General features: G+C 43.2%; 4 protein-coding genes and 1 long non-coding RNA gene across 8 annotated transcripts; all 5 read right to left on the minus strand.

Moving 5' to 3' along the window:
* Positions 1-2262: 2262 nt before the first annotated feature.
* On the minus strand, positions 2263-16930 carry LOC115119173 (spermatogenesis-associated protein 13-like). 3 transcript variants are annotated; one of them, XM_065019357.1, is made up of 12 exons: positions 16482-16930; positions 15596-16069; positions 15303-15447; positions 12812-12939; positions 6941-7120; positions 6082-6273; positions 5012-5191; positions 4583-4815; positions 4191-4320; positions 3697-4075; positions 3532-3606; positions 2263-3413 (listed from the first exon to the last, which is right to left on the minus strand). In XM_065019357.1, the coding sequence occupies exons 1-12, from the start codon at positions 16551-16553 to the stop codon at positions 3235-3237; spliced, it is 2367 nt and encodes a 788-aa protein (XP_064875429.1). In that variant the 5' UTR covers positions 16554-16930; the 3' UTR covers positions 2263-3234. The 3 variants fall into 3 exon arrangements, with proteins under 3 accessions (XP_064875429.1, XP_064875428.1, XP_029503790.1); XM_065019356.1 differs by having other exon boundaries at positions 12812-12942; positions 16482-16929; XM_029647930.2 differs by lacking the exons at positions 12812-12939; positions 15596-16069; positions 16482-16930 and having other exon boundaries at positions 15303-15446.
* A 1039-nt stretch (positions 16931-17969) lies between these two features.
* Positions 17970-44977, minus strand: LOC135572168 (uncharacterized). The gene is made up of 2 exons (XM_065019358.1): positions 44453-44977; positions 17970-19264 (listed from the first exon to the last, which is right to left on the minus strand). Exons 1-2 carry the CDS (start codon positions 44459-44461, stop codon positions 18056-18058), a joined length of 1218 nt encoding a protein of 405 aa, XP_064875430.1. The 5' UTR covers positions 44462-44977; the 3' UTR covers positions 17970-18055.
* LOC135572099 (uncharacterized) lies at positions 22695-24576 on the minus strand. The gene is made up of 2 exons (XR_010464011.1): positions 24518-24576; positions 22695-23138 (listed from the first exon to the last, which is right to left on the minus strand). It is a non-coding gene; the product is annotated as an uncharacterized LOC135572099 (long non-coding RNA).
* Positions 44978-45622: 645 nt separating the features above from the next.
* LOC115119169 (complement C1q and tumor necrosis factor-related protein 9A-like) lies at positions 45623-48986 on the minus strand. The gene is given in 4 exon segments (XM_029647922.2): positions 45623-46466; positions 46469-46696; positions 46799-46861; positions 46963-48986. Coding segments are annotated over 4 exon segments (1017 nt in total). The 5' UTR covers positions 47147-48986; the 3' UTR covers positions 45623-45924.
* A 10-nt stretch (positions 48987-48996) lies between these two features.
* Positions 48997-53471, minus strand: LOC115119171 (transgelin-3-like). Of its 2 annotated transcripts, XM_029647925.2 has the most exons (5): positions 53343-53471; positions 52350-52542; positions 51926-52100; positions 50763-50865; positions 48997-50683 (listed from the first exon to the last, which is right to left on the minus strand). In XM_029647925.2, the coding sequence occupies exons 2-5, from the start codon at positions 52527-52529 to the stop codon at positions 50542-50544; spliced, it is 600 nt and encodes a 199-aa protein (XP_029503785.1). In that variant the 5' UTR covers positions 52530-52542; positions 53343-53471; the 3' UTR covers positions 48997-50541. The 2 variants fall into 2 exon arrangements, with proteins under 2 accessions (XP_029503785.1, XP_029503784.1); XM_029647924.2 differs by lacking the exon at positions 53343-53471 and having other exon boundaries at positions 52350-53336.
* Between the last annotated feature and the right edge of the window lie 4284 nt (positions 53472-57755).

Here is a 57755-nt window from a genome sequence, read left to right on the forward strand (position 1 = left end):
ACGAGAAATTTCCAAGAAACTGAAGATCTTGTACAACGTTGTGTACTACTCCCTTCACAAAATAGCGCAAACAGGCTCTAACCAGAATAGAAAGAGTGGGAGGCCCCTGTGCACAACTGAGCAAGAGGATAAGTACATTAGTGTCTAGTTTGAGAAACAGATGCCTCGCAAGTCCTCAACTGGCAGCTTCATTAAATAGTACCCGTAAAACACCAGTCTCAACGTCAACAGTAAAGAGATTACTTCGGGATGCTGGCCTTCTAGGCAGAGTTCCTCTGTCCAGTGTCTGTGTTCTTTTGCCCATCTTAATCTTTTAGTTTTATTGGCCAGTCTTGAGATGGCTTTTATTTTGCAACTCTGACTGAGTCTCTGAGGACAGCTCCTACAAACTCACCATTAATGCGTCTTTAGGCTTGTGAGGACTAAGTCTCTGAGGACAGCTCCTACAAACTCCCCATGAATGCGTCTTTAGGCTTGTGAGGACTAAGTCTCGGAGGACAGCTCCCACACACTCCCCATTAATGCGTCTTTAGGCTTGTGAGGACAGCTCCCCCACACTCCCCATTAATGCGTTTAGGCTTTAGGACTAAGTTGGAGGACTAAGTCTCTGAGGACTTTAGCTCCTAAGTCTCACACTCCCCATCCCCATAATGCGTTTAGGCTTTAGGGCTTGTGAGGACTAAGTCTTCACCATGTGAGGACTAAGTCTCGGAGGACAGCTCCCACACACTCCCCATTAATGCGTCTTTAGGCTTGTGAGGACTAAGTCTCTGAGGACAGCTCCCACACACTCACCATTAATGCGTCTTTAGACTTGTGAGGACTAAGTCTCGGAGGACAGCTCCCACACACTCCCCATTAATATGGAGTCTTCGGTCAAATATTTCAAGCAGTAGGCTGGATCATATGGGAAAACTGTACAGGTTGCATCACGAGGTATGTGGTCAGTTTTCATGTCTTAAAGTAACGCCATCTTTGTAATCTCAAACCGCGCGCAACACTTAAACTATCATGATAACGAGGTACCGATTCTCTCATGGCAACGAAAATGACTCCTTTATAGTAGTCAGTCACACACTGTAAATGCATGTATTCTTAGTGAATGGCCTAAAACCTATGTTTTCGATTTAAGTAGGCTACTTAAAGAACATTTTATGGAGACCACTCGGTTGATTTGGCTGCACAATGACCGTTCTGCTAGTCACTGAGGACTAACCTAAATTGGTTAAAAATTCAATTTATTCCCATTGATCTACACTAGGTAACGTTCCAAGAATATGCTATAATTAAACTAGCACTGTCCCCTTGAGACGCAATGCCATATCTATAATCTCCACCTGTTTGCCCAGCGTCCCCGCGACATTAATTACCTCGCGCCTCTCATATCACGGGATCGTTTGCTTCAGAGTGCCATCTGTCATTTATACTCTTCCATTCTCTTAAAAGGTCAAATCTAGATTTGGAAAAGGCAGGCCTGTGTAGGCTACTGGCTAAACCGTGCTACTGTGGGGGCCTCGCTATCTACCGAGCCGCCAGGTGAACGTAACCAGATCAGACCGCACAGATGAGCCTCTGTGGGAACCAGTGACCATACAGAATGCAACGTGACCTGCGCCGGGGCTCATTCAGTGGGATCATCTGTGATATAATTCATCCGATTATAGCAGATATGTGTATGGTACATTTCCCCAGTAACCTCAGTACCTGAGGGGTAGACAACAAAGCAGGATCACACTTTTTCAGTCAGGCCCCGTTTCCAGCATTATGGAACATCTTCTGCGCTCGACCTGCACAAGCACTGTTCATAACACTAACCGTTCACACCCTTCTTTGGCAGAGGAAATGTTGCAGGTTTTAAAGCTTATTTCCTGCAATTCTACACATTTTGTCATGAGGTGCAGGTACATTTTTGCCGTTTTAAAGCTAATTTTCTTGCAATGCTATACATTTTGCATTCATGTGATATTCGATTGACAAACAAAATCTATATGGGCTCAAAAATATAGCTAAAAAACATTAGCTGACATGGGCTAGTTGATATGGACATTTCTGATACGCTATAAATAGCTCTGGAAGGTCTGCAATGACAAGAGGATTCTACTTGTGCATTCCACTATTACAACTTGTAGATTAAGTTGAAAGCAGGGCATGTGCTCACTCTTGAAAATAAAGTCTGATTATTTGTCTGGCGGGATCAGATACAATTCTATTCCACTTAGAGATCATTTTCAAAACAAGGCACATGTTTTTTCACAACCAACATCACTTGCATTTGGTACAAGAGTTTATTTACAACAGTGATAACAGGGTTAGTGCGTGTGTAAACCTGTGTGTGTACACTGTCCTGTGGGTGTGTGTGTGTGCGCGCGTACACCGTCCTGTGTGTGTACGTACACTGTCCTGTTGGTACGTATTTGTGTGTGTACATACACTGTCCTGTGAGTACGTGGGTACACTGTCCTGTGAGTACGTGGGTACACTGTCCTGTGAGTACGTGGGTACACTGTCCTGATGGTACGTGTGTACACTGTCCTGATGGTACGTGTGTACACTGTCCTGTGAGTACACTGTCCTGATGGTACGTGGGTACACTGTCCTGTGAGTACGTGGGTACACTGTCCTGTTGAGTACGTGTGTGTGTACATACACTGTCCTGTGAGTACGTGGGTACACTGTCCTGTTGGTACGTATTTGTGTGTGTACATACACTGTCCTGTGAGTACGTGGGTACACTGTCCTGTGTGTAGGCTGTGCTTTCACTAGCAGTCTAACGCCAACAGGGTCCAGCCTCAGAGAAATAAACTAAAACCAAGATATCAGGTAAATATTCGACAGGTAATTTAAAAGCTGAACGTGTAGTACATCATTGCCATAATTACTATAATACAGGTTTCTACTAGGCGGTTGGGTGTAAAGGAATCTCAGACTACAAAAGCAGTATCTTCACCACACCAGCAACATGGAGGGGTGTCAGTCTGTATGTATATTAACAAGTCCAGGCACTGATTTAACTAGACAAATAAAAACAGACAAAAATAATGCCATAACAAACAAAACACACAGATAGACACTTTAAGAGGCAACACAAACACATTGATAAAACACACATTACACAAAGCAGTACGCGCACAGATACTGTCCTGTGGGTCCATAACAACTGTACGTTTTTCTGAGTTATCAGGACGATTCTAGGCGTGGTGAGACCATTTAGAGTCAGGACCAGGTGGGGGATCCTCACTTCCTGAAGAAGGTGTGTCGGGTGAAGGTGTACCACAGATGGGCGGGCTTTCGCTTGGGCTCGGCCAATGTGAACACTTGCTGCTGAGGCACGCTGGTTGGCACGGTAACGTGGCGCTGGTGAATTGGATGCAGGGGCTGGTGGTGGGGCGGGACATTGCCAGAGTAGCCCATGGCTGTGGAGGAATTGGAAAAAACATTATTTTTAAAACATTATTTGCAATAGTGATGAATCTAAAAAACCACATGCACAGCAATCGTAAGAACACAAAAGTAAGATTTATTAACGCTTACTCTTAATTTTCCCTTGTCGGGATTTCCTCGCATTAAAGATTGCTTGTTTTCGCTGCGTTTCACTGATCTTCATTCCTGTCATGAAAAAAAAATAAAAAAATACCAGACAATCAAATGTCATTCAACACATTCTCCTCTTCCCAACAACCCCTCTCGTCTCCTCACCCGTCTCTTGGTCCTCCTGTACCCTTCGTCTCTCCCTGGCAAAGGCCTGCAGCCAGCGCTGTCTGTCCTGGGGCTTTCTGCAGCAGAGGTAACACAGGGTCTCCAGAGTGGAGCTGTTCCGGAGCCACAGGGCATTCTTCAGCGAGATGCCCAGCTCAGGGTCCCTGCCGTCGGGCATCTCCAGCAGCTCCGTGTGGTCCATGTCCAGGCGGCCGCGGTAGTACAGCAGGTCGCGGCGCAGCACGTCCTTCTTACAGAACACCAGCTGGTGGTCGAACAGGAAGAAGCTGCGCTGCTGTGTCTTGTTGCCCTGGCACACGATCCGGGTCAGCTCTCCAGAGTGGATCAGCTCCGAGCTGCGCTCCAACACGTCTGCTCCCTGAAAGGAACAATGACAGAGAGACAGACATTCATTAGGTTGAGCTGCATTCGTTGTTAGAACAGGGATAACATCTGCCTGATAAAGTAATAATACACCTGGAAGATTGTCTCACCTCCCAGCGTAGGATGGCCACTTGCCAGTGAGCGATGGCGTCAACACTCTCCAGCCGCCTCTTCCCCTCATTGATGAGGCTCGCCACGTTCTTCATCGCCTCGTACGCATCACTCACTCCACCATAGTCACTACAGCACACAACATCAACAGCATTGGAGAGTGTGAAAAGGTTTGTGTGTTGCACAACTAGCTGTGTGTGTGTGTATATATATATAATATAAATATATATATAATATAATATATATATAATATATATATATATATAATATATAATATATATATAATATATATATATTATATATACATACACACATATATATATATATATATAAATAACACACACACACGTGGGTGTTGTGAAGTTTGTAAAGTGTGTGTGTTGTGGCCTACCTGTGGTCTTTGGGAGTGTATTTGAGCAGCTCTCCCAGCTGCAGGGGGTACTTGCAGATCTTCTGGACGGGCGTGAGCAGGAAGCCGGCGATGGAGATGTCAATCATCTGCTGCAGGAGCCGGCAGGCCTCAAAGAAGTGCTTGTACCTGCCCAGCTTCATGAGGCGCTGCAGCTCCCCACACGCTGCAGGGTGGGTGTTACAGTACTCAGAGTAGATGGAAAAACCCTCCCCCTGAGAGAGGGAAGAGAGAGGAGAAAGAGAGGGAAGAGAGGAGAGAGAGACAGTTAAATAAAACCTTACCAAATAGGGATGTGACTGCTTTGAAATGTATACAGTGAAATGTTTTGGAAAAATGCTGTATTTAGTAATACAATCTGTGTATGTGTGTGACTGTGTGTAGAAAGGTATAACCAATGGTAGAACGTACCTGTAAGAGGAAACAGGCTCCTATCTCACTGAGGTGAGGCTGGTCTGTGTTGTACTTCCTCTCCAGGTCTTTGAGGAACTGTCTCTGGAACTTGTAGATGTCCTCGATGTTACTGAAGATGGTCTTCAGCTGCAGCTCAGTGAACATGCCTGGGTTTTTACCACACTGACGGATATAGCCCTGGGAAAAGCATTAGATATTGTCAGATGTTTTAGTTGTAACAAGGAATAACCGTTACTATGGAGTTGCTGACAACGCAAGGTTTGTCCAGCAGGGGGAGCGCCAATGAAGCTGGTGAAAATCCAGAGCCTTAGGGAGATTTTAGGTAAATCAGTCCTCTTCTCTCCTGGACTCCTCTGTCCTCTCCTCCGTGACCCGGAAACTGATAAGTGGCCGAGAAGACTCCCCTCCTCCATTTCCTACGACAGATGATGCACAAGAGTGTCCTTGCGGCAAATAGCAGGGAAGTGCTACGCCCCCTTTGAATCAGGTGTTCTCAAAGCATCTTGAATCAGGTGTTCTCAAAGCATCTTGAGTCAGGTGTTCTCAAAGCATCTTGAGTCAGGTGTTCTCAAAGCATCTTGAGTCAGGTGTTCTCAAAGCATCTTGAGTCAGGTGTTCTCAAAGCATCTTGAGTCAGGTGTTCTCAAAGCATCTTGAGTCAGGTGTTCTCAAAGCATCTTGAGTCAGGTGTTCTCAAAGCATCTTGAATCAGGTGTTCTCAAAGCATCTTGAATCAGGTGTTCTCCTTGTATCTATAAAATGTGTTGCACAACTAGCTACATTTGTTTTATCACTTTACACAATTATTCTGGAATTCCACCTGTTTAAACTTCATTTGCCGGATGAAGCGTGAGTAGAAAAGGAGAGTTTCATTTCATACAAATGCATTCGTTCATTTCCTCTCCTCCGCTCCTCAATTACCTTTGACCATTTTTCCAAAAAGAGGCAAGGAGGAGAGCAGGAGAGAAAAACGAAGGTAAATTCTACCCTATCGGTAATGTCAGTGACGATGGAGGAGAGACATGGGTTAGGGTCGGGTTAATGTTTCTGGTTGAGCCTCCACCCACCTCACAGATGTCCCGGAGGTGTTTGATGTAGATGCGTTCTGTGTTCATGATCTCTTTGACCACGTTGGTCCTCATCTGGTGGCGGTGCTCAGCGCTGTGCGTGTCCCAGGGGGCAGTGTGTGGGTTTTCCTGGTCCAGAGCACAACGCTCTACACTCTCCGCTCCAGAATCCTCCTCCTGGTTCACACGCACCTGTCAAATCACACACACGTTACCAGGTGAACCAGAGTCACACATCTGTGAATGAAACCCTATTAAACCAACCTACATCCCTATGGTAACATTAGAAACACCATGTATGGTTAACAAGCCCTGTCCGTCGCCAACAATCCCCAACAGGGGCAATTACCAAGCGGTCGGTCGGTCGGTCGGTCACCCCCCCCCCCCCGTCAATTAACTGGCCTCACCATGGTTACCATAGCTTGCCTAATTAAGATGCAACTGTAAATCAACACAATTCACCAGGGAAACCCCCAAAACCTCTGAACCCACACTACCCTTTCCCTTGAACACACACTACTAAGGGGCTGGGTTGCAGCCAAGACAGCTGGCAGGGTCTAGCCGCTAGACTCTAGCGTAAACATCAATTACACAGAGGGCAGAATGTCTACTTAAGACAAAACATGGACACTTGTTGTATTTTCTTGCTCCAAGCCGATCATGTCAATGGCTTGTTCAGAAAGTTGTTTTGTTTTTGACCTCTTTTTGCCTCATGACCTGATCTGTTTGTTTCTTGTTGTTGTGAAAAAAGATCAATAAAAACACAAAGAGCTGTTAAATAATTGACTTTGACAGATTTGTCATTCTTTTCAATGCAACAGGGCTAGTGCACAAATGTGTTGCCTCCGTGTTGTCTTACCCTGACGAAGCTGGAGGGGAACCAGGCCTCCCTGTCTGCCCCCATGCCCCACCACCAGTCCTTGTGAGGGGCCTCCAGCACCCGGATCACCTCCCCCGCCTTGAACGCCAGCTCCTGCTCCTCCATTGTCACATGGTCCCACAGGGCCTCTGCATACACAGCTTGACCCTGGCTGATCCACTGAGAGAGCGAGAGAAAAAAGGGTAAGAGAGAAGTGGAGGGTTACCGAGCTTATGTAATGACAGACACGCACAAATAAATACAGAATTACATGCACAGCATACTCATGTCTGACACACAGATTACGCTTGGACTTGGGACACCAGAGCTGCGTCCAAACTCAGACCAAAACAGTTCACACACACATCAGGGATTGCAGAAACGGCATATTGTCTTGGAGACATTTATCCAATGTTCCCTTTAAGCTGCGCGCATGCGCAGTAGCCCCCGGCCTGCCGCACAGAAATATCAGCCCACAGAGAGAAGTACGATATTGAACTTCATTCAACGACTGATCGATCTCCAAGGCATTCCTCCATTTTTTTCTGTAAAAAAATCAACCATTTGTATTTATTAGAGTGGAAGTTAACACTCAAGGTTTCTCTTTACTGTGGCAATTGCGATCGAATCAACCCAATATTATCCACGTTCAACGCAACATACTGAAACAAAACGAACTATGCAACAGCTTAGCTTTTGTTGTAGACAGAACGCATCGGAGTAGGATTCTATTGTATTGACACGCACTACTCAGCCTGTACTCTACACAGACCGATGCAGCGTAAACAATCAGAGCTGCAGTAGGCCTACATGCAAATAGACCATTGCCATATATGGATCTGTACCATTTACTTTGACCTGGACTGTGTTTACAGCATGAGCGGTCGTGAGTAGGGCTGTGGCGGTCACAAAATTTTGTCAGACGGTGATTGTCAAGTGAATAACTGTCAGTCTCATGGTAATTGACCGTTAATTAACAAACACATTAAGCATCTCCTGGCTTCCACACATTTTAAAAAGTTGAATAAATCCATGTATTATAGACTACACCTTCACAATAAATCCATTATTTATTTTAGACAGGTCTAAAGAAACATGATATGAAGAAAATGTAGACTATTTCAGAAGAACATAATACTCTGAGTTGTCTTTATGTTAGGTCCTGATAGGGCTATGCCATATGGCTGTGGGCTACACTATTTCATTTAGCAGACAGGATTGGCTTATAATTATGTTGCATTACTTTATAGTATGGTGAATACAATTGAACAAAGCTAAATAAAATAAATATTGTCTCCAAACGATTAAGTGTGCACATTTGGCTATTCAGTGTTGAGCAGTTAAAGAAACAGGTATTCCTATATGCTTAATTTAAATTTATTAAATGTAACTTTAGTTCTACAAACGTTGTTTTTATTTTTAATACATTGTAAGGCTGCATGATGAGACTAATGATCATTTGAAAGAAAATAGCTTGAAAAGGCATGAGTTCTGTATTGTTTATGGCGCAGGCTGTACACTTCAATAGGCTCAATCACAATTTGACACGCACTTGATAACGCCTCGAATTTCACGCCGGAATCCCCTTTGTGGCCGTAATGCATCCCTAAAAAGAATCCATTCCTTTTACGGCCCGAAGTGCTGTGCTCTTCTCTTTTTGAGTGTGCCGTGCAATCCGAAGAGTCTCTCACTCACACAGCTCTCCGTCAGCTGGTCGGGTCTTTCTCACAGGCTACAAATTAAGACAGACACGTCGGGTGACGCAACATCTCACGTCCTTATCAAACTCTGATGTGCATATTGAAGATATTGGAAGAACTGTTCACATTTACTTTGAACAGCAAAAGCCCGAGACTATGTTAATCTACTGACCCCCATAGTACAAAAGTAGACCTGTTCTATTATGTTAAATAAAGATTTAATAAATAAATAGTCTGGGACAGTTGCGATAGAGCCCAAATTAATAAAACCACTAGCATCAAAAAAACTTTTTAGATCAAAACGTTCAGCTTAAAATGTTGATAAAGCGTAAGGCTATTTCTTCATATTATAAGCGCAGCAATGCACACACGGAAGTAGGCTATAAGTGTGAATGTACCACTGGCGGAAAACACCATTATCAAAAATGACAACAAATGCAATTATGTATTTGGCAACTTCAGTTGTGATACAAACCTTATTAAAACATATTGGCCTATGGGCTAGGCTACATAGGTGTGCAACTATGAAAAAGTCACAAAAAATATATATATTAGCTACCGTTCAAAAGTTTGGGGTCACTTAGAAATGTCCTTGTTTTGGAAAGAAAAGCAATTTTTTTGTCCATTAAAATAACATCAAATTGATCAGAAATACACTGCAGACATTGTTAATGTTGTAAATGACTATTGTAGCTGGAAACGGCTGATTTTTTATGGAATATCTACATAGGAGTACAGAGGCCCATTATCAGCAACCATCACTCCTGTGTTCCAATGGCACACAGGCAGAGGCAGAGTTGCAAAGAAAAAGCCATCTCATACTGGGAAATAAAAAGAAAAGATTAAGATGGGCAAAAGAACAGACACTGGACAGAGGAACTCTGCCTAGAAGGCCAGCATCCCGGAGTCGCCTCACTGTTGACGTTGAGATTGGTGTTTTGTGGGTACTATTTAACGAGGCTGTCAGTTGAGGACTTGTGAGGCGTCTGTTTATCAAACTAGAAACTAATGTAGTTGTCCTCTTGCTCAGTTGTGTACCGGGGCCTCAAACTCCCTTTTCTATTCTGGTTAGCGACAGTTTGCGCTGTTCTGTGAAGGGAGTAATACACACCGTTGTACGAGATCTTCAGTTTCTTGGCAATTTCTAGCATGGAATAGCCTTCATTTCAAAGAACAAGAATAGACTGACGAGTTTCAGAAGAAAGGCCTTTGTTTCTGGTCATTTTGAGCACGTAATCGAACCCACAAATGCTAATGCTCCAGATACACAACTAGTCTAAAGAAGGCCAGTTGTATTGCTTCTTAAATCAAGACAACAGTTTTCAGCTGTGCTAACATAATTGCAAAAGGGTTTTCTAATAATCAATTAGCCTTTTTGAAATGATAAACTTGGATTAGCTAACACAACGTGTCATTGGAACACAGGAGTGATGGTTGCTGATAATGGGCCTCTGTACACCTATGTAGATATTCCATTAAAAATCAGCTGTTTCCAGCTACAATAGTAATTTACAACATTAACAATGTCTACACTGTATTTCTGATCAATTTGATGTTATTTTAAAAATGGACAAAAAATGTGCTTCTCTTTCAAAAACAAGGACATTTGTAAGTGACCCCAAACGTTTGAACGGTAGTGTAATTGACAAGTGATAGGCAAAAATTGTCACCCATCAGATTATTCTTGATTTAATCTCGTCTTTACATATACTAATTAATGTGTGTGTGACATTTGTTTTGATTTAGAATGAACCATTATCATGCACCTGAATCAAAACAGGGGCTGTGGGAAAAATACATGTTATCTATGCATTAAGTAGCTTTTCCTGTAGTTCATTTTCATGCCAGCCAGGTAGGCTACACTCCTGTTCTAAATATAAGCAATGTGCTTAATATTAGGAAAGTTTAGAAATATAGTAGGCCTAGCCTATAGAAAGATGATGGGATCCTCTTTTTAATAGAGGCCATCACTCTGTTCTCTTATGCAATTGCACAGCTTAATGAAATATTGAGCAACATGAGCTCTCGAAGTGTTTGATTAGATTTTCAAATATATTTGCATTGATGTCAGTGATTAGAGGGAAAATAGAGTGCTGAGCACCAGGCAGTTAGCAAGTTCGGTACTAATGACCATCAGCAGCAGCAGAGCTTGGAGAAGCCTAATCACCGTGACTAAACAGTCATGTGGAATTTGACTGCCTTCATGACTCGTGACCGCCGGTGTGGCGGTAATACGATCACCGCAACAGCTCCAGTTGTGAGTAGGTGCGCTTGTTTTGAGATCAAAGCAAGAGCTGCATGTAGCCAATTGTGCACATTTAATTCATATCCTTTGCTAGTTACAGTTATTAGCCCAGTTATAGATACTATGTAGTCTGCAATAGGGGAGTGATTGCTTCCAACAAGAGCACAAAACGTATACATTTCTAGACCTTTATGAAAAATGAGTTAGGTACATACAGTGGGGCAAATAAGTATTTAGTCAGCCACCAATTGTGCAAGTTCTCCCACTTAAAAAGACGAGGCCTGTAATTTTCATCATAGGTACACTTAAACTATGACAGACAAAATGAGAAGAAAAAAAATCCAGAAAATCACATCGTAGGATTTTTTTATGAATTTATTTGCAAATTATGGTGGAAAATAAGTATTTGGTCACCTACAAACAAGCAAGATTTCTGGTGGGAGCAATTATTAGGAAATGGAAAACATACAAGACCACTGATAATCTCCCTCGATCTGGGGCTCCACGCAAGATCTCACCCCGTGGGGTCAAAATGATCACAAGAACGGTGAGCAAAAATCCCAGAACCACACGGGGGGACCTAGTGAATGACCTGCAGAGAGCTGGGACCAAAGTAACAAAGCCTACCACCAGCAACACACTACAACGCCAGGGACTCAAATCCTACAGTGCCAGACGTGTCCCCCTGCTTAAGCCGGTACATGTCCAGGCTGTCTGAAGTTTGCTAGAGAGCATTTGGATGATCCAGAAGAAGATTGGGAGAATTTCATCTAACCATATGACACCAAAATAGAACTTTTTGGTAAAAACTCAACTCGTCGTGTTTGGAGGACAAAGAATGCTGAGTTGCATCCAAAGAACACCATACCTACTGTGAAGCATGGGGGTGGAAACATCACTGCTCTAGAGGAGGTCTGCATGGAGGAATGGGCCACAATACCAGCAAGTGTGTGAAAACCTTGAAGACTTACAGAAAACGTTTGACCTCTGTCAAGTATTGAGAAAAACTTTTGTTATTGACCAAATACTTATTTTCCACCATAATTTGCAAATAAATTCATTTAAAAAATCATACAATGTGATTTTCTGGATTTTTTTTCTCATTTTGTCTGTCATAGTTGAAGTGTACCTATGATGAAAATTACAGACCTCTCATCTTTAAGTGGGAGAACTTGCACAATTGGTGGCTGACTAAATACTTTTTTTGCCCCACTGTAGCTTTGTTTTGTCTTAAAGGGGCACTGTTGTATTTTGACAGGCTTGAATAAGCTAAGTAGCCAATAGGCAGAGGGTAGCATAATTGTCTGATTCTCTGTAATAATCATGCATTTTATTTTGTAGAGTGGTTTCTTGCATCAAACAACAACTCTTTCAGTCACCTCCCTGTCTGAAGGACAAGTAAATAAAACAGGTTCCAAAAGTCTCATGGAATGTTGTCCTACATTGAACACTACATATTGGCTGCTACTGTAGGCTGAATGATAGAACAGCTATTTACATGTTAAGGTATGATCAATTTTCTCCATTTTTTTTTATAGCAGGCCACTCTGGTAGGCCTACATTATGATCAAATAGCCACAGTAGCCTACTTGAGCACTGTTAAAAACTAACTAAAAACAGGTACAACCTCAGTGTTCAGAGTAAACTTGCTTCTACACCTGCATTGCTTGCTGTTTGGGGATTTAGGCTGGGTTTCTGTAGAGCACTTTGTGACATCAGCTGATGGCTTTATAAGTCAATTTGATTGAAATTTGATTGATAAACTCGCACTGGAAGTTGCACAGAATTTCCCCAACATTCAAGTTTGCACTCAGCAGACATGAAATTTGATCAGTGCCGAATTTCTTGAGGGAACATTGGTTACATCTGATGCTGAATGCATCCTGCAATTTAACACACAGGCAGGCAGGTAGATAAGCAGCACACCTGGCTGAGAGCAGACAGCCCCACCCCAGGCTGCAGGTACGTTGTGACATCACTGAGCTCATCGAAGCTCCCCTCCTCCTCACTCACACTGTCACCATCCACCGCTGCACAACACTCTGAGCCTCCGTCTGCTGTGGGGAGGAGAGAGTTAGTACAGTTACACACATCAGACATGCTCTCTCACACACAAACAGCACTCACTACACCAGGGATCATCAACTATATTCAGCCGCGGGCCGATTTGTTCTTGAGTGGATGGTCGGGGGGCTGCGACAAATACAAATCATTTGTAGAAGGCAAATTGACCGCAAGAAGCCCAAACAGATATGTTTAACTAAAACATAATCATTTCAAACCTTGTTTACATTTGTATATGATCACATGTCACTATTATGCATGGGAAAATATTTCCTAAAATTAAATCAATTGGAGCTGGTTTCCTGGCGTTTTTAGTCTACGTCTAAAATAAATAAATAATAATTACACATATGTGTATATATAAATAATTGTGGGTTTTGTTTAGAAAACTTGGGGGGGGGGGACAAAAAAAAAAAACCACCCGTGGGCCAGTTGGGGAACCCTGCTCTACACATTACACACTCTGGAAAGATGGTAAACACACTATTTTACACACTAACTTTCAAAGCTCTCCCAGACATGCCAACCCTGTCCAACTGTTTAGAGTACAAAACGGGCAGCAAATTGGAGATTCATGTGATTAGACAAACATTATGCATCACACCTAGTTCAGTTAGTCCTCTGAAAAGGTATTTAGAAAACATAAATAAAATATTCATACTGATAAGTACAGAACATATAATATAAATATATGTTTTGTAGAATTAGCACAGATTGTCTGTATGTTTATTCCATTACATGTACAGTATAGAATGGAGATAATTATCTATAACGTTTTTCTTAGCACATGCCCCCAAGTTTAGTCTCTATAGCAGAGGAACGCTAGTCACCTCTCAAACAGGGCCAATCACTAGGGCCAGCACACAAGTACTGGCTTTTTAGACACGGTTCCTAATCAACACTAAAAGCAAAATCATTTTGAAAACATAAAAACAAAATGATCACATCGACAGACTGCAAACTGGCTACACAAAGCTCAAGTAGGCTACCACAAAGGGAATCTGAAGGCTGTTCAGTAGGCTACCGCAAAGGGAATCTGAAGGCTGTTCAGTAGGCTACCGCAAAGGGAATCTGAAGGCTGTTCAGTAGGCTACCGCAAAGGGAATCCGAACGCTGTTCAATAGGCTACCGCAAAGAGAATCTGAACGCTGTTCAGTAGGCTACCGCAAACGGAATCTGAAGGCTGTTCAGTAGGCTACCGCAAAGGGAATCTGAAGGCTGTTCAGTAGGCTACCGCAAAGGGAATCTGAAGGCTGTTCAGTAGGCTACCGCAAAGAGAATCTGAAGGCTGTTCAGTAGGCTACCGCAAAGAGAATCTGAAAGCTGTCCAGTAGGCTACCACAAAGAGAATCTGAAAGCTGTCCAGTAGGCTACCGCAAAGAGAATCTGAAGGCTGTTCAGTAGGCTACCACAAAGAGAATCTGAACGCTGTTCGCTAGAAGAGTCTGTTTCAGCCTATGTAAAGGTGTCTATTGTATTTCTTTGCGCATATATCATTTCAGATTTTTGAAATTGATCAAATCTAAAATGTAGTGCAAAGCATTGCCTCTGAATCTAATACAGGACACTCATTCATTCTTCATCGTGCTGTCTTCTAAACTCAACTCCATTTAATTCCAAGATGTTTATATTTATTTTTGATTATACTTTTGTAATGCTTTTTGTGACGTGGATCATAATTATAGTTAGTCTATCAGGTTGCATTATCCTCGTAATGTTACGTGGAAAATACAACTAATGGGACGCAGAATTAAATGTTTTTCACACTCGCACAAATGCGAACAGTTATTTTTCATACTTGTATTTCATTTCTTTCACTAGCAAATGCGAGTGAACTGCTGGCACATTAGAGCCCACTGAATGTCCATCTTATGTTCGCTAACATTAGTTTCAACCAATGTGTTTACCTTTCCACAACACACAGAGTCCATGTGTTAACTTACAGCGGAGAGTCCGCAAACTCAGCATCACAACAAACAGGAGGGACAGACACGAGGAAGCTACGTTGAATAATGATGTATTCATCTCCATGTCCGTTGACACAAACTCCCTACATGTCTGTGTGTTGCAGCTCGAGAATCGGGTTGTTAGATTTACTCAGTGGATTTATTTTTTATTAAAATGTTTGTTTTTTAAAAATCAGGCCCTATTCATTTCTGCGTACTTTTAACTTGGATCTCGTACCTTCATACATGGACAGAGTATTGTGTAGTTGTTACACAACATGCGTGCATGTTGGCCAATCTGCTCTCTGCTTTACGCTTCTTTAACAGACATTCTACCCCACTCTGCCTCTCATACACAGACATGCTCCATCTTTATTCCTCCCTTTCACACACACTCCCTCCCTCACCACTGAGAACTCTGTGTAGTTTGCGTTGTCCAAGGCGGTCCAGTCCAATGGGGGTGCTCTGGGAGAAGGTGGAGGGGCGGAACCTGGCCGACACAGCCCTGTAGGAGGGCACTTGGTGTGATGGGACAGGGGGGCGTGACAGGGGCTAGAGCGACATGGAAAGGACAGTGTTAGGGGCCTTTGAGAACGTCCAAGGGTTTTGCACCTCAATCACAAACAGGGCATTATTTGACATACTATGTTACACAAATCTCTCAGTATATCTAGCCATTGTTAAACAGTGAGGTGCTTACAGACGGCAGGCGGTCCTCTCTCTCCTCAGCGCCAGGTGAAGAGTACAGATCCACTCCTCCAATCACAGACATAGGCCGTCTTCTCCGGCACCGGAGATCTCCATTCATATTGTAGTTCTCTTGGCTGTCACTGTCCTGCGAGCCTCCATTACTTTTGAAGTCCTGACAGGGAGTTCCATTTGTAGTCCTCTCCTCAGGATGTAGCTCCGCCTCCTCCTCGGGGATGGCGTACTTCCTGGCAACCAGCTGAGCGTAGTCAGAGATTGGCCGAGGCCTCGATCGCCCCGCCCTCCGCCTGGGGGTGACGGACGTGGACGTTTCCGTTGCGCCTGTTGCTATGGGTGATGTGATTAATATGGGTGAGGTGGGAGAATCTAGGGAACATGTTGGGGTGAGAGTGGTACCGGTGGCTGAAGGAGAGGGCGCCTCTTCACCCCCTAACAGTGCCTCTCTGCCCTGTTCGTCTGATGTGTCCTGCAGGTATGAGTAAATGTGAAAGGTCAAATTTGATGTCCCACAATGCCTGCTCCTAATTAAACACATCCTCGTTAAAGAATATCTGTTAATCAGAAACAGAGCATGCTGTTTAGCTGACGTGTCAAATGTGGAAAGTCCGTACAAATGTCAGTGATATGGAATATTTATTTTTGCACATTCTTCTCCCATATCACATACCCTGAATTCATGTAAAAAGTCTTATCAAATTGTATGTGTACACACAAGGAGGAGCGACAGAAGAGAATACATTTCCTCCCATTTAGGTTACTGCCCAAGAGAAATTGTTTGCAATGGTTAGTTTAACTGACCAGAGAGCTTACTAGTATACTGTACTGGTTAAGTTTAATTTGTTTGTCATTGGCATGTCAGAAGAGAGAAGTTCGTTTACCTCCAGCTCCTCCTGATCTTGGTCTGGTCTGGTCCATATGCACTGGAAAGGTACACAGTAGATCAGCACCATGGTCAAACACCAACACACTCACAGGCCTCTGTCCCGAGGTCTGGTTCTGCTTCTCCTTTAGTTCTCTACTGCACAGTTCCCCTGCCTGCTTCTCTCTCTTCAACCAATGAAAATCAGCTAATTTCCCTCCATCTGATCAACTAAAATCTGCCATCATGGTTCTCAATCAAATAAACCAGTCTTCTGATTGAATATTCAGTCCTCTAACAACCCAGACAGTGTATTATTCCTGGTGTGTCGGTAGTGTTTTCCTAGATCTCTCTGTAAACTCTCCCAGGCCCAGCGTGACTAGTGGACTTTGTCCCGGTGGCCTGCCTGCCTGTTGTTGAGGGCAGAGTGGGGAAGGGAGGGGACAGCATTACTCTTACTGATAACCAGCCAGCCACAGCACACTGGAACAGGAGCCCCGCTTGCTTATGCAACCAATCCCACCACCAATCATAAACAATACTTAATAATTAACTGTGCCTGTTCTGCTCCTTCAGATTGGCCGGCCTCTACAGCCGGCCGACACGTGACCATGCTAGGGCTGTGGCTGCTGGGAGTCACGCAATCACAGTGGTGACAAATACACCAGACCGACGCTTATGAGACACAGATAAAGTGACAGTAGATGTGACACAGGGCTGGGGCCAATCAGCTGGGCTGTAAAGCCTGATTGACAACTGACTTGACCAATCATGTTGGACAGGAACTTTGGACTAGGCATGGGCACGCAAACGTTGGATTCTTTGGTTAGCTAGAGATACGCGCCTCCACTCACTTATCTAAATGACTTTAAGAGACCTGACATAATCAAAGATCACTTCATAAACCACCAGATATCTCCATGACTACGTTTCATTTCACAAGACAAGGTCAATGCCAGAAGATCGAATTATTACGATAAAGGCCTTACAACGAATCATTCTGCTCCAATTGATAAGGATGAGACTGTCTGCCTTCACCCCCATGACGACTTTTCACTGTGCTTCCCTTTGAGCCCGCTGAATAAATAGGAATGAGATGTCACCACCAGCACATCGCTTTCACCTGATGTCTTTCAGATCAGTAGTCCAGACATTCCAGTAGGACTGAGCCAGTGTAGCAGATTGGAGCATCAAAGTATTATCTTACCTGCTTTGGTGCCGTCTTGACCTCTGCATTGACCTCTGGCTGGTGTTTGCTGTGGCTCTCACATGGCTCCCCCTGAGGGAGTGGAGTGGAGTCACACTGAGCTCTCCACCCATCTCCCCGTCCCTCCTGAGGCCTGCCCCCCTCACACAGGCTGCTCCTCAGGGGAGATGAGGTTGTAGCAAGAGGGTCACTATAGGTTGGGAAACTGAAGACATGGTCTGGTCTTCCCTGGAGGTGGGGGTGGATGGTTGGGGTGTGTTCCAGTGATACCAGAGTGACGTTCCTCGTTCTGGCGGGCGAGGGCCGCCGTTGACGGTCACCGGCGGGAAGGCAGGGTGTACGGCGGGAGTAGTCGTCGTGGAGACGGCTGAGGGGGGACAGGGGAGTCACGGGGGAGCCCGGGCAAGTGACGGGGACAGGTTAGGCCTGCGTCTCACAGTCAGGTCAGTCATGCTGCCCACTAGCTTCAACATGTGGCCCCTGGCCCCTAGGGGACTTCTAAGGCGACCAGGGCTCTGGCTGCGGTCCCTAAGGTCCACGGACGAGGCACTGGCTGATCTCTGTATGCTGCGGCCCACATTGGCCACAACAGAGCCAATGGTACCAGGTGAGTCATTTGGAGAGGGAGAAGGGGCTTTGCGTCTGAAAGGGGCCTTAAGGTGTAGGTTGTCTGCACTCTTGGTTAGTCTGCTCAGCACGTTGACGCTCTCTTCCGAATGGAGGTTCACCTCAGACCCTGAACTGGAGCCTAAACCTGGCCTCTGATTGGATGAAACCCCCTGTCCTGGACCCTCCCCGCGTTCCCCGTTCTGCCCAGTGTCCAGCAGTGAGATGCGCCCAGCCCCATATGCTCTCCGGATACTCCTTGAAAAGCGTGTGTTTCTCTGCAGTTCATCTTCCTTATCTACTACTTCCTCCTCTTCTTCATTTTCAGAACTATAAGGGCTCATCCCAGCCATCTGCTGGCCAATAGACACCTTACTGGACACACTATAGCCCTCCCCACACCTCAGTCTTAAGCTCTGATTGGTTGTGACCATTCCATTATATTCACCCTGGTTGGCTGCTGAGACGTACTCCCCATCCGGATTAGCTGTCCCTCGGTTCTGAATGCCTTGGAGCACTGAGGAGCGCAGCTTCTTAAAGGAGCCCATGACGGCAAGCCCTGACAGGACTGGCCAAGCCTGTGGGCCCCCGGCACTGGATTGAGGGCCCTGGAAGGAGAGGGGCCTGGTTGTGCCCGGACTGTCCCCAGGAACGGTGCACTTCCTCTGGGTAGAGAAGAGCCTCATGATCCTGGAGGGGTAGGGCTTCATCTCAGGGTGGCCTATCACTCGGCTGGACCAGGTGTCCGTGTTGAGCCCGTTCAGTCTACTCTCCTCATTGTGGGGGTCATAGGTCACAAGCTGTACCTGGGCACCACACCCAGACAGCAGGGACGGGGGCGCCGCCCTCTCCACGTGACCCTGGGTAGGGTAAAGATCGCCGAGGGGTCGGGGCCAGGCTCGAGGTTGAAGGTCAGGGTCGGTGGAGGAGCCATCGCGACAGGAGAGGGAGTCATCGCTGGTAGACAGGGCTGCGTCGCTCTGCCCCGCCTAAAGAGACAAGACATGTTACGTAACACTTATTTTATTTAACCAGGTAGGCCTGTTGAGAACAACTGTGACCTGGCCAAGATAAAGCAAAGCAGTGCGACAAAAAACACAGAGTTACACATTGGATAAACAAACTTACAGTCAATAACACAATAGAAAAGTCTATATACAGTGTGTGCAAATGTAGTAAGATTAGGGTACCTCCCTGGCCATAGTGGCAAAATAATTACAATTTAGCTATTAAACACTGGAGTGATAGATGTGCAGAAGATGAATGTGCAAGTAGACATACTGGGGTGCAAAGGAGCAAAAATTAACAGTATGATGAGGTAGTTGGGTGGGCTATTTACAGATGGGCTGTGTACAGATGCAATAATCGGTAAGCTGCTCTGACAGCTGATGCTTAAAGTTAGTGAGGGAGATATGAGTCTCCAGCTTCAGTGATTTTTGCAATTTGTTCCAGTCATTGACAGCAGAGAACTGGAAGGAAAGATGTTGGCTTTGGGGATGACCAGTGAAATATACCTGCTGGAGCACGTGCTACGGATGGGTGTTGCTATGGTGACCAGTGAGCTGAGATAAGGCGGGGCTTTACCTAGCAAAGACTTATAGATGACCTGGAGCCAGTGGGTTTGGCGACGAATATGAAGCAAGGACCAGGCAACGAGAGCATATAGGTCACAGTGGTGGGTAGTATATGGGGCTTTGGTGACCAAACGGATGGCACTGTGATAGGCTACATCCAGTTTGCAGAGTTGAGCGTTGGAGGCTATTTTGTTAATGACTTCGAGGGTATTTTTGGCAGCACAAGTGAAGGACGCTTTGTTGTGAAATAGGAAGCCGATTCTAGATTTTATTTTTGGATTGGAGAAGCTTAATGTGAGTCTAGAAGGAGAGTTTTGTTTTATAACATATCACACTTTATATTACTCTTCTTACTACAGTGTCCTTGGTCGTTTAAAAGGCCCTTTGATTTCAATGTTTTATTACCCTTTATTAACATTATAAAAACAGGGAACCTGTGCAAATAAGAGCGGTTTATTTAGCCTACGCAGCAGTTGATTTATCCTATCCAGCAGGTTATTTAGCCTAGCCAGCAGTTGATTTATCCTATCCAGCGGGTTATTTAGCCTAGCCAGCAGTTGATTTAGCCTATCCTATTTAGCCAGCCCAGCAGTATATTTAGCCTATCCTATTTAACCAGCCCAGCAGTATATTTAGCCTATCCTTTTAAGCCTATTCTATTTAGCCTATCCAGCAGTATATTTAGCCTATCCTTTTAAGCCTATTCTATTTAGCCTATCCAGCAGTATATTTAGCCTATCCTTTTAAGCCTATTCTATTTAGCCTAGCCAGCAGTTTATTTAGCCTATCCTTTTAAGCCTATTCTATTTAGCCTAGCCAGCAGTTTATTTAGCCTACCCTATTTAGTAGTTTATTTAGCCTACTTAGCCTATCCAGCAGTTTATTTAGCCTACCCTATTTAGTAGTTTATTTAGCCTACTTAGCCTATCCAGCAGTTTATTTTGCCTACCCTATTTAGTAGTTGATTTAGCCTACTTAGCCTATCCAGCAGTTTATTTTGTCTATTCTATTTAGCCTATCCAGTGGTTTATTTAGCCTATCCTATTTAGCAGTTTATTTAGCCTATCCAGCAGTTTATTTAGCCTAATAGGCTAAGTAGGAAAGGCTAAATTAACTGCTAAATAGGATAGCCTATCCAGTGGTTTATTTAGCATATCCTTAAAGCACACTAGTACAAAATAGCCAGAGTTGCCTTTATCTTTAACACTAGACTGCCTGCTACCATACACACAGCCCTGAAGGTGGCACACAAGTGAGGGGTACACTGTTAACTTGAAAAAGGCCTTTCAGGAAGTGATTTACACCAGAAGCAGCTAGACGGACATAAAACACACAATTCGGATTCAGAATGTAATTCAAGGAAACCCTACGAGTAATGCAGAAAAGTAAAGTAGGCCTAATTATTTGTTTACTACAAATGAATGGGTGCCACTATCAGTATAATGTTTAGCCAATAACATTATGCATTTATGAGTCTGCAAATGCGTATGTTGCTGTGAAGTATGAATAAAATATATCTTGAGTAGAGTATAGTATTATTGCTGACTTAGTATAGTAACATAAATCTTTGTATATATGTGAGTGCAAGAAAAATATATTTTGCTCTTTTGTTAACAGCATGTGTTTCTGAGCTTTGAGTGTGTGAGTGAAAGAATGAAAGCGAGAAAGAGAGGGTGTCTGGCAGTCTCTCTCCCTGACAGCTATCCTATCTACACTGAACAAAAATATAAATGAAACAAAGTGTTGGTCCCATGTTTCATGAGCTGAAATAAAAGATCCCAGAAATGTTCCATACGCACAGAGAGCTTATTTCTCTCAAATGTTGTGCACAAATTTGTTTACATCCCTGTTAGCGAGCATTTCTCCTTTGGCAAGATAATCCATCCACCTGAGGTGGCAGAGAGTAATAGGATACGGCATGTGTCAAAATTGATTGATTGCTGACAGGTGTCAAAAATGATTGATTGCTGACCTTATGACCTGATGACGTGTACTGAATATGTGCCCCCGCCCCGCCCCCCCTGTTCGTGTGGTCATGTGTTAGAGGGTGTTTGAACTTTTGGGGCCCATGCCCCCCCTCCACCCCCCAGTTTTATCTCCCTTATGGTTGTTATCTATGAAGCAGGAATGTCTGGGGCTATAGATAGCGCTGGGACATAGGCATTATAAATGTCCAGAACAAGCCATTTTTAAGACCTGAATATGTGTGTGTGTGAGTGAGAGAAACAAGGAATGTGTGTGGGTGTGTGTGTGTGTTAGAAACAAGGTCCCTTGGGCATTGTGTCCATTTCAGGCTTTAAACAACAATTAAACAGCCATCTAAATAATGTTTCTCAGCCTAGTTTCCTATTGAGTTCTCTTTATATGTACAGGCACAGAGCTTCCAGATGGCTCCAGCCTAAGGATTTTCAGTGCATGTACACACGGGGAGATTAGAACCCCAAAGAAAAGATCCTAAAGGTACTTTCAGATTCAGGTTTATCATGACAGCCGCTTTATGAAAGGCATTTACTTATGGCTAAACAGCTTCTACACAGTTTATTAATTAATGCTGTGGGATGAAATTAGGTGTTTCTAGGAGGTCTTAAACAGATCTACAGTGAAACAAACATGTACACTTTACACACATACTTATTGACTTTTAAAAAGACCACAGTAACATGACAGAATTTGTGCAAAGGCAACGAAATCTGCTAGGGGATATTAAATGTACAACAGTAGTATTCTGTAACAAGCAATACGTGTTAAACATGAGGCACATGCAATCATGACCGCCTCTTTATGAAAGGCCTTTAATTAGGTGTTTCTAGGAGGGCTTAAACAAATATACAGTGAAACAAACATGGACACTTTACACACATTTTTATTGACTTTTAAAAAGACCACAGTAACATGACAGAATTTGTGCAAAGGCAACGAAATCTGCTAGGGGATATTAAATGTACAACAGTAGTATTCGGTAACAAGCAATACGTGTTAAACATGAGGCACAGGCAATCATGACAGCCTCTTTATGAAAGGCCTTTAACTATGGCTAAACAGTTTTCTACACATCTTATTCATTAATGATGTGGGCATACCCAGGATTTACAGGCAGGACGTTTGATCTACACAGGGAGGGAAAACTTACGGAGTTATGATGGAGCGGGCAAGCGTCTTTGAGTTGGTGAATTCGAAACGAATAATGGTCTTGTAGCTCCCTTCAGTAACCACGAGCACAACCGTTCCATGATTTTAACTGGCGGCTTTATTCTGTAGTTTCAGTGAGAATTATCCCCTTCAGTGAGAACTATAAAGTAAATTAAAAATACAGTTAAGCACACTCTTACAACATTATCTTAGGAGTGACTTATTAGCTTGGTATAACTCTGAAATGCTTACATACATAACAGTTTAACCGGCGTTATAACGGGTTCAGATTAAACACATGAATAAAGGAAAAAATACCTCATTGGCTGCTTATTACAGAAGGGAGGAAATCAAACTTCACACTTATTATTCCTGGCATGAATTCACACTTCATCCTAACATACACTCTTCAACCTTTATGAACTACACCCGATGACATGAAAACTTAGCTAACGCAGCGCAGGATTGCCTTCCCTACAAAAGTGTGTTGCTACAATAAGGATCCCCAGTTACAACAGTATTAGCTACGTAGTTCCGCTTGTATTATCATTTTCCCCGCACAGCGGACACATAAACAATACAAACAAAAGACAAGGACATAACCTGTAAGTCTAACTGTCAGTTACAGGTCGGGGCTAACAGGACCCTTTATCTGTAAGAAATAGTAAACATTTTGGAATTATAACATGTGTTAAAATGTAGGTACTAAATATTTTGAATTAAATCACTGGTTTTAAAAATGTATCTCACGCTTTAACGATAGGGGAAGAGGTCATTTCATATTTCGTTTTAGGGGGGGTTATTAACTTTATGGAAAACAATATTCACACAAACAACACCGCTTAGAGCAGCTTGGAGATTATTAGCCATGTAAGCGGGGAGCAAAAGAGCGGATTTAACCAACTCTGTACAAACCCCGACACGGGGTATGATAACTCTGACGTGTACGTCTAATGATTATTGTAGATGTTTACAACTGAGGGAGTTGACAGTAGGTCAATGAGATGTATAAAGGCAAATTGACATAACGGACCTCAAAGACCAACAGCCTACTTAATAATATAGAATGCAGGGGTGTGTAATGAACATGTAACCATTATAAAACTAAAACAAAAACAAAAAATGTCTCGAAACACACACATAGTTAGGGACAGAACGTGGAGCATATACTTTAACACTGTTACCACAGCTTTAGCGCAAACCCACAGCCCCGAATATTTAGCTGCCAGGACAGATTAAAAAGAGATGTGAATAAGGGAATCCCTCCTAATAGATATTTCTGAAGGATACTGGACATAGGTGATTGGGAAGCGACTGTTAGACGTAGATTCTCAGAAGCAATTTATAGTCTTTCCTACAATGGTATGTTATAAAGTTTGTAATAATGTACAACTGTAGGTCTCAATGTTTTTACATAAAAACACTAATGATGCATGTTTAAATAGTAGTACAATTTGGTAATTAATTCGAACATGTCTTTAAAAAGTTAGTACTATATATTTTGGGTCTTAAATCAATGGTTTTAAAACAGTATCTCACCCTTTAACGAAGGGAAAATGTCCTTTCCAGCCATCAACCACGTCTGTCACGAAGAAAAAATACAGAAAATCCGGGTGCGTGCGTGCTCCAATGTTTTTACATAAAAACACTAATGATGCATGTTTAAATAGTAGTACAATTTGGTCATTAATTCTAACACGTCTTTAAAACGTGTGTACTAAATATTTTGGAATTAAATCACTGGTTTAAAAAATGTGTGTGTTTTCCCGTTTCAAAAAAAAGACAAAAATCAGGGTGCGTGCATGAGTGTGCGTGTGTGTTCAAAAACAGGGTGGGTGTGTGTTCAAGCAAGCATGTAGCCCCATTCTATCTGTAGAGAATCGTTTGAAACCAAGGTGTGCACTATCATGCATAGGGCATGTCGAGATATCAGCCGACCACCCGGGGTTAAACATAGATACCTCTAATCTGCGGCCGGTGACCCCCACCCCCCACCCCGGTTGCAGACAGAATGTCACGACATCCCCTCCTGTTGTTTGAATTCATAGCCTTTGTTCTCTAAACCAAATATCCTGTATCGGAGGAACCGATGAAACAGACAGTATTAGGTCTTTTTGTATGAAAGGTCTACGAACGTTGGAACATCTACAACTATTGAAGATGCAAAAAGGGGTTTTCAGAAAAACATTTGGTTTGCAGATATGTATTATTATAAAAATAATATAACATTATTATCATAATCTAAAACACTTTAAAGGAGCTCTAATTCAAACATGCAAGGATATATATATATATATATATATATATATATATATATATATATATATATGATACGATTACCCACTTTAAAACTGTTGCTGCAAAATCACTTCTCAATGGGTGTACATTTCAAGCTTTCAACAACAATAAACCAACCAGCTCAATAATGTTTCTCAGACTTACACACTGTTGAGTTTTCCTAGTTAGTAAAGAAACAACCACTAAGTCAAAACTACACGAATTGCCATTATTTTAGTTAACAGCCACCCATGGTTGAATTTGGTACTTTTTCTTTGTACATGCACCAAGCCTCCAAGGGGGGGTGACAACCGTATTCCTAATGAGAAATATAGTCTAATAAAACAAATGTCTGCATAATGAAAGACATGGAAACTGTAGCCAACAATGTATTTTGAGCTGTTTTAAACGGGGATATTGTCAGTAAGGTCACAAACTAACAATAGACAATAGTTATTGTGGGCGGTTTAGGGTTAAAATATAGGGGACGGATCAGGAATGTTAGAGATTTGGTCACTGGGGCGATTTTGAAAGAGCGAGATTAGAACCACAAAGTAATAGGGTGGTAAGAGATCCTAAAGGTAATTTCATATTTCGGTTTAGGTGTTATTAACTTTATGGAAAACAATATTCCCACTATGTGGATTATAAACATGTACGTACATAGAGAGCCAACACATCAAGTATAACAGGGATGAGTGGTGATTCATAGTACAACAGGAGGCTTCTGTAACCTGCAATACGTGTTAAATATGTTTTACATATATCCATGACTGAATGGTTTCACAAACTACCTTTAAAGGTTTTGTAAGAAAGTTGTAACAGGCCTCATTCACCAGTCTAGAGATGAACCCAGAGACACCAAAAACATCAACGTTTAGAGCAGCTTGGAGATTATTACCAATGTAAGGTGGGAGCAAAGAGCTGATTTACCTCTACGGTCAAATGCATCTATAGTTTTGAAAACTATAGATGCATTTGACTCATTAGGTAAATTGTCATCTTTGCTCCCCCTTACATTGGTAATAATCTCCAAGCTGGTCTAAACGTTGATGTTTTTGGTGTCTCTGGGTTCATCTCTAGACTGGTGAATGAGGCCTGTTACAACTTTCTTACAAAACCTTTAAAGGTAGTTTGTGAAACCATTCAGTCATGGATGTATGTAAAACATATTTAACACGTATTGCAGGTTACAGAAGCCTCCTGTTGTACTATGAATCACCACTCATCCCTGTTATACTTGATGTGTTGGCTCTCTATGTACGTACATGTTTATAATCCACATAGTGGGAATATTGTTTTCCATAAAGTTAATAACACCTAAACCGAAATATGAAATTACCTTTAGGATCTCTTACCACCCTATTACTTTGTGGTTCTAATCTCGCTCTTTCAAAATCGCCCCAGTGACCAAATCTCTAACATTCCTGATCCTTCCCCTATATTTTAACCCTAAACCGCCCACAATAACTATTGTCTATTGTTAGTTTGTGACCTTACTGACAATATCCCCGTTTAAAACAGCTCAAAATACATTGTTGGCTACAGTTTCCATGTCTTTCATTATGCAGACATTTGTTTTATTAGACTATATTTCTCATTAGAATACGGTTGTCACCCCCCTTGGAGGCTTGGTGCATGTACAAAGAAAAAGTACCAAATTCAACCATGGGTGGCTGTTAACTAAAATAATGGCAATTCGTGTAGTTTTGACTTAGTGGTTGTTTCTTTACTAACTAGGAAAACTCAACAGTGTGTAAGTCTGAGAAACATTATTGAGCTGGTTGGTTTATTGTTGTTGAAAGCTTGAAATGTACACCCATTGAGAAGTGATTTTGCAGCAACAGTTTTAAAGTGGGTAATCGTATCATATATATATATATATATATATATATCCTTGCATGTTTGAATTAGAGCTCCTTTAAAGTGTTTTAGATTATGATAATAATGTTATATTATTTTTATAATAATACATATCTGCAAACCAAATGTTTTTCTGAAAACCCCTTTTTGCATCTTCAATAGTTGTAGATGTTCCAACGTTCGTAGACCTTTCATACAAAAAGACCTAATACTGTCTGTTTCATCGGTTCCTCCGATACAGGATATTTGGTTTAGAGAACAAAGGCTATGAATTCAAACAACAGGAGGGGATGTCGTGACATTCTGTCTGCAACCGGGGTGGGGGTTGGGGGTCACCGGCCGCAGATTAGAGGTATCTATGTTTAACCCCGGGTGGTCGGCTGATATCTCGACATGCCCTATGCATGATAGTGCACACCTTGGTTTCAAACGATTCTCTACAGATAGAATGGGGCTACATGCTTGGGCCCCTGTTGAACACACACCCACACCCTTTGTTTTTGAAACAAACACACACACACACACACACTCCTGCTGCTCCGTCTCACACTCATGCACGCACCCTGATTTTCACAGACATGTCGCATTTTCCTATCGTTAAAGGGTGAGATACATTTTTTAAACCAGTGATTTAATTCCAAAATATTTAGTACATACGTTTTAAAGACGTGTTAGAATTAATGACCAAATTGTACTACTATTTAAACATGCATCATTAGTGTTTTTATGTAAAAACATTGGAGACCTACAGTTGTACCGCACACTCACGCACGCACGCACCCGGATTTTCTGTATTTTTTTCTTCGTGACAGACGTGGTTGATGGCTGGAAAGGACATTTTCCCTTCGTTAAAGGGTGAGATACTGTTTTAAAACCATTGATTTAAGACCCAAAATATATAGTACTAACTTTTTAAAGACATGTTCGAATTAATTACCAAATTGTACTACTATTTAAACATGCATCATTAGTGTTTTTATGTAAAAACATTGGAGACCTACAGTTGTACATTATTACAAACTTTATAACATACCATTGTAGGAAAGACTATAAATTGCTTCTGAGAATCTACGTCTAACAGTCGCTTCCCAATCACCTATGTCCAGTATCCTTCAGAAATATCTATTAGGAGGGATTCCCTTATTCACATCTCTTTTTTAATCTGTCCTGGCAGCTAAATATTCGGGGCTGTGGGTTTGCGCTAAAGCTGTGGTAACAGTGTTAAAGTATATGCTCCACATTCTGTCCCTAACTATGTGTGTGTTTCGAGACATTTTTTGTTTTTGTTTTAGTTTTATAATGGTTACATGTTCATTACACACCCCTGCATTCTATATTATTAAGTAGGCTGTTGGTCTTTGAGGTCCGTTATGTCAATTTGCCTTTATACATCTCATTGACCTACTGTCAACTCCCTCAGTTGTAAACATCTACAATAATCATTAGACGTACGCGTCAGAGTTATCATACCCCGTGTCGGGGTTTGTACAGAGTTGGTTAAATCCGCTCTTTTGCTCCCCGCTTACATGGCTAATAATCTCCAAGCTGCTCTAAGCGGTGTTGTTTGTGTGAATATTGTTTTCCATAAAGTTAATAACCCCCCCTAAAACGAAATATGAAATGACCTCTTCCCCTATCGTTAAAGCGTGAGATACATTTTTAAAACCAGTGATTTAATTCAAAATATTTAGTACCTACATTTTAACACATGTTATAATTCCAAAATGTTTACTATTTCTTACAGATAAAGGGTCCTGTTAGCCCCGACCTGTAACTGACAGTTAGACTTACAGGTTATGTCCTTGTCTTTTGTTTGTATTGTTTATGTGTCCGCTGTGCGGGGAAAATGATAATACAAGCGGAACTACGTAGCTAATACTGTTGTAACTGGGGATCCTTATTGTAGCAACACACTTTTGTAGGGAAGGCAATCCTGCGCTGCGTTAGCTAAGTTTTCATGTCATCGGGTGTAGTTCATAAAGGTTGAAGAGTGTATGTTAGGATGAAGTGTGAATTCATGCCAGGAATAATAAGTGTGAAGTTTGATTTCCTCCCTTCTGTAATAAGCAGCCAATGAGGTATTTTTTCCTTTATTCATGTGTTTAATCTGAACCCGTTATAACGCCGGTTAAACTGTTATGTATGTAAGCATTTCAGAGTTATACCAAGCTAATAAGTCACTCCTAAGATAATGTTGTAAGAGTGTGCTTAACTGTATTTTTAATTTACTTTATAGTTCTCACTGAAGGGGATAATTCTCACTGAAACTACAGAATAAAGCCGCCAGTTAAAATCATGGAACGGTTGTGCTCGTGGTTACTGAAGGGAGCTACAAGACCATTATTCGTTTTCGAATTCACCAACTCAAAGACGCTTGCCCGCTCCATCATAACTCCGTAAGTTTTCCCTCCCTGTGTAGATCAAACGTCCTGCCTGTAAATCCTGGGTATGCCCACATCATTAATGAATAAGATGTGTAGAAAACTGTTTAGCCATAGTTAAAGGCCTTTCATAAAGAGGCTGTCATGATTGCCTGTGCCTCATGTTTAACACGTATTGCTTGTTACCGAATACTACTGTTGTACATTTAATATCCCCTAGCAGATTTCGTTGCCTTTGCACAAATTCTGTCATGTTACTGTGGTCTTTTTAAAAGTCAATAAAAATGTGTGTAAAGTGTCCATGTTTGTTTCACTGTATATTTGTTTAAGCCCTCCTAGAAACACCTAATTAAAGGCCTTTCATAAAGAGGCGGTCATGATTGCATGTGCCTCATGTTTAACACGTATTGCTTGTTACAGAATACTACTGTTGTACATTTAATATCCCCTAGCAGATTTCGTTGCCTTTGCACAAATTCTGTCATGTTACTGTGGTCTTTTTAAAAGTCAATAAGTATGTGTGTAAAGTGTACATGTTTGTTTCACTGTAGATCTGTTTAAGACCTCCTAGAAACACCTAATTTCATCCCACAGCATTAATTAATAAACTGTGTAGAAGCTGTTTAGCCATAAGTAAATGCCTTTCATAAAGCGGCTGTCATGATAAACCTGAATCTGAAAGTACCTTTAGGATCTTTTCTTTGGGGTTCTAATCTCCCGTGTGTACATGCACTGAAAATCCTTAGGCTGGAGCCATCTGGAAGCTCTGTGCCTGTACATATAAAGAGAACTCAATAGGAAACTAGGCTGAGAAACATTATTTAGATGGCTGTTTAATTGTTGTTTAAAGCCTGAAATGGACACAATGCCCAAGGGACCTTGTTTCTAACACACACACACACCCACACACATTCCTTGTTTCTCTCACTCACACACACACATATTCAGGTCTTAAAAATGGCTTGTTCTGGACATTTATAATGCCTATGTCCCAGCGCTATCTATAGCCCCAGACATTCCTGCTTCATAGATAACAACCATAAGGGAGATAAAACTGGGGGGTGGAGGGGGGGCATGGGCCCCAAAAGTTCAAACACCCTCTAACACATGACCACACGAACAGGGGGGGGGGCGGGGGCACATATTCAGTACACGTCATCAGGTCATAAGGTCAGCAATCAATCATTTTTGACACCTGTCAGCAATCAATCAATTTTGACACATGCCGTATCCTATTACTCTCTGGTGGCATATCAAGAAGCTGACTAAACAGCATGATCATTACACAGTTGTACCTTATGCTGGGGACAATTAAAGGCCACTAAAATGTGCCCTTGTGTCACACAACGCCACAGATGTCTCAAGTTGAGGGAGCATGCAATTGGCATGCTGACAACAGGAATGTCCACCAGAGCTGTTGCCGAGATTATTCAATGTTAATTTATCTACCGTAAACCACTTCCAACATTGTTTTAGAGAATTTGGCATTACGTCCAATCGGCTTCACAACCACAGACCACGTGTAACCACACCAGCCCAGGACCTCCACAGCCGGCTTCTTCACTTGCGGGATTGTCTGAGACCAGACACCCGGACAACTGGTGAAACTGTGTGTTTGCTCAACCAAATCATTTCTGCAAACTGTCTGAGACTGTCTGTCTCAGGGAAGCTCATCATCCTCACCAGGGTCTTGACCTGACTGCAGTGTGGCATCGTAACCGACTTCAGTTGGCAAATAGTGTGCTCTTCATGGATGAATCGCGATTTCAACTGTACCGGGCAGATGGCAGACAGCGTGCATGTCATCGTGTGGGTGAGCGGTTTGCTGATGTCAACATTGTGAACAGAGTGCCCCATGGTGGTGGTGGGGTTATGGTATGGGCAGGCATAAGCTACAATGAGCACAAGTGATGAGATCCTGAGGCCCATTGTCGTGCCATTCATCCGCCACCATCACCTAATGTTTCAGCATGATAATGCATGGCCCCATGTCGCAAGGATCTGTACACAATTCCTGGAAGCTGAACATGTCCCAGTTCATAGTCTGCATACTCAGACACGTCACCCATTAAGCTCGTTTGAGATGCTCTGGATCTACATGTACGACAGTGTGTTCCAGTTCCCGCCAATATCCAGCAACTTCACAAAGCCATTGAAGAGGAGTGGGACAACATTCTATTGGTCACATACACATGGTTAGCAAATGTTATTGCGAGGGTAGTGAACTGCATATGCTTCTTAGATCCAACAGCGCAGCAGTATCTAACAAATTACACAACAAAACCTAATACACAATTTAGTAAAGGAACGGGATGAGAATATATAAGTATAAAATATATGGATGAGCAGTGACAAGGTGGCTAAGATGCAATAGATAGTGAAGGATACAGTATATATAGTTGAAGTCGGAAGTTTACATACACTTCGGATGAAGTCATTAAAACTCGTTTTTCCACCACTCCACAAATTTCTTGTTAACCTCTTCAACCTATGGGGGCGCTATGTCATTATTGGATAAAAAAAAACATTCCCGTTTTAAGCGCAATATTTTGTTTACGAAAAGATGCTCGACTATGCATATAATTGGCAGCTTTGGAAAGAAAACACTGACGTTTTCAAAACTGCAAAGATATTATCTGTGAGTGCCCCAGAAATGATGCTAAAGGCGAAACCAAGATGTAACCTCAAACAGGAAATGAGCTGAATTTCTGAAGCTCTGTTTTACTATCTCCTTATATGGCTGTGAATGTGCTGTGAACGAGCTTATGCTCTCTGCCGTTCGTCCAAGATGTCTGCAGCATTGTGACGTATTTGTAGGCATATCATTGGAAGATTGGCCATAAGAGACTACATTTGCCAGGGGTCCGTCCAGTGTCCTTTGTCTAAGTTGGTGCGTAATTCCCAGTGGCAATCATTTTACCACGCGATACAGAGGGAGAAGCACACTTCCAGGAACGATACATCATTGAAGAGATATGTGAAAAACACCTTGAGGATTGGTTCGAAACAACGTTTGCCATGTTTCAGTCGATATTATGGAGTTAATTTGGAAAAAAGTTTGGCGTTTGGATAACTGAATTTTCGTTTTTTTTTTGGTAGCCAAACGTGACGCACCAAACGGACCGATTTCTCCTGCACAAAAAATCTTTCAGGAAAAACTGAACATTTGCTATCTAACTGAGAGTCTCCTCATTGAAAACATCCAAAGTTCTTCAAAGGTAAATGATTTATTTGAATGTTTTTGCGAAAATGTTTCCTGCTGATGCTAACGCTAAATGCTACGCTAGCTATCAGTACTGTTACACAAATGCTAGTTTGCTATGCTTGAGAAGCATATTTTTGAAAATCTGAGATGACAGTGTTGTTAACAAAAGGCTAAGCTTGAGAGCAAATAGATTAATTTAATTTAATTTGCGACTTTCATGAATAGTTAACGTTGTGTTATGCTAATGAGCTTGCGGATAGATTTACACAATCCCGGATACAGGTTTTTTTCGTAGCTAAACGTGACGCAGAAAACGGAGCGATTTGTCCTAAACAAATAATCTTTCAGGAAAAACTGAACATTTGCTATCTGAGAGTCTCCTCATTGAAAACATCCGAAGTTCTTCAAAGGTAAATTATTTTATTTGAATGCTTTTCTGGTTTTTGTGAAAATGTTGCCTGCTGAATGCTAACGCTAAATGCTACGCTAGCTATCAATACTGTTACACAAATGCTTGTTTTGCAATGGTTGAGAAGCATATTTTGAAAATCTGAGATGACAGTGTTGTTAACAAAAGGCTAAGCTTGAGAGCAAATAGATTAATTTAATTTCATTTGCGATTTTTATGAATAGTTAACGTTGCGTTATGGTAATGAGCTTGAGGCTGTAGTCACGATACCGGATCCGGGATGGCTCGACGCAAGAAGTTAACAAACTATAGTTTTGGCAAGTCGGTTAGGACATCTACTTTGTGCATGACAAGTCATTTTTCCAACAATTGTTTACAGAGAGATTATTTCACTTATTCACAACTCTAGTGGGTCTGAAGTTTACATACACTAAGTTGACTGTGCCTTTAAACAGCTATGTCATGGCTTTAGAAGCTTCTGATAGGCTAATTGACATAATTTGAGTCAATTGGAGATGTGGATGTATTTCAAGGCCTACCTTCAAACTCAGTGCGTATTTGCTTCACATCATGGGAAAATCAAAAGAAATCAGCCAAGACCACAGAAAAAAATTGTAGACCTCCACAAGTCTGGTTCATCCTTGGAAGCAATTTCCAAACACCTGAAGATACCACGTTCATCTGTACAAACAATAGTACGCAAGTATAAACACCATGGGACCACGCAGCCATCATAACGCTCAGGAAGGAGGCGCGTTCTGTCTCCTAGAGATGAACGTACTTTGGTGCGAAAAGTGCAAATCAATCCCAGAACAACAGCAAAGGACCTTGTGAAGATGCTGGAGGAAACAGGTACAAAAGTATCTATATCCACAGTAAAACGAGTCCTATATCGACATAACCTGAAAGGCCGCTCAGCAAGGAAGAAGCCGCTGCTCCAAAACCTCCATAAAAGAGCCAGACTATGGTTTGCGATTGGTGCACTTCACAAAATAGATGGCATCATGAGGTAGGAAAATTGTGGATATATTGAAGCGACATCTCAAGACATCAGTCAGGAAGTTAAAGCTTGGTCGCAAATGGGTCTTCCAAATGAACAATGACCCCAAGCATAAGTTGTTGGAAAATGGCTTAAGGACAACAAAGTCAAGGTATTGGAGTGGCCATTACAATGCCCTGACCTCAATACCATAGAAAATTTGTGGGCAGAATTGAAAAAGCGTGTGCGAGCAAGGAGGCCTACAAACCTGAGGAGGAAATGGGACAAAATTCACCCAACTTTTTGTGGGAAGCTTGTGGAAGGCTACCCAAAACATTTGACCCAAGTTAAACAATTTAAAGGCAATGCTACCAAACACAAATTGAGTGTATGTAAACTTCTGACCCACTGGGAATGTGATGAAAGAAAGAAATGCTGAAATCAATCTCTACTATTATTCTGACATTTCAAAAAGAAAGTGGTGATCCTAAAAAACCTAAGACAGGGATTTTTTTGCATGATTAAATGTTAAGAATTGTGAAAAACTGAGTTTAAATATATGTAAACTTCCAACTTCAACTGTACATATGAGATGAGTAACAGAAGATATGTAAACATTCTTAAAGTGACTAGTGTTCCATTTATTAAAGTGGCCAATGATATCAAGTCAGTAGGTAGGCAGCCGCCTCGCTGTGCTAGTGGTGGTTGTTTAACAATCCGATGGCCTTGAAATAGAGATTGAAAAACAGCATCTATGTCCCAGCTTTGATGCACCTGTACTGACATCGCCTTCTGGATGGAAGGATGGTTATTGTCCTTGATGATCTTTTTGGCCTTCCTGTGACATCGGGTGGTGTAGGTGTCCTGGAGGGCAGTTAGTTTACCCCCGGTGATGTGTTGTGCAGACCGCACCACCCTCTGGAGAGCCTTGTGGTTGTGGGCGGTGCAGTTGCCGTACCAAACAGTGATACAGCCTGACAGGATGTTCTCAATTGTGCACCTGTAAAAGTTAGTGAGGGTTTTCAGGTGACAAGACACATTTTTTCAGCCTCCTGATGTTGAAGAGGCACTTTTGCACCTTCTTCACCACACGGTCTGTGTGCTTGGACCATTTCAGTTTGTCAGTGATATGTACACAGAGGAACTTAAAACTTTCCACCTTCACTGCTGTCCCGTCGATGTGGATAAGGGAGTTCTCCCTCTGCTGTTTCCTGAAGTCAACGATCATCTCTTTTGGTGACATTGAGTGAGAGGTTATTTTCCTGACACCTCACCTCCTTCCTGTAGGCTGTCTCGTCGTTGTTGGTAATCAAGCCTACCACTGTAGTGTCGTCTGCAAACTTGATGATTGAGTTGGAGGCGTGCATGACCACACAGTCGTGGGTGAACAGGGAGTACAGGAGAGGGCTGAGAAAGCATCCTTGTGGGGCCCCAGTGTTTAGGATCAGCGGAGTGGAGATGTTTCCTAACATCACCACCTGGGGGCGGCCCGTCAGGAAGTCAAAGACCCTGCTGCACAGGGCAGGTTCGAGACCCAGGGTCTTAAGCTTAATGATGAGTTTTGAGGGTACTATGGTGTTGAATGCTGAGCTGTAGTCAATGAACATCTTTATACATAGGTATTCCTCTTGTCCAGATGGGATAGGGCAGTGTGCAGGCGATTGCATCGTCTGTGGACCTATTGGGGCAGTAAGAAAATTGGACTGGGTCTAGGGTAACGGATAAGGTGGACGTGATATGATCCTTGACTAGTCTCTCAAAGCACTTCATGATGGCAGAAGTGAGTGTTACGGGACGATAGACAGTTCAGTTACCTTAGATTTCTTGGGAACAGGAACAATGGTGACCATCTTGAGCATGTGGGGACAGCCGTCTGGGCCGGCAGCCTTTGCGAGGGTTAACACGTTTAAATGTTTTACTCACGTCGGCCACAGAAGGAGAGCCCACAGTCTTTGGTAGTGGGCCGTGTCGGTGGCACTGTATTGTCCTCAAAGCGCGCAAAGAAGTAGTTTCTTTGCAATATCCGCAACATGGTTAATTTCTCCACAGACCACAATCAACAGCCTGATCTATGCGAAGGAGATATGTCATGCTGCTTGAGGCAAATGGTGGTCACACCAGATACTGACTGGTTTTCTGATCCAAGCTCCTACCTTTAAAATAAATGTAATGTATCTGTGACCAACAGATGCATATCTCTATTCCCAGTCATTTGAAATCCATAGATGAGGGCTTAAATGTATGTACTTAAATTGACTGATTTCCTTATATGAACTGTAACTTAGTAAAATCTTAGAAACTGTTGCATGTCACGTTTATATTTTAGTTCAGTGTACATTTCTCCTTGACGGTGTATATTTTCTACGGCCAAGGAGCAGTGGGCCTCAGTGTAAGCGTGTGTGTGTGTGTGTGTGTGTGTGTGTGTGTGTGTAGGGCAGCGATTAATGCAGGCCAGTCTTTGATGAGGGGTTTTGTGAGCATGACTAAGCAATGAGAATCACTAATCCATTGTGATTAATGAAACAAATTGCCCATTTTCTCCAGACAGAGAGAGGTGAGAGGGAGTGATCTCTGCTTCTCCATCCTGAGATCTGAGTAGTTTCACACAGACCCAACTGATCACACAGTGGCTCTGCTATAGACCTTTTATTCAAATACACACTTAATGGCGAAAGTTCATACTACATGGAGGACCTAACTTGCCTATCATAGATTAGACTGCCTGTGTCTGGCTTTTCCACTCCATCTCTAGCTCCAGTGAGTGAGAGTTAGATCACGTGCTGTTAGCATTCTCTTCCACCATATGGATTATCTCAATGCTACACCTTCTCTGTTGACAGTTCAACTTCGCTCCCCTCACTCACTCTGACCACTATTGTAAACAGAAGAAAAGCACTTTCACCATTCCTACTCTACTCGTACTAGCCTTGCATACCACCCTTGAAGGCTTCTAGGTACTCCAGTAAGACACAAGGTTGGTGAATGAAAGAGACTACTCTAGCACTGAACAGGCACACTAAGGCTGTCCTCTAGTCAATGTATTATCTCAAACTCATCAGATCTTGCACAATGCACACTACCCCTATGCCTAGCACCAACATTCACAACCCAGTTGGGACCTGCTACACTTGGCAGGATAGAGCACAGGTTTCTGTCTCAAAAGAGTTGGAGTTTCTGCCTGCCAGTACTTCAAATCTAGTGATCAACTAAATGAGTGTGTGTAGTTTTACCCTGGCCAGAACAATAAGCTGCATAAGACAGTGGAACCTCCTACTGTACTAGCCACCCTCTTACGTCAATCATACTACAGCACTATGTAGGTCTACATAAAAGGAAAGGTTCACCCATTTTGAATCTTATATTGTCTTTGTGCATCTCTGAGTTATGTTCCATCGATTCCCTGGGTCATTTCATGTTTTCATGTGTACCGGCATTCAAGCAGGCAGAAATCCGGTAGGTATTACATAACACTGTGATAAAGTCGCTATCACTACACTGGAAGTTAAAGGGACTACAACTTTTAGATCGCAAAAAAGTCTATCATACATGTCAGATTTCAATACTGGCCAATGTCATAACTCATGTGTTCGTCTTCTCTTGAATGAGCCATTGATCATATTTTTGCAATATTATCCCACCTTGAAAAATGTGTCATTTAACAGGAGGGTATTTTTGCTATTTGTCTGCCTCTTTAGTGCGAGGTGCATTGCATGGTGCAGTTGCCAGAGATATTATTGAAAGGAGATAGGAATGAATGAAGGAACATATGACATTAACCAATCACGTTGTGTCATGCGAACCCTTCTCACAGTCAAGAAACGTGCCTATTATCCTCGAAAGTACGCAATGTCACGATTCCAAAGCTATACGATCCTACAGATAGCAAATTAATTATCTCACATCTCAGAAAAGATTTTCAGTGTTGTACTTCTCGTTGAAAACAATGTGCTAATGTTGGGTTATTGAGCTAGCGCCCAAGACTCCATTCACTCCTTGAAGGAGAGCGCTCCTTGACCCAGAATTGTTCAGAATGCACCGCGCGGCCAATTGATGTAGCATGGGCAACGTTTCCCATCTCCTCAAAAGTACAGTGCATTCGGAAAGTAATCAGACCCATTCCCCTTTTTGTTACGTTACAGCCATTCTAAAAGATATATCTAAAATGTTCCTCATTAATCTACACACAATACCCCACAATGACAAAGCGAAAACAGGTTTAGACATTTTTGCAAATTTGTTAAAAATAAACAGAAATGCCTTATTTACACAAGTATTCAGACCCTTTGCTATGAGACTCGAAATTGGGCTCAGGTGCATTCTGTTTCCATTGATCATCCTTGAGATGTTTCTTCAACTTGGAGTCCATCTGTGGTAAATTCAATTGATTTGTCATGATTTGGAAAGGCATACACCTGTCTATATAAAAAAGGTCACAAAGTTGACAGTGCATGTTAGAGCAAAAACCAAGCCATGAGGTCGAACAAATTGTCTGTAGAGCTCCGAGACAGGATTGTGTCGAGGCACAGATCTGGGGAAGGATACCAAAAAATTTATTCAGCACTGAAGGTCCAAGAACACAGTGGCGTCCATCATTCTTAAATGAAGAAGTTTGGAACCACCAAGACTCTTCTTAGAAGCTGGCCGCCCGGCCAAACGGGGGAAAAGGGCCTTGGTCAGGGAGGCTTCGGGACAAGTCTCCGAATGTCCTTGAGTGACCCAGCCAGAGCCCGGACTTGAACCCGATCGAACATCTCTGGAGAGACCTGAAAATAGCTGTGTATCGACGCTCCCCATCCAACCTGACAGAGCTTGAAGGGATCTACAAAGAATGGTGAGAAACTCCAAATACAGGTGTGCCAAGCTTGTAGCGTCATACCCAAGAAGACTTGAGGCAGTAAAGGCTGCCAAAGGTGTTTCAACAAAGTACTGAGAAAAAGGTCTGAATACGTATGTAAATGTGATAGTTTCTTTCATTTGCAAACATTTTTTAAAATATTTTTTTTTAAGGTTTTTGCTTGAACATTATGGGGTATTGTGTGTAGATTGATGAGGGGGAAAAACTATTTAATCAATTTTAAAATAAGGCTGTAACATAACAAAATGTGGAAAAAGTCAAGGGGTCTGAATAGTTTTTGAATGCACTGTATATCTGCCGTTGTTAGCCAGTCAGCCCATAGAGAGCATTGCATTGTGGATGATGTAGTTGAATTGAGCTGCAGATTTCCACAACGATTTCCCATGTTACCAACCTTATTATAACTACAAAAATAAACATTTGTTCACCAAAAATATTGTTCTCACAGTGTTATTTAACACTGTACATTAAAGGAATAAATGGTTTGGGGTGGATTTTTACTATAAGTTACGCTTCAACAATATGGAAGGTCAAAATGCAGGTCAGGTCAGTGTTCTCGCATGGTTGCATGTGAAGTCTTGGAGCAAATGGTGCTCTGGCTCTCAGGACCAGAGTTAATTAAGAGCTCAGAGAGAGGAGAGCAGAGGAGCCCCCCCACACGGCTGCCAGCTGGAGCCAACCTCTGATTAGACTCTCAGAGAGAGGAGGGCTGGGGCTACACTCAGATATACTAAGGAGGTTCACAGTATAATGAAAAACATACACACATACTGTAGAAGACACAGATACTGTGTAGATCTACACACACACACCCTAGCACTACACAGTGGGAAACCCTGCCATATGGAACAGGAGTGGAGGCGCACATCTCTTGGTCATCAACTTCCTTCTCTTTGGGTTGGTAAGTCAGTCTTATATAAGGGGTCATAAACCTGTAATCATTAGTGAACTCCAGCCCCCAATTCACCTACACAGAGCAGAGTTGTCTTGCCCCAGGCCAGGCTATGGCTAATTGGGCAGAAATATAAACGGATAGTTAAAATAGACGGCTAGACAGAGAATATGAAGGGAAAGGCACTTCTCTAGCAGTTCTCTAAATTGGTAGCTAAGCCATGGAACAGACAGAACCTCCGCAAAAGCACTAACACTGCCATGATTCTATGGTAAGCTGCTCAGCCTGCTTGTTTTCAGGTTGTCTGTTGTTATTGGAGTGATCGAATCTAGATAGCCAGGCTTAAGAGTGCTATCCTGACCAGAGAGACAAACACGTTCAGGGTAAATAACTTAACACACTAGAACTTATTGAAATTGTGAAAGAATGAGAGAATAGTTTATCCCTTCCATGTCAGTCACGCTGATATGACCTTTCAAGTCAGTCACGCTGATACGCATGTAGGAGACCTTCCATGTCAGTCAGGCTGATACGCATGTAGGAGACCTTCCATGTCAGTCACGCTGATACGCATGTAGGAGACCTTCCATGTCAGCCACGCTGATACGCATGTAGGAGACCTTCCATGTCAGCCACGCTGATACGCATGTAGGAGACCTTCCATGTCAGCCACGCTGATACGCATGTAGGAGACCTTCCATGTCAGCCACGCTGATACGCATGTAGGAGACCTTCCATGTCAGCCACGCTGATACGCATGTAGGAGACCTTCCATGTCAGCCACGCTGATACGCATGTAGGAGACCTTCCATGTCAGCCTTCCACGCTGATACGCATGTAGGAGACCTTCCATGTCAGCCACGCTGATACGCATGTAGGAGACCTTCCATGTCAGCCACGCTGATACGCATGTAGGAGACCTTCCATGTCAGCCACGCTGATACGCATGTAGGAGACCTTCCATGTCAGCCACGCTGATACGCATGTAGGAGACCTTCCATGTCAGCCACGCTGATACGCATGTAGGAGACCTTCCATGTCAGCCACGCTGATACGCATGTAGGAGACCTTCCATGTCAGTCAGGCTGATACGCATGTAGGAGACCTTCCATGTCAGTCAGGCTGATACGCATGTAGGAGACCTTCCATGTCAGCCACGCTGATACGCATGTAGGAGACTTTCCATGTCAGCCTTCCATGTCAGCTGATACGTATGTAGGAGACCTTCCATGTCAGCCACGCTGATACGCATGTAGGAGACCTTCCATGTCAGCCACGCTGATACGCATGTAGGAGACCTTCCATGTCAGTCACGCTGATACGCATGTAGGAGACCTTCCATGTCAGTCACGCTGATACGCATGTAGGAGACCTTCCATGTCAGTCACGCTGATACGCATGTAGGAGACCTTCCATGTCAGCCACGCTGATACGTAGACCTTCCATGTCAGGAGACCTTCCATGTCAGTCAGGCTGATACGCATGTAGAAACCTTCCATGACCTTCCATGTTAGTCAGGCTGATACGCATGTAGGAGACCTTCCATGTCAGTCAGGCTGATACGCATGTAGGAGACCTTCCATGTCAGTCAGGCTGATACGCATGTAGGAGACCTTCCATGTCAGCCACGCTGATACGTATGTAGGAGACCTTCCATGTCAGCCACGCTGATACGTATGTAGGAGACCTTCCATGTTAGCCACACTGATACGCATGTAGGAGACTTTCCATGTCAGCCACGCTGATACGCATGTAGGAGACCTTCCATGTCAGCCACGCTGATACGCATGTAGAAGACCTTCCATGTTAGCCACGCTGATACGTATGTAGAAGACTATCGGGCTTGACACTACACAGAGGGCGCTTCTTTTTGTGTGTGTGCAAACTCACCAGTTTGTGGTCCAAAGAGAAGCTGAGTTTCTCTGAGGAAATGTTGAAGGAAACACGCATGGCTCCTATCACCAAGCCCCGTCCGGCATGCATCTGTGTGTGTGTTCCTCCCCCAGGAATAATCTGATTAAGCAGGCTATACCAGTCTGTGCAGCACTGGTTTCATCTACAGTGCAGCCATTAAGACTACTAGTCAGCAACATACACTATGAGTTAGTCATACATTATAGTACTCTTAAACCAGGGAAGCCTTACGACCACTCTACAGCTGCTGAAAACCAACTCTATAGACTCCAGATTATTGGAATGGATAATGTGATTGTTCCATCATATTGGTGGATCCATGTAAGATCACATGGAATTTAGAACCATGTGTGTTACTAGGCTATATAAAGCTGAATACTAACTATTATCGCTGGATGCCATCTATACAAGGAATCTGATGGAATCTCTAGCTCACACAGAGAACCTGCTCAGTGTTAATAGTAGATTGATCTACTATTGGGGAGGGAAAGAGGAAGACAGAAGAATGCACTTTCCTCCCATCAGATAGTCTGGTCTTTTTAACTGTTACACTGTCTAACTCACCTAGCCTATGCAACAGAACCAAACCCCATGTACATTCTGAGAAAGTGATTTCCAGAGATTGGGACCTGGCAGCCATGTCTGTGTGCTTGTTCACCAGAATCATCCTAAACCTAGTGCTGTTCAGATTCACTAATCTCTGTAGACACACCAGGATCTCCTATTGCACAGTTGTTTGGCATTTCTGGTGACTAGTCTGACGAGCACCAGGCCGAGTCCTGTGTGCTAACAAGCAGTGGCCTACTCCTTGATATTCAGGATGTTGCAGATAAGTGTCCTGTATAGAGTAGCTGACACGATAGTCTATTCTCTGAAGCAAAGTACAATTTCTATTTTATCTACACATTTTAGCCTAGTTCTGTCTGAATGTTCTGTAACATTACACCCTCCTAACTAGGCACCTGTTGCCAGCTTGTTGAAGTCTAATATCTCACAACGGCCCAGTTCCCCTTCTTTTTGTCCAATGACAAGAGGACATACTGAGAGAGACCGCACCCCCCTTTGATCGTGGGAAGCCAGGTATTGGGTAGAGAGTGTCTGTCTCATTCATTCACTCACCTGATATAGTCTGTCAGAAAGCCCTGAATGGGAAACCCAACACCAACCACAGCTAACAGAGGACAAGACGCTACTATGAACACTAGGACTTGTAGGAATGCTACACAAACAAATATCTGACCTAACAAGACACTAACATTCCACATACAAATAGCAGACAGTAAAACGGGTCTGGGACACTGCACATATAGTTAGTGTGGGGTGAAGTTACTAACCCTTGAGGGGCCCAGGCAACCTCTTTCCAGGATGACACATAGCCAGTTATAGCAGGGTATCAAATCAATCCCACTGATAGACCTTTGACATAAGCTTCTCTGAGAACAAGGACATTTATATGAGGCAAAGTTCAGACATAAGAACTCCATGTAACTACCACTCCTGTGACAAGTGGATATACTGTGTGAAACAGTCTCCTACACCAGTGAAAATACACTGAACAAAAATATAAACGCAACATGTAAAATGCTGGTCCCATGTTTCATGAGCTAAAATACAAGATCCCAGAAAATGCCCATATGCACAAAAAGCTTACTTCTCTCAAATTGTGCACACAAATTTGTTTACATCCCTGTTAGTTAGCATTTAATCCTTTGTCAAGATAATCCATCTAACTGAGAGGTGTGGCATATCAAGAAACTGATTAAATAGCATGATAATTACACAGGTGCACCTTGTGCTGGGGACAATAAAAGGCCACGGTAAAATGTGCAGTTTTGTCACAACGCCAGAAGTCTCAAGTTGAGGGAGCGTGCAATTAGCATGCTGACTGCAGGAATGTTCACCAGAGCAGTAGCCAGATAATTTCATGTTGATTTCTGTACCATAAGTCACATCCAACCCGCCTCACAACCGCAGACCACGTGCAACCACGCAAGCAGAGGACCTCCACATCTGGCTTCTTCACCTGTGGGATCGTCAGGCAGGTGCTGAGGAGTATTTTCTGACATGAAGCGCTTCCCCTGACACCGTATAGAACCCTTGCCTGAATGTGCCCCTGCGCCTGGCGTTCCATCCATAGAGATAGAACTGGTCTGGTATTCGACCTCCCTGGTGTATGAGCATGTACTAGTCAGAAGCTTACAAAAACATATACCTCTGGAAAACAATCTACTACAGCTATAAATCCATACTGAAAAGGAAGTAACAGGGAATGTTGAAAATTGAAAAAGAGCTGGAGAATAAGATGGTAAAGGCGATTATGTTCCTGTTCTTTCCCATAAGCCAGCAAAACACCAGATGAAAAAGTGCTTATTTATTTGTGTATTTAATTAACTTAGTTTCAGCATAAACCTCTTACTTTGTAGTTGACCGAGACCACCACAGCACCCAAATAATGGCATCTCCTACATCACTATAACAACCAGGGGAGTAATGCCCTAAAATAACCCCCCTCTTGAGTTAACGTTAAAGGAACAAATCAATACTAGAACCCAAACGGATTTGATCAAAATTGACTGTGAATGACATTTATATTCACAAAAAAAGTTGGCCAGATTCATATTAACCATACATTTGTTTATGATGCAACAAATTGATATTACATTCATCTGCCATTTGGTTACGTTTGCTTAATAACTTACCCTTCTCATAGTCGTTGATGTTGTCCTGTGCCACCGGTATTTCTCATCAACAGAGCAGAAGCTGTTTTTGTTGATTAGATAGCCATAATCGATAAACACTTTACTAATAAAAGAGTTAGCAAGCTACTTGAAGGTCCAAATGTCTTTTGGGTCCTGCAATCGATGATTACACACGAAAACATGTCGGAAGTAGCAGGCTGCTGTTTGATAAACTGGCTTGCAACATCTCGTGACAAATGACTAATTGCAACATCAAACAGTAGGCTAGTTAGCTGGCTAGCTAACCGATAAATTCTAAAAGATTTAACATTACAAAACTGAAAGCTGGCTTGGTAAAAGGTCGCGGGCGAGAAAACATCCGGCGTTGGTTATTCAAATGAATAAATGGAAAAAGAGGGAGTCAATAACTTAAAAAGTTGTTCTAGCAAACTCAGAGTCCTTTGGTACTCAAGTGTGTGAGGCTGGTCGATTATTGGCAGCTCGAGCTGTCGTTTCGGTGAGCAGCATCAGTACACTTGTTGCGGTGATTGCTTGGGGGTGGAGTTTGCGTTCGACCTTCACTGTTTTACACTAGTTACCACAGCCACAAAGTCAAAATTGGCTATATCGTAAACATTTATACAATCTAAAATTAGCTTTTTGGTCTTAATTTAAGATTAAGCAGTGTGATTAGGGTTAAAGTTAGGTTTAAAATCACACAGACCAGAAATGGTAAAAAATAGTCGGGGTTTATTACATTGTGGTTGTGGTAACTAGTGACGACCCCAAATTCACTCAAACTATGTTTTTCTCCGTTTTTGTGGTGGTCTGACCGCAAAAGAACCACACCTCCTAAAGCCAATCACAGTTAAACAAAACATGACCACGGCAGTAAAGCACGCCCATAGTAGGTTGCTCTCCATTGTAAAAAAAACTGCCGTGGATTAATAAATGCGAGCGTCTTCTTCGGACGTCATTTCTGGCACTGACATTTGGCATGCCTTTGAAAAAGTACAGGACCTTCCAGTTGTTTGTAGTATTGCAAAGCTCTGCCTGTTTCCTCATGCCTAAGTGTTTTTTATTCATGCCCGCACCCAGAAATGTATATCACATTACACCAGCTGATATATTCTTCACAAATGTGTACCCGACTACTTTGTACATAGGACTAAATGAAAAGACAGTGAACTGTTTACAGTGTATGACATTTTATTGAAATCAAACAAGATACAAGAACACATGTCACAGGAAATCTGTCATAGTTTGCCGAGCGAAATCAGTTGCAGCATCAAAATATTACACACAAATTGTTGTTTCGTTTATGTTCATATTTGTCATTGCCTAAAATGACTGTATACGATAGGCTATTAACGTCATGTGAACTTCATATTAAAGTCATCTTAACTTCATATTAAAGTAATATTAACGTCATATGTAACAGGCAGTATTGTAACTTTCCTGTGTTACTTCACTGAGCCATGTGGACTTAACCCCTATTCTGCACCAAAGAGAAGGAACCCAGAGAAGGTTGTATCATCATCTTCATCAGCAAACAGCCCGTTGAAGAGCTCTCCTCCAGCCACCTGCAGCCACACCTTGTCCCCTTTCTCCAGGTGCAACACAGTCCCGCCTGCCGCCTGGTCCTCACTGCTCTGGTAGTTATCCATGGTGTGGATCACCTTCACCCCGTTTCTCACTAATGCTACTTTTACATTACGGGAGAACACAGTGATGTGGTAGGTAAAGTAGTAGGCCCCAGCCACCACGCAGGTGAACCGTCCGGTCTGTGGGTCATAATGGTCCTGCCGGTTGTAAATCACCTTGTCAAACCTGATCGGTGCGTTAGCCGGTGGGAGTTTGGTGTATTCGGTTAGACCCACTGAGAACGCGCTTTTTGGGATGAAGAATGTGTCCCCCTTCTCTCCCTTCTCCCCTGTCTCGCCCAGATTCCCTCGCTCTCCGCGGTAACCAATGTTGCCTTTGAACCCTGGGGGGCCGAGGATTCCCTTCGGTCCTGGTCGGCCTGGAGTTCCAAGGGCCCCTGGATGCCTCGGTCCCCCTGGAGCCCGATCTCCCCCTTCTGCCCTTCAGGTCCCAGAGGCCCCAAATCCCCTTTCGGTCCCTGGATTCCTGGTAACCCGAGCTCCCCCTTCTGGCCCTTTAGGCCTATGGGCCCTGAGACTCCTTGGGGCCCCATCTTCCCCGGTGGCCCCTTCTCTCCATTCTCACCCCGTCTGCCCTTAATTCCTGCCAGACCAGCTGTACCTGCAAATGCAAGGATAAAGGAATTGTGTTTATATTGTCTATCAGAGAAAGCCAGTAGTGATAACTGTACAAAGTATTTTTGATTATAAAATACAGTATTACCCAGCTCCCCTTTGTCTCCTTTGGGGCCACTCTGTCCAGTTGGTCCAGTGATGCCGATTTCACCTTTAATGAATAAAGAACTTTCAAAAACTCATTAGCGTGGACCAGAAATGCTGGTTTCTATTGAGACCTATTTAACTGAGGAGGTTGTGCCTTTGTCTTACCTCGATCACCCTTGTCACCTCTGAACCCATCTCGTCCATCTCGGCCTGGCATTCCATTGTGGCCTGGGTCTCCTGGTATTCCTGGATGTCCACCAACACATTCATTCTTCTTGGGTTCTTCCAGTGCTACGCATCTCACAGCCAGCAGAAGGAGCAAGAGAGAGACTCTCTTGACCCACACCATTGTCCCTCAAGAGCCAATGCTTCACAGCAGCCCAGTTGAGTATTCTCAGCACTAGATGCACAATGCAGAAGAGGCTAATCCAGCTCAACACATGAAGTTCAATACACACTCACACACATATACATTCACAGACACATGCATACAAACTGAGCGCAGGAGAATGAACACAGCTGAATGTTTGTAGAGCCAAGACACAGAAGAAGGCCACACAAACCTTACCAAGGACTTGAAAGGTGGTGACATCACCATGCCAACTGCTAAACCAGGCATCCCATTGGTTCGACAAGGATAACAGCTATTTTAGGTTACTTATTCTGTGTCCAGCCCTCTCCCCGTTCCACATCACCTGTCCCCTTCTAGAATATTCCCCATTCTCTGGCAGGGTAATGATCAGCTTGGACTGTGCTGAGCATACAGTATCTGTTACCATAGGGATGGTAGCAAGGCAACCAGCGGACGCCCGGCCCGCTACAAGGAGTCGCTAAAGCACGATGAGCCAAATAAAGCCCCAGAGGCCATAACCCTCCCCTAATCCGTACGAGGCTTGGCCAATTGTGTGCCGCCCTATGGGACTCCCGGCGACTGTGGGTTGTGAAACCACCTGGGATCGAACCTTGGTCTGTAGTGATGCCTCAAGCACTGCGATGCAGTGCCTAAGATCGCTGCACCACTTGGGAGACAATACATGCAGAATTTCAATGCTGGCCTGTGTGGTGGCTGTCTAGCTCCTCCCGAATGGTCTTAAAACTAAAAGGTTAAGGGGCCTGGAATTGACTGAAATCATTAGCAACAGAACACAAGACAAGGGACACTCGGGATGGGGAGATGTTAACGTATGTGTGTTAATCTTCTGCATCTGAAACATCAACATCAGCAATATTGTTAAATGCTTGGCCCCATAAATTACACCATTGCCATCAACTCTGACCTTTCCGGTTATTGTTCTAGAACATACACACCCATCCCTAACCCCAGAATCAGTTTTTATCCATGTATTTGTCATATCCTCTACACACAAGATTTCAGATATAAACATAATTCTTAATGTAAACATGACAAATGATATTTAAAAATATCTAATCAAGCATTATCAGGCCAGGAACAGAATGATCCTTGTGTCACTTTCATACAAGATGGCTCTAACAGTGGTGTAAAGTACTTAAGTAAAAATACCTCAATGTACTACTTAATTTGTTTTTTGGGGTATCTGTACATTACTTTAGTATTGATATTTTGGACAACATTTACTTCTACTTTACTACATTCCTAAAGAAAATAATGTACCCAAAAGTACTTTTTAAATTTAGAATAAATAGCAGGAAAGGAAAATGGTCCAATTCACATACTTATCAAGAGAACATCCCTGGTCATCCCTACTGCCTCTGATCTGGTGGACTCATTAAACACACATGCTGTGTTGTAAATGATTTCTGAGTGTTGAGGTGTGCCCCTGTCTATCCGATAAAAAAACAACACCAAATGGTGCCGTCTGGTTTGTTTAATAAGGAATTTGAAATTATTTATACTTTTACTTTTGATACCTAAGTATATTTTAGCAATTACATTTACTTTTGATACTTAAGTATACTTAAAACCAAATACTTTTAGACTTTTACTCAAGTAGTATTTCACTGGGTGAATTTCACTATTACTGGAGTCATTTTCTATTAAGGTATCTTTACTTTTACTCGTGTATGACAATGAAGTACTTTTTCCACCACTGCTCTTAAACAATCATGGGATTGTCTGAAACACACATGGACACACACGGAGTCAATCACCACCTTCCGGAGACACCTGAAACCCCACCTCTTTAAGGAATACCTAGGATAGGATAAAGTAATCCCTCTCACCCCCCCTTAAAAGATGTAGATGCACTACTGTTCCACTGGATGTCATAAGGTGAATGCACCAATTTGTAAGTCGCTCTGGATAAGAGCGTCTGCTAAATGACTTAAATGTAAATGTTAAATGACACATCCAGTACATACATTAGAATTACACATATGTTATAAATGCACAGCACAGGACCAGGCGGCAGAACTGAATACATGCCTTTGAATTCCTCTGCATTATGGTGGGTGACATTTCTTATATAAGGCATAGTTTAATGTCTGTTTGCTGTAGTAACCAGACACAACGTGATGGTCATTTGGTTACAGCAGTTACTGCAAAGTCTTCACATAATTAACACAAGACAGCAGAGGCATCATCGCTCGTCGAGATCCATTCGGTTATACATGAAACATCTCATGAGGTATAGCAAACCCTCCATGACTATACAATGACTCAGACACACTTACTGTACATACAAACAAACAAATAAAGAGCTAAATAATTCAAATATGTAACATACTATAACATGGTCTTGCTGTTATATTTGGTAGTAGTGTAAAATACTATTGGCTTGTTTTGTAGAGGGACGACTCCAATCTTGGGTTCTCTGTATCCACTGAAGGGAATGGCTAGCAGGACCGTATGGATGGAGAGAGCAGGACCGTATGGATGGAGAGAGCAGGACCGTATGGATGGAGAGAGCAGGACCGTATGGATGGAGAGAGCAGGACCGTATGGATGGAGAGAGCAGGACCGTATGGATGGAGAGAGCAGGACCGTATGGATGGAGAGAGCAGGACCGTATGGATGGAGAGAGCAGGACCGTATGGATGGAGAGAGCAGGACCGTATGGATGGAGAGAGCAGGACCGTATGGATGGAGAGAGCAGGACCGTATGGATGGAGAGAGCAGGACCGTATGGATGGAGAGAGCAGGAACGTATGGATGGAGAGAGCAGGACCGTATGGATGGAGAGAGTAGGACCGTATGGATGGAGAGAGCAGGACCGCATGGATGGAGAGAGCAGGACCATATGGATGGAGAGAGCAGGACCATATGGATGGAGAGAGCAGGCCTGAGAGAGCAGGACTATATGGATGGAGAGAGCAGGACCATATGGATGGAGAGAGCAGTGCCGTATGGATGGAGAGAGCAGGCCTGAGAGAGCAGGACTATATGGATGGAGAGAGCAGGACTATATGGATGGAGAGAGCAGGACCAAGGAGGACTGGAGAGTGGGTGTGGGGTAAGCAGAAACTACTGAGGTCTGTAGGAATCATGGTGTGGTTGTGGTATATGGAGCACCCTGTTCGGGTGTTGGGCACGAACAATAGAAATGTGTGTATGTATGTATGTATGTATGTATGTATGTATGTATGTATGAATGAATGAATGAATGAATGTATGGCTGGTGTTGCTGGGGAAGGGGAAAAAGGGGTTGGGTCATTTCATGAGGTTCAGGGAATGTGGTGGAGCTCTCTTCTGGAGGTCCAGTAACTGGAGTACACCGCCAGGCTAAGGGAGTGGCTGGCAGCTGGCTGGGCAGCTGGCTTGTGTCTCTACATGATCTGGCGGTGCGATCCGTAGCCCGTCATGCCGGACTGCGAGGCCCCACGGTTGCTGCCCATCTGTAGACCAATCAGACTCTGGCCCTGACGAAGCTGGTCCTCAGAGAACTCCCGCCGGTAACCCTGAGCTTTCCTACACAGACCAGGACAAACAGGGGAGTTGAGATGTAGAACAACACTCACACAACAAGGGGGTCGTGGCCAGTCCTTACCTGTGGAACCAGTCTCGGTCGCCACGGTAATGTCCATCGTCCTTGGTGAGGGCAACACTTCCTAGGGCCATCAAGGTTCTCTGCACCGCAGCCATGTCCTGCCCTGTAACCATAACAGAACAGAACCTCACAAACACTGGACCCCATCCAGACAGCAAAGAACAGGCAGGGCATCAAATAGGCAAATAGGCTGTGGCTAGCTAGGTAAAATTGTCCCTTTCCTAAATTAGCCATTGATGGAAATAGGGATTTGGACTTGTGGTTTTACTTCATTCTCCATGCTGGTCAATGATTGTAACGGTGATTCTGATCCATCCATCAATTCATACATTGTCCCCCTGGTCTGAGAGTTCAATATGTAGCTAGATGTAGATGGCTAATGTTAACTAGCTGGCTAATCTTTGCCCATGAAAGGAAGTTAGGCTAGCAAACTAGCATTTTAGTCATGTAGCCTAGGACAACAAAAAATAAAAGCATGTACTGTATGACAGAGTCATAGATCGTTTCATCAACACAAAAGAGAGGAGGATGGCATTGGTGTTTCTCTACAAGTAAGGTGAGTCAACATGTTTTTTTCTACTTACACACACACACACACACACACACACACACACACACACACACACACACTAATTAGTACCATGTAAAGCCAAATTATATTTAGCTTATGTTGATTGGACTAAATTGTTTTTGGTATCCTTTAGTTGTCACTGAATTAGACTAAGCATAGGTGATTTGTTTGTTATATTCAATATGCTTTGTGGTCTTCACCAGACAGAGGTTGCTCTCTGGTTTTGTGATGAAACAAAAGTCTGGTTGAGTTTATTCTGCCACTGTGTCTTCTCATTGTCTCGGCCTTTAGGCCTACAGTATATATCACAGTGTCAAGGCATATGAACTAACAGGTTACAGAGCAAACAATGCAATTATCACAACATATAGGCTATAATATGCCTTTGTTTTTTGACTTCCCCAGTGATTTTACCCACGTACCCATGCTGGACTATAAAGACTTGTAAATTCAATGTGAGTATTGATGGTCATGTGCAGACAGACAGAGCTCAGCAGAGACACAAGTGTGAGACTCTGCGTCATTGGAGAAGCATATCAACGTCGCCCGGATTTATGGAGACTTTATATGTGCCCGTGAACGTGCAGCCCACCTTCCCACAGGTCCACGGTCTGGAAGATGTCTGTGGTGATGACTCCGTAGGCCTCGGCAGCCTGCAGGAACTGGGAGATCTTCTCCATCTGCTTAAAGGCCATCTGGGTCTCCAGAATCTTCTTGATGGGCTCATTACCACGCGGGTACAGGCTATTGATGAGCCTACACAGAATCTACAGGGAGGAGGAGAGAACGGGGGAGTAAGGGCAATACAGATACATGGATAAAGAAGAGAAGAAGTAGAGGGTAAAAAGGAAGAGGTTGATCAATGAAAAGAGGGAGAGAGAAACAAAGATAAAGGCAGAGGGGAGCATACATTGGTGTCATTGTTAGCTTATATAAGCGGTCAAGTATATATCACTGACCTCTGTCCAATCAATCAGTGAATCTTATTGAGCTTGTTCATTCTCATGCATACTCACTGTTCCATCCATCAGCCAGGTCTGGAAGTTCTGTCTGCTTGGCTGTGGTCTCTCCAGGTTCCCCCCACACTGAGCTACGATCCAGTCCACCAGCCGGGCCTCCAGGTCCAGATCATACTTCAGCTCTATCTTTTCCTGCACCTCCTTGCTCAGGCCGTAGCTTGGTCCCCTGTTAGCCATGGCACCTCCTGTCCTGCTCACCCAAACAGACAGACAGACAGAGACAGGCCAGACAGACACCCACTGACCAGTCGTCTGCAGCTCCACTGACCAACACCCTGCAGCAGTCACAGTACTGGCAGTGCACCTGCTATACAAAGGCAATACATCATGTAGAAAATGGAATGTTGTCGAACACTGTTAAAGCAATGCTGCTGTATTAACATCCAATTCCTGACATCAGAACAATAACTATTGCAAAGTAGTCACATTCTTCATGGTGCATTATAAGGGACAACATGTATTTTTATTTTGATCATTAGCTACATCACCTGTTTACGTGATTTACTTTTATTTCCTCTGCTTTCTCCCTAATGGCCCTTGTGTCCCTTACAGCACAGACACTAAGCACATCCCCCCAGAGACCCAGATCGCTAGCCTAAATGGGTGTGGTCCTTGGCACCCGTCCCAGGCACATTCTCATGAGGTAGCCTATGGTAGCCTAGACTGTGAGCGTGCTGAGCATAACATCGAAAAGCAATCGCATTGCATTGATTGTGTAGCCTACCATGAATGCGAAAAAAAATCGTAACTTTTTTCACCTCCCAAAAAAACGTATAAATTAGGAAGTCGGATTATGAATTTCAATCATGCACTATGTAGGAAAAGTATAAGATTAGTAAAAAAAAAAAAAACCTAACGCAAGTTTTCCGAATATCTCCTAGATAATTTAATAAACTAGCAATTCCGTTTAATTATTAATGCACACAACAACAAAAATCATGCGCTGCTTAAATAATAATTTAGACGAATAAAAACTCCGGGCACACTTACTAGAAAAAAAGAGGAGAGAACGTTCGTCTGGTAGCTGCTGTGTGGTTAATTCTGCTGAGCTGGTCAGCGCAGAGGATGCTGAACCCGCGGCGCATGCGTGGGTGAGGCTCTGGACTCAGTGTCCGGGAGTGGCACGCCACAGGTTTTATATGTGCGGCGTCAAGAGGAGGATCCCTCTAGATCTCTGATACAGAATGCGACAGGCCAGCGGGAAGAAGAGGAGATGGCAAAGCAAGGCAAGGCGAGCCTACGATCAGCTTTAAGGCTATGTGGGCTGACCATCATTATCATAAAGTCCAGGGGTGATATTAGCATGATAATCTTGGTGGGGCAAAGTCACCCAATTTGTTTTAGATTCATGCCAGCAAAGCCATTAAACACCATGCCAGCAAAGCTAACACAACACGAAACAATTCATTAATTGCACGATAACGGTGACAAACGGTGCCCACACACTGTTAGGGCCTACATAAAGCTGTCCCAACACCTTAACACTGCTACACCTGGCTTGTTTGCCAGCAAAGCACTTCATTCAGCCTCATTTGCTGCCTTTAAAAAACATAGCTGATATGGCTGACTTGCTTAAATAAAATGTGTTTTCTATTGAAAATGGAGATGTACAAACTATGGCATAAAAGGATGACGAGTGGATAAGAGGCAATCCGTAATTTCGTTTAAGATATTAATGAGCGAACTAGAACGGACATAGTTAATATACAGTTTAAATCGGAAGTTTACATACACTTAGGTTGGAGTCATTAAAACTAGTTTTTCAACCACTCCACAAATTTCTTGTTAACAAACTATAGTTTTGGTAAGTCAGGTAGGACATCTACTTTGTGCATGACACAGATAATTTTTCCAACAATTGTTTACAGATTATTTCACTTACAATTCACTAAATTGACTGTGCCTTTAAACAGCTTGGAAAATTCCAGAAAATTATGCCATGGCTTTAGAAGCTTCTGATAGGCTAATTGACATAATGAGTCAATTGGAGGTGTACATGTGGATGTATTTCAAGGCCATATCTTCAAACTCAGTGCCTCTTTATTGACATCATGGGAAAATCAAAAGAAATCAGCCAAGACCTCAGAAAAAAATTGGACACATCCACAAGTCTGGTTCATCCTTGGGAACAATTTCCAAACGCCTTCAGGTACCACGTTCATCTGTACAAACAATAATACGCAAGTATAAACACCATGGGACCACGCAGCCATCATACCGCTCAGGAAGGAGACAGGTTCTGTCTCCTAGAGGTGAACACACTTTTGTGCGAAAAGTCTAAATCAATCCCAGAACAACAGCAAAGTACCTTGTGAAGATGCTGGAGGAAACAGGTACAAAAGTATCTATATCCACAGTAAAACAAGTCCTATATCGACATAACCTGAAAGGCCGCTCAGCAAGGAAGAAGCCGCTGCTCCAAAACTGCCATAAAAAAAGACAGATTACGGTTTGCAACTGCACATGGGGACAAAGATCGTACTTTTTGGTGAAATGTCCTCTGGTCTAATGAAACAAAAATAGAACTGTTTGACCATAATGACCATCGTTATGTTTGGAGGAAAAAGGGGGAGGCTTGCAAGCCGAAGAACACAATCCCAACCGTGAAGCACAGGGGTGGCAGCATCATGTTGTGGGGATGCTTTGCTGCAGGAGGGAGTGGTGCATTTCACAAAATAGATGACATCATGAAGCAGGGAAATTATGTGGATATATTGAAGCAACATCTCAAGACATCAGTCAGGAAGTTAAAGCTTGGTCGCAAATGGGTCTTCCAAATGGACAATGACCCCAAGCATACTTCCAAAGTTGTGCCAAAATGGCTTAAGGACAAAGTCAAGGTATTGGAGTGGCCATCACAAAGCCCTGACCTCAATCCTATAGAACATTTGTGGGTAGAACTGAAAAAGCATGTGCGAGCAAGGAGGCCTAAAATCCGGACTCAGTTACACCAGCTCTGTCAGGAGGAAAGGGCCAAAATTCCCCCAACTTATTGTGGAAAGCTTGTGGAAGGCTACCCGAAACGTTTGTCCCAGTTAATCAATTTAAAGGCAATGCTACCAAATACTGATTGAGTGTATGTAAACTTCCGACTTCAACTGTAACTATTTGTTCAGCACTTTCTAAATGTACACAGCCATAATTCAGAACATGGGCGTTCTTACAGGCAAAATGAGGGAGAATAGGGACCAAATTATTAGGGTGAGGCACATGGGCTACTAAAAGCTTACCAAGCAACATACACTTAGTATTTCTTAGCTACAGTATACATATTTTCCTGGCATATTACATCATTTATGCAGCAGTATACAATACATGTTTGGACTCACCTTGTTGTGCTGTGCTCACATGAACAGGAAGGTGGAGCGGTGGTCCTTCTTGGGCAAATTTTGTCATCAAACTTTGTCTTCAAAGTCTGGCATTATGGTGCTTTCAAGACAACTGGGAACTCGATGAAAAAACAAGGTCGAATCATGATGTTAGTGATCTTCAGGTTGGAGCTCTAGAAAGAGGCCAGAGTTCAAGACTTGGAATTACGAGTTGGATGACCGTTCAAAATGTATTTTCCCAGTCAGAGCTCGTCCCCCCGGGTTCCCAGTTGTCTTGAACTCACTGAAGTCTGACTGGATTGACAGCATGGCCAATGTTGAATGTTTATCCTTTTAATCCTGGAAAAGAGACCCTTAAACCCAGACTTGGACCACACATCCACTCCACTGAATAGCAGGATAGTGATTGCTTAGCAATGCTTGCAGTTAGCCACTGATTCCTTCCAAGCCCCTCATATGTTTATGTCCAGTGGCCAATGAGCACTGATGTGTTTTATCTATAATTTATCTTCATATGACAAGGATTGAAAAGGATTTGTAAGTAGATTGTCGACTTGATTCACGATGATGACTACTAGCTTGCTAAGATTTTGAAAGTATGATGTTGTCCAATCAAAGCTACTGTAGATATAACATGATTTGATGTCATTTTATCTGTGGCCAATGACCTTGAGCATTCTTGGTTGGGCACTTCTAATGTAACTCTATGGCAGCACCCAGGGGGCTTGAATTTGAGCTCCTCCCGTAGATTTTGCAGTGATGTAATGTCCCCATCAATAACAGAACACTTAGCCAATCACGGCGCAACTAGAGAACATTACCAGCCTCTACGCTCTGTATTTTCCACTGGCTGCCCCACCACCACATAAAGCACTGAGCTGGCTGAAACACCTGCATTTTGGAGCTGCCTTACTGTCACGTTCTGACCTTTATTTCCTGTGTTTTGTATTAGTTAGTATGGTCAGGGCGTGAGTTGGGTGGGCAGTTTGTTTTTCTATGATTTGAGTATTTCTATGTTTCGGCCTAGTATGGTTCTCAATCAGAGGCAGGTGTCATTAGTTGTCTCTGATTGAGAATCATACTTAGGTAGCCTGGGTTTCACTGTGTGTTTGTGGGTGATTATTCCTGTCTCTGTGTTTGCACCAGATAGGACTGTTTTGAGGTTCACATTTCTTGTTTGTTGTAGTCAGTTGTTCATGTGTATCTTAACGTATTAAAAAAGAACCATGGACACTTACCACGCCGCATATTGGTCCTCTGATCCGTTTCGCCTCTCCTCTTCGGAAGAGGAGGAGGAAATTCATTACAGAATCACCCACCAACCAACTCGGACCAAGCGGCGTGGTAAACAGCAGCGACGACAGCAGCGACGACAGCAGCAGCAGCAACAACAGCGGCCAGCATCACAGGACTCCTGGACATGGGAGCAGATACTGAACAGAGAGGGACCCTGGGCACAGGCTGGGGAAAATCGCCGCCCCAAAGCAGAGCTGGAGGCTCTCATATTGGCTCCTCATATTGCCGCCGCTCAGCTTTCGCTGCCTCCAGCTCTGCTTTGGGGCGGCGATTTTCCCCAGCCTGTGCCCAGGGTCCCTCTCTGTTCAGTATCTGCTCCCATGTCCAGGAGTCCTGTGATGCTGGCCGCAGTTGTTGCTGCTGCTGCTGCTGCTGCTGTCGTCGCTGCTGTCGTCGCTGCTGTTTACCACGCCGCTTGGTCCGAGTTGGTTGGTGGGTGCGACAGGTACGAGAGGCAGCCCCCAAATTTTTTTTTGGGGGGGGAACACGAGGTGTGGTACTAAGCCAGGTAGCAGACCTGAGCTCACTCCTCGTGCTTATGATAAGCAGCGCATTACTGGTCAGGCACCGTGTTATGCGGTTAAGCGCACGGTGTCGCCAGTGCGTGCCCATAGCCCGGTGCGCTATAGGGCAGCCCCCCGAGAGTGCCATGCGAGTGTGGGCATTGAGCCAGGGCGTATGGTGCCTGCTCAGCGGGTCTGGTCGCCGGTACGCAGTTTTGGTCCAGGTTATCCTGCGCCGGCTCTGCGTGCTGTGTCTCCGGGGCGCTGGGAGGGTG

This window comes from Oncorhynchus nerka, linkage group LG6 (assembly GCF_034236695.1).
Source record: "Oncorhynchus nerka isolate Pitt River linkage group LG6, Oner_Uvic_2.0, whole genome shotgun sequence".
Taxonomy (NCBI): Eukaryota; Metazoa; Chordata; class Actinopteri; order Salmoniformes; family Salmonidae; genus Oncorhynchus; species Oncorhynchus nerka.

Excerpts from the sequence above, each read along its gene's own strand:
- LOC115119173 (XM_065019356.1), bottom strand. The coding sequence starts at position 16,553 with ATGGTGCTGATCTACTGTGTACCTTTCCAGTGCATATGGACCAGACCA. Across the intron at positions 6,274-6,940 it reads TCCCCTCCAGCTTCGTCAGG|GTGCGTGTGAACCAGGAGGA; the intron begins GTAAGACAACAC and ends GTGATTTGACAG. Across the intron at positions 3,607-3,696 it reads ACAGGAGGACCAAGAGACGG|GAATGAAGATCAGTGAAACG; the intron begins GTGAGGAGACGA and ends TTTTCATGACAG.
- LOC115119171 (XM_029647925.2), bottom strand. The coding sequence starts at position 52,529 with ATGGCTAACAGGGGACCAAGCTACGGCCTGAGCAAGGAGGTGCAGGAA. Across the intron at positions 50,866-51,925 it reads GACCGTGGACCTGTGGGAAG|GGCAGGACATGGCTGCGGTG; the intron begins GTGGGCTGCACG and ends TTATGGTTACAG. Across the intron at positions 50,684-50,762 it reads GACCGAGACTGGTTCCACAG|GAAAGCTCAGGGTTACCGGC; the intron begins GTAAGGACTGGC and ends TGGTCTGTGTAG.